Below are 60,406 nucleotides of genomic sequence, written 5' to 3'. Positions count from 1 at the left end.
AGAGCCCAGGGCAGGATTTGGTGTCGGTGCTCAAGGCACAGGTGGGAGCTGCAGCTCCAAAGAGCAGCCCAGGACAGCTCACTGGGCAGTGAAATGAAGTCCAAGCAGCAGGTGTTTCACACTGGTCAGGAGCAGGAGCCTGGGGTGTGCTGCCCACACCACCTGCTGCCCACACTGCCTGCCAGGTGCTAGCCAGCCCATGGCAGTGACCAAAGCTGTCCTATCCACAAAAGCTCATGACTGACTGATTTTCCCCTCTCACAAGGCACACTGTGCCTAGCCCAGGAGATAAATAACACTGCCTCTCTCCCCTCCAGCAGCTGGAGAGGAGCCTTGTAAGTGACTACAAAAGCAGTGCTTGTCCGTGTGAAAATGAGTTTATCACTAACTTTTATCACTAAGTTATGCCAAAATGAAAACTTTCCCACTGGCTTTTTCCAAATGGTTGGAACTAATTGCTGGGACTAACAGAGCTGCTGAAATGATGTTGACGTTCAGCAACAGCTCCCTTCAGTCTCTAGGTCTGCTCTCAGAAATTATCCCAATTTGCAATTATGCTTGATAAACAATATCAGTTGTTTATTTTCCAGGAAGCTGCCTAGGAGGCACAGGTCAGGCTGGGAGGACAAACCTAAACTGTGGGTCTCTCTGCAGACCTTTCCTTCATGTGCCGCAGCCTGGGAACCCACTTCCATGCCTCTGCTCCCACATGAACCCACCCTAGGCACACCAACACCAGCTGCCTCAGCAGCATCCCCATGTTTCCCCCTGCAAGTTCATGTTTTCATCTATCCTGGCACTGTTACTGTGCCTGATGTATTTCAGAAAAATACTTCTGGTTTGGTGGTCCTGAAGCCTGCTGGTTTTGAAAAGCAGCAGGGAATGGGCTTCTGATCAGTTCTCCACTCAGGTTGCAGCAGTTACAGGGATGAGGGGCTGGGTTTGGGGTGGGACGCTGGTTCTGGCTTTGTGGTGGGCTGGGGGACCCACACTGGGCTCCTACCAGCTGTGCTGGACACAGACAGATGTAGAGCTGCTGCCTAAATTGGTGCACACCCACAAAACACCAGCTGGGACAGCTCAGCACCTTGCAGACCTGCTCCTCTCAGGCTGCTGGGATCCTCCTGCTCGGCCACATCACCGAGCCACGTCCTTGATAAATCCAGTACAACCTCTCTGACCTGGCGAGCCCTCACAGGGGCAACAGCTGGCACGAGGCTCCCGTGTGCCAGGTGCTCCAGGGCAGCTGCCTTCCATCCCAGTGCTTCCACAGCCTGGAATCCCCCGATGACCAGGACACCAGGACACCCTGTGCTGGGACACAGTGGCCGTGCCTCTGGGAGAGCAGGCTGGTTCCCAGGGGACTGCTCTCCTGCTTCCAAGGGACTGTCCAGGTGCCATCCTGAGCTGTACAGTTGCTGTATCACCATCTGGAGTCTTTTCCACACTTTTTCTTGCTCTCTTACTCCCACTCAAGCAAATTTGAGGTGCATGCCCCACTTCATCTTTAACCCTCCCAGTCTGGAGGGTTTCTTCTGCAGTGGGTCTTGTGACATCGGCACCGCTCCAAAGTCCAGAATACGGAGCCCAGGATTTTCCTGCACGAATTAAACTGGAAGAAGCCACACTATATATAGCAATATACAGGGATATTCCCCCACAGGAGCTGCATCCCTGGCATCCCTGGTGTGAGCCAGCTGGGGGGTTCTGCCACCCCCATGGCCCCAGACTTGCCCCCACAGTCCAACTGCCCAAGCAGATGCAGGAGAGCACCTTCAGCAGAGCAAAACGCCTCCTCCCCGAACAGCCTTGCACTAACAAATTAAAATATTGCAGCACAAACTTGTTCTTTTGATTTTTTTTTCCCACTTTATAGTATATATGTTATCGTTTATTTATAGGCAGATCACTTCACTATTTACAGTACATGAGCGTAGAGATTCTACAGTCTTTTTGATGTAAACAATTAACTCCACGGCAGGGGAGTCTGGAAAAAGAAGCCAGTTCTGAAGTATTTACACAATTTAAAATAGAACTTTTATACCCACTGGATAGATATAGAGAATACATTGAGCGATTTGGTTAAATTATCTATGAAACTATAGAATCTGACAATGTAAAAATACAAGAAAACGTTCTCTCATTTTAGAAGGTAGACAGTTAAATCACACTAGAAATAAATCTCTTTTTTTTTTTAAAAATAATAACAATAATAATAAAGGAAAGGCATAAGAATCCATGCCATCTTTTAAGGTTAAAGTATATTACATAAATAAGGACACAACAGAAAGGAACTGGGGAAAAAAATTAAGTGAAATATAAAAAAACCACTACCAATTGAAAAAAAAATACTAAAAACTTGATTCTTTATCACAGTGGGATCAATTCTGCTACTTTTACTTACTCTGCAAGTAGAAAACTGCAGTTAAGTAGTACTTACTCAGCATGAGCAAGGGAGGCAGAATTGGCCCCTAATAATTATGAGCAGTGTCCTTTTACTTAAAAAAAAAGAAAAAAAAGAAGAAAAAGACAGAATTTAGTTTTTTTTTTTTTCATAAATAACAAAGCAGATGTGCCCCTTTTTTGGTGAAATTCTTACACCTTTCTCAAGAAATGCATCAATTTAACTGTTCTCTCTGTTTCTCGCATGCATACACACACTCCCTCCCCGACTCTTGTGTTGCAGCCAAGCTGCTGCTGTCCCTGACCCCAGGGAGGGTGAGGGAAGAGGAATGAAACCCCAAGGCTGCGTTTGGCTCTATATTGCTTGAGATTGTCGGGGATGGACTACAATGCTTAGAACGGAAAGGGTGTCGGGTTGAACACCGATGTATCTTAGGATTCAGCATACCTCCAGGAAGAAGGAAAAAAAAAATCAAAAAGAAAGGATAAAACTGTGTTGATCTGCAATTGCAATACTCCTTTGCATGGACCAGAGCTGAAATCAGACAGGACTGTAACATGGTGACTGAGCTGCTTCATTCAAGATGTGCAGCCCAGCCAGCTGCGCTGAGGAATCGGGATAAACATTTTCTTTGGGGCAGCATCAAACCTAAAACCTGGGATTGTCCTCTGCATTCAGCCCACACACTCAGAAACATTTGCTCCTTCCTGCGGAGCCTCAGGGACCCACTGGATTCCAGCCAGAAATCCAGTATCCCACCCTGAACAACAAGCTTTTCTGGGGCAAACCTGTGCAAAACAAGCAAAGGGGCATTTTATCACGAAACTCTTCACATTCAGCATTTCCCCACAGCACCCACAGGAAGTGACTGAGGGACATTCTATAATTACATATTTTTAAAAAAATAAATCTCCTCCTGACTTATTGCCTACCAAAGTAAACCCTTCTGCTCCCAGTTTCTCTTTGAAGCTGTATTCCTACCTATCCCACAGCCCCCTCGAAGGGGCTGGGGTGTTAGGGTTCCCTTTTTGGGGTGCCCAGCTCCGAGCTGCACCCGCCCTGGGGCACCCACATCGATGCCACAGGCTGGATGGGACATAAAGGCAATCCTTGGAGAGAGGGGGATCCCCACTCTCTGGCAGTTCCTGAAAAATTGTGTGCCCCTGGCTTGCCTGGTAGCATTGTCTGCCTCCCCCCACACAGTGCCCAGGCATTGCTTTGCTCCCGCCCCACTTCCCTGTCAGCATCCAAAACAGTCACAGGCTGCTAAGGGACAGAGCTCTCACCTGCCCCTGTGCCCAAGCTCACCTTCCTGCCCCTGTGCAGACTTGAGCACTGTGAGTTAAAGACACCTTTATAGTAAAAAGAACCACCCCCCCAAAAAAAATCAAGTGGAAACTTACTTTTTACCACAAACCCTGCATGAGGGACTCTAAACCCAGAAAAGCTGCTCTCTCCACTCTCACTCAATCCTAAAATTTGGAGGAAGCCACCAGGGCAGGCAGCACATGTTCCCAGGACAGGCAGCACACAACCCATGGGGCTCTAAGCATAGTGCATAAGATCTAGAAAAAATTTCTTGGGGAAGAGGGAAAACAAACCATCCCAATTTAATGGAAAAAAAAGTAAAAACCCAAAGAAAAAAAAAAACAACCCCACTTATAGACTTCAGGCACCTCGAAGACCACTTATTGCATCTCTTCCTACCCTATGGCTGCAGTACTGATCAGCTCTGTGCAGGACCAGCCCTCCCCTTCCCAAGCACTGCTCTCAGGATCCAGCAGCTGGGCACAGGCAGGGGCTGTGGGCCAACCTGGGGTGCCCAGCTGCAGGAAAACAATGTGAAATTTTTTATCTGGATACACCAAAACCAACGCTTGGGAAGCAACTGAGTGATCCTCCAGGAGTGGGCTGGAGTCCCCCCAGCTCTGCACTAACCCTTCCCCTCCACCACGCTTGATGCATCCCCAGCGGGGCCCGGCCATGGGTGCCCCTGGCTGAGCGGGAGATGGAAGAATTCCACTTACTTAGCTATTTTGTTTTTGTTTTTTTTTTTGTTTTTTTTTTTTTTGTTTGTTTTGTTTTGTTTTGTTGGCTTTTTTTTTGGATTGATCGTTTTCTGAAAAACATCAGCACAGCACAGGACAGTACTACCCACCCTAAATGTGTCGCTATATACATTCTACATAAGCTCTATAGCAATCACATGTAAACATCATCATCGTGAGGAAATACTAGGACAGAAAAAGGCAAAGCTACAATGAGGCAATTGCCAATAGCAGATGCTCAGTCTCGGCCAGAGCTGCTCGTGTTCACTAAGGTGGGATGAGAAGTGGGGGGATTTTGTGGCAGGAGAGACACCAAACCTTGCTGTGAGGCTGAAATGGCACAAGGACTGTTCCCTGGCAGTGATCGTCACTGGTGGTGGATTGGGGACCCCGCGGTGGCCTCTGGGCCCTCGCGCTGCCGGGCTGGTTGTTGTCAGAACCATGGCTTTCCCGAAAGAAATAGCCAGGGAACTGTGCTGGTGTCAGCGCTGCCGGCATTCCTGCTCCCACCAGAGACCAGCTGCACTCACAGCCCCAGAGCCAGGGGCCATCCCGGCAGGGCTCAGGCTCTTGGCATCGCACCTTGTGCAATTTCGAAGGTTTTGGTCATTCTCCCTGCAAGACGAAATATATCCATGCCAAGGAAATGAGAATAAAACCCCTAAGTCATGTCGAGGGGAGACCCCAGGAGATTCTAATCTATCTATTGGCATAGTTAAGGCTATAATATTCTATCTACATAGGATGGCTGAATCCCTAGTGGTCCTTGGGGAGGAAAAATAAATGGAGACGATGGCAATGGCTGGAGGAGCAGCGAGATTCCCACTCCCTCAGGAAACAGCGCCTCTGGCCAGCTGGTGGTGGGGTTTGCTCCAGCCAGAGGTGGGCTCTCTTCCCATCGCACCTCACCCAGAGGTGAAGGGCAAGTCTGCAAGCAAATTTCATGCTTGAGCATTCCTTAAATCCAGTCCTGAAGGCCCCTGGACAGAGGCAGAGCAGGCAAACGTGCCGTGGGGCACTGGCGGGCATGGGGATGGATCCTGGGTGCCGAGTGGGTGCTGGGAAGTGTATGGCTTATCAGGCAGTGGGCAGAGGGTGGGCAGGGTGCTGGGTGGGCAGACGCTCGGTGCGGATGCTGTGCCCCCTTCCGCCTCTCTGGATTTTGACCTGGCTGCCCAGTGGAGATCACAGATGGGTCACAGATGGGTCTTCTCACCCTGCTTGCTTTGCAGGGGCTGGAAGCGAGTGCAGAGCAAACCGTTTGGCCCGGCCGGTCTCCCAGCCATCCGAGGGGCTGGAGAGAAGCCAGATCCCTCATACTGACCTGGAGATACCCATCCCTCAGGCTGTGCCAGCAGGACCCGCTGGATTCAAGCCTGGCTGGCTCCAGCCCCCCAACCCCTCTCTCCTGGCTCCAAAGGCAGCAGAGGGCTGGAGCAGTGCTGGTTGGAAGTAGTGCATCCTTCTTCCACCCCTCTCCTTCCCACCTGCAAAGCTGCCTGGCCCTGGCTCCATCGTGCACCAGGACCCAGCTCAGCATCTGGGTGCTGCTGCGGAGCTCGGGCCACGTAAGCAAGAAGAATGGCTTTGACAGCAAAGTGGATGACCCCAGCACAACCATCGAGCACCCTGGTTTGCCAGCGGGGCAGGCGGGTGAATGTCAGCTCCGGGACTCTGCTCTGACCCCCCATTTGCTGAGTGGCAAGTGCCTCATTACAGTGCATAGTTAAAAATCAAGGAAGCGGTACAATAAATCTGAATTACAGTACATCTGAGCCATAAATACATTTTTTTAAGTATATACTTTTTTTTTTCTCTTCTTCTATTAAAAATTAGTTTATAATCCTGATTCTATTCACAATTAACAATTTCATCATCACACACTACAGACAAAAAAATGTTATGGTGAACACAGCTGCAACTCCACGGCGGGAGCATGGGGAGGGCCAGGAGGGGGAGAGGGGCCGGGGGGCTCCTAGGCTCACCCTAAAACAACCAGTCAGAAGCGGAGGGACTAACGTGTGGCAGTGAGACATCAACACCATGGGGACTCACAGACAGAAGCAGCTTTGTTCAATGTAAACATCGATCAGAAGGGACAGCAGTCTCTCTCTCGCGCGTGCGTGCTCTCGCTCTCTCTCGCTCTCTCGCTTTCCATAGACTGAATAATTTCTTTGAAAACGTAAACATATTGGAAGTGCCTTGACTGAGGTATTGAGGTATTCCTCCAAGGTTAAGGCTGTTACCGATGCAGGCTTAGCTGGGCCTCCTGCAGCAAGCTGTCGAAATCCATGGTCTCGTACTTGCTTTTCACTGGAGCTGGGGAGGATTCCTCCGTGCCGCAATCTGGGAATGGCAGGGACAGAAGGCAGCCAGGTCAGGGAGTGGGGCACCAGCACGCTCGCTGCCGGGTTGGGAAGGAAACTGAGGCACAGCAAGGCACTGCTCATTGCCCTGCTACCGCAGAGCCAGCCTGGATGCAGCAGTGATGGCAGAAGGGATTGGGATGGTGTTGTCTCTTCCCCATTGAAAAGAGCTGTGGGCAGAGGAGCTGCAGCAGGGCCCAGCTAGGCCTCGTTTTCCAGGTGTGCAAAAATCTGCCGGATGCAGCCAAATTTGCAGGTGCTGAAACAGGTTGCAGGGAGAGGGGTGTCTGCCTGCCCTGCTCCCAGGCCCCTGCCAGAAGCTGAACACACAGTGCCCCTGGAAAGCCTGGGGAATTCAGCACATGCCAGAAATAAGGCTGCCTAATTTAACAGCAGCTTAACATTTTAAAAGTATATTTTTGAATGGCATGGTTGTATTCACCTCTGCCTGTGGGGTCTGCATCTCATCTGTCCTGTACTAGGACAAGCAGGATTTTAGGAACAAGCCAAGCTGTGCAGGAAGGGGGTGACTGGTGGCTCTGCAGAAATCAGCAGGTGAGGAGCACTGAGGGGGCTTCTCCTAGGCTGAGGGGCAGCTCTGGCTTCCCTTCCTACAGCACTGCATAGTCAACACCTTCATCATGGGGTGCTGTCTGCTTCCTAGATTCTCTGTGCCCAAAATGAGAGGCTCTGGGATTTATTTAGATGAGTAACAGGAATTTGTACCCACAACTGAAGTCGGAGGGATGGCTGCTCTGAGCAGACGAGATATCGCAATGTGATGAAAGATTGGTCAGTGCTTGTGTCAGACTGGGTGTCTGGAGGTAAGACTTGGGGCTTTATTTTCTGGGCCTCAGCCTCTCACTCATGAAGTGGAATCCTAGAACCCTTCAGCCCCTACAGAGGGTACAGAAATTAACATGCAGTGTTGGTGAAAGAAGAGCACAGCAAGGAGTGCTGGGCGAAGCCTGGGACACATTTCTCTTGTAGGACTAGCACAGGGTTTGGCTCCTGCCCCTCAGCTCAGGCTGCAGCCCTATACCCCACAGAGGGACAGGGTCCAGTGAGACCCTGGGAGACATGGTCACTGAGTAAAGCAGTGGCTTTGGCCTTGCCAAAGCTCAGACAGCACTGAAAGGGGTAATGTGACCACAGCACATTTCAGTGCCATCAAACGATTCAAAAGTGCATGTGCAGTGTGGTGAGCAAACCACTCAGATCACCTCTTGGGCTAATGAAATGCTGCTGACTGCCTTCTCTAACTGGGATGGGAGTTTTCTGCTGGAAAGCCTCCAGGGCTGTGCAGAAGCGCAGCAGAGATGGGCTGTGGTCAGCTGAGACCCAGCAGCCCTGGGGTGTGATGCTACATTTTGCAGCCAACACACCCTGGGGCCTCATGCCAGTTGTTCTTCCCTCTCCCCAGTTTCCCAAGCCACCTGACTGAGCTACAAACAGCTATGTGAGCCACAGGAAAGCCAGTGGGCTTTTCCTGCAGGCTGTAAACATGTCTGGGATTCTTGTGTGACCAGGGCTCAGCAGTGCTGTTACATTCTGTGCTGATAAGACTCCTGTTTTCTTACCCAAGTCAGCATATCTGGTCCAGAAGAAGCGCCCAAGGCCACCAGAGCTGAGCTGGAAGGAAGGCTCATTCCTCTTCCTTAGGGAGGGGCCATTCTTCAGAGATAAGGCGGCATGCTCTGAATACCGGTAGGTGATAAAGCCATATTTATCCCCCCTGAGCAACCAGAGAAAGAATTCAAGATGTGATGGGCCCCACAGCCCTTCTGACACAGTTCTGCCCAGCACTGTGCCCCTGTCCCTCCATCCTGCTGTCCCTCCATCCCAGCAGACCTCCCTGTGCCCTTGGATCTATGGACACACCGCATCTCCTTGCCAAAAGCACCAAGACCATGGGCTCAGTTGACCAAGGAGGTTGGTCTGGCACCTCCTGGCAGTGCTGATGGGGACTGGGGAGAGGGGCTGCTTGTAGCTGCTGGAGCTCTGGACCACAGCTCACTGCCCACCCACCTGTTAGTCCTGGACAGGACCTGACACTCCACGATTTCACCAAACACCTCGAAGCGTTTCTTCAGTTCACTGGAGCTCATGCTGCTGGAGAGGTTTCTGATGTACACAACTCGGCCTTCCCCCTGGCAAAGCAAGAGAAAGGTTTCAAGCTCCAGGACCTCACACCTCTGTGCTGATGGGCACTGAAAATGTGGGGCTGTTGAGGAGCCCCTGTAAGCCAGCACTGGGATACACTGCTGTGGGCATGGCCTGACATCTCTAGCATCTGGTTGTTTCCACTCCAGCCCCCTCATGGTGTCATCCCCAGGACACCCCTGCTGCAAGGGACAGCCATAGCCAGGCTGGAGCAGCCACACTCCCTTCTTCTCTTTTAAAATTCTGCTGCATTCTTGCAGCTCTTTTAGCTTCTCCTGAAGACGTGGGAAATATTCCCAAGAACTGCTAGGGGCAAAATTCAATTGTATTGCAGGGAAAAATGCCAAAGCGGCATGTGTGTGTGTCTGTGGGTGTGTCTGTGTGTGTCTGTGTGTGAGTGCACTGTGTGTGCACGACAGTACAGAGCAGCAAGTTACTTTCCCACATCCCCACCCCTGTCCCAGCTCCCACCCGTGGGCACATGCTCGTTTCCTGGTGCACAAGGATGCAGCAGGGCCACATCTGTAATGGCTGAGCAGCTCCAGGGATTCCCCAGCTCACCCCCAAACTGCCGATGCCAAGTGTGCTGAAGCACCAGCGTAGGATGCTCTGGGCATTTCTGTGCCAAGGACTCCATGTGTTGCCAATTGCTGGTGGCTTCCGCTCCAGGTTGGGTTTTTCTCTCCCTCCTCCACCCCCATGTCCTTGTTTAACATTGGCCTCGCACCAAGGGATGCTGAAGCCAGGGCTAATGGGCTCCACTGCTGCTTTTCTGGAGCGGGAGATGAACTGAGTGCTGGGGATTGGTTTGTCCCAGCATGGGGTCCCCCCACTTACGATGGCCTTTTCCCGTCTCTTCTCCAGCTGGCCCCGGTGCCCGCTCCCGCCCTGACACTGCTCGCCATTCTCACACCTGGGAAGCGAGGGAGAGGAGATCAGCCCGGGATGGGGGGAGCTGGTGGGGAAAGCTTCAAACATCAGTGATAAGCCGAGGCATGTGGTGGCTGCAGCAGCAGGTGGACACTCCAGAGCACTGGCAGCCAAGGAGAGATGGGGGTCTAGAAACACTGGAAATGACACTGGAAAGCTTTTTCTGATAGATGCCAGGGGGTGTCTCCAGCAGCCACTCACCCCTTCCCAAGCCAGGTTCAGGTCCCTGCCCATGCCCTGTCAGCCACGGAAGCCCTTGGCTGCTTCACCCCGCTGCTGCTTCCTCTGGCCATGGCTGATTTTTGCAGCAGTGGCTGATGTAGAACCAATTATTTTTATAGCTTTTCTTTCATTAATTAACATCTTTACTACTTGGGCCAGCAGAGCAGAGAGGACCGGGGCTACCCTGCACCATGGAAAAACACAGCAGGCAAGAATGATCCCAAGGTCCCCGTGCCCCCGTACCTGAAGGTGCGTCTGCTGGCAGGTGATCGCGACCGGCAGCACGAAGACCCCGAGCTGGACCTGCTCCGGGAACAGTAATGCAAACTGGTCCTGGAGAGGGGGTTTCTCCGCAGGCACAGCTTGGTGTTGCCATGCTCCTCCTCCTCCTCCTCCTCTTCCTCCTCATCCTCCTCCTCCACAGGGGAGCCGCTCTCACTGCAGCTGTCTTCAAAGACGGTGTCATACTCGGGGGTCTTGCAGAAGACCATGTCCTCGTCATCGAGAGCAGTGTCCAGGAAGCCAAAGTGCTTTGTTAAGCTGGCTCTGATCTCCTGGTCTCTCAGCTGCTTGACGCCATCCTTCCACAGCATCTCGCCGCCTGCCTCCTTGCCGAGGTCCAGTCCCTGGTAGTGGGCAGCTGGGACCTTCCTCTTGTGCTCCGTCTCCACTTGGCTCGTGGGCTCCCACGACTTGAGCACCTTTCTCTGCAGGGCAGCCTCGGGTTTGAGCACCTGGCAGTAGTCGTGGTCCCCGAAGGAGCGGGAGAAGGGCCTCTTGAGCAGGCCCTGCTGCTCGGGGAGCGTGGGGCGTGTGGTGGCAGCTCGGCTCAGGTGGGCAAAGAGCTCCGTCCTCTCGGGGTGCTTCCTGGGGGCTTTCCGGGAGGCTGCCACATCCCCTGCACCCCCAGGGCTGGGGGCCATCCCGTCCTCCTTCCCTGGCTCCTGGGGGATGTCTGGCTTGTACAGGTCCTCCTCAGCAGGCTTGTATGGCGGAGTGGTGGGTGGTGTGAGACCTGGACCCCCCCAAACAAAGGGTAGGAGTCAGCTCTGCCCCTGCCATCCTGCCCTGTCCCACCCCAGTGCCTGGGCTGCACCAGGTATTGCTCAGCCCCACAGCCTCATCCATCCAGTGGCACTTGGGGAAAAAGAAGGATGCCTGATCCCAGCAGGGACCAGAGGACTCTCCCTTCCCTCCTGGCTCCTTCAGGGGACTTCTGAACAGCTCCCACCACCCCAAACACATCCCCCTGAAGTGATCGTAGTGCTCAGATGTGGAGGGGAGTCTCCCGTGTTCATAGTGTGAAGAGGATAAATGTGCTCCCTTGGCTGGGTAGGCTGGAGCTGATGACTCCAGACTGAATTTAGGGTAAATTTGTCCTCTCCTATGGAGGAATTTTGCAAAACCCAAAACTTAAAAGCCTGTCCTACCTGCTGTCCCACACAGCTCCACAGTCAGCATTGACTCAAAGTTTCTCTTCCCAAAGGCTGGGTCACTGGAGAAGAGCAGAAAATCAGGAGGGAGTTTAGGTGAACCACAGTCCCAAAACCTGAAAGGAAGCTGAGAAAATGCTGCCTACAAGTGACCCCTCCCACTATGGCTAGTGCCTGACAGAGGGGTGTGAGGGCAGCGGGCTGAGCAGTGTGCCCTTCCCGTCCCAGCGAGTGCTCTGGGGCACACACAGAAATGCCCAGCCCTCAGGATGAGGCTATCCTGGCTCCTTACACCCTAGTGATGGCTGTGGCTCCCCACAACCTTGTGCCCAGCTGGGTGGCTCAGTCTCCTCTGCAAAAGCAGCTTTGTGTGCTTGCAGCAGAGGCTTGGCCCAGCTACACAAACCAAGGTGGTTTCCAGCCCCAGCACAGTTCCTTCAACCCCGTCTGCACTTACGTCTGTGCCAAGGACAGCGTGAGACATCTGGGTGTTTCTGAAAGGCAGGAGAGAAGCCGGTTACCAGTGGAGTTGTACTCCCTACAGCGCCCAAGGTCTGGCAGGGGCTGGGCACTGGGGGCTTTGCCCCCCTGAGGGAGAGGGCTCACGCTGCCAGGGCTGAGCCATTCATGCTCATAATGAACCCCAGAGCCCAGGCACAGTGTGAGACCATGGGCAAGAGGGACCTGGAGGGATGGAGCAGCCTGGTCCCTGCTGGGTGAGCCCTACATCAGCTTCTCTCAATATAAGGATGGAGAAACGGGAGTAGAAGGCCCCCATGGATTGAAACAGCACCCCAAAATCAGAACAGGCCACCAGCTCCCCATGCATGGGACCCCAAACCAGCCAGCACATGGGGCTGTATTTGGGGCTGCTCATAGCTTTACTGCCAGCTGAGTGTCCAGCGCCTGGCCAGTATCACCTGGCCACGGCAGGGATGGCACAGGCAGCATGGACGTACAAGGGAGGGCTGAGCAGAGTGACAGCCCACGGCTTCCTCACCTGTTTGCTCCAGGAGGGCACAGCGCCGGCTCTCAGCCCCGTTTCCCACCTCACCATCCACTGGGGAACCCAGGGAGAGGGGCTGGGGCTCCGCCGATGGTGCTGTGCCCCCCACCTCCACTTCAGCTGCAGGCTCTTCGGCAGAGAATCCCTCCAGCACCGGGCATGGTGCAGCCTCTCTGCAGGCCAGGGACACGGAGGGCTCGGGGGGTGGCTCATCAAGGAAGGATAGCCAGTGCCCGAGCTCGGGGTTGAGTCTCTTGGACCGGCGGACGGCGTAAACAGTGTTGTCCTGCTTGCGGGCCACCTTCCCCACTGCTGTGCCTGAGGTCCCCTCTTGCTTCCCACCATTGTCCTCATGGCCACTCAGCTCCTGCAGTGCCTCTGCCTCAGCTCCAGGGCTCTGCCGTGGCTCAGCCTTCTCTGGTGCTGTTTTCACTCTGGAGGTGCAAGTCCCACTGGCATCCTCCCCATCCCGGGCTGGCAGCACAGGGGAGCAGGAGCCAGGTGGCCGTGCCAGGGCAGCGTACACGGGCTTGCCCAGGCGGTATGGCTTGCTCACATCACACAGCAGGTCCCGCGCCAGCAGCTCCTTCAGGATGGAGAAGGATGCTCCGGGCTTCTTGCAGCCCCCTGCTGCCTGCCAGGCACAGCCCGGCCGGCTCTGGGCACTGCCAGGGGGGCCCGGCTGTGCAGGACAGTCCGGTTTGGCTCTCTTGAAGGGGCTGCTGCAGGGCTGGGGCTTGGCGTCGGCGGGGTCACGGGTGGGCAGCTTCCGCGGCGGCAGGCAGTAGGTGTGCATGTAGCGGATGAGCTCCACCACGGAGTGCATCTCCCCCTCACAGGACAACTGGCTGCCGGAGCCATCCTCCGCTGAGGAGAGGGGCGTCACCGAGTCACCAGAGCTCAGTGAGTCCTCGCTGGAGTCACTGTCGTCCTCGTGATGGGTGCAGTCGCCCGGGGATGGGTGGTGGCCACCACTGGAGCACTCCTCGGGTGCCTGGGGGGCTTTGGTCTGGGAGCAGGGGGTGGTGGAGGTGAGGTGCCTGTGCAGTTCAGTGCAGCTGCGGCTCTGTGCCTGCGGGACACTCGCCCTCCTGTCCCGGGGACCCTCCACCTTTGGAGAAGAGAGAGGAGAAAATCAGACACAAGTACCTGGCATGGAGGGAGAAGCCCTCCATGTTGACAGAGCCAACTCACATCCTCAAACCCCCCAGTTCTGGCTTAGAAACACCCCAACCTGTGTGGAGGTCAGCCCCCTGCCCCAAGCGCCGCACACAATGATGCTCCTTCTTCCAGGGAGGGATCTGCTGCTCTTCCCAGGCAATCTAATTTGCCAGGCCTAATGCACTGCACAATAACCATCAGCAAAGTAGAAAAATCTTTGGTGGCAACTTCTGCTGGGTTTCAGATCAGCTTAAGTGAGGGGTGGGCTCTGCAGCATGGCATGCAGCTCTCCTTGGTGATGGCCCCTGGCTTGGGCTGAGAGTCAGCAGAGAAGGGGACAAGGGAGCACGTGGGGCTTTCACAAATGGGCACCCAGGGAAGCTGGGAGAGGCTGAACCACCCGGGGTCCAAATGAGATCGAGGCATTTCTCAGCCCAACGCAGAGAGGGATGGGAACGCCACATGTAGGAATAGGTATCCCCTTTTTGGAAGAATTTGTAACGGGAAGGTTAAAGCTTAATTAACTTGTTTCTTAAGGAGACCTTCTGCCTAAGAACAAACATTTTTTCAAGGATGGGGGAAGTGTTTCTTTCCCTCCTGTGTCCCTCCTGTGTCTCTCTGGTCTGAGGAGAGATAAACTCTCAGGATGTTACAGGCTGTGCCTGTCTTGAGGCTGGGAGAGGGAGGCCAGAGAAGATAAGAAACCTGGAAAAGATCCGGAGGAGTTACTTTCTCAGGCCCAGCGCTCTCACTGCTGGTGCAGAATTTTTCTTTGTAAGTTTTCAGTGTCTTTGCCTCCAAAATAAACATTTTTGAATCCTTTCCACTGCCTTGGCATTTTTGGGGAAAATACCTGCAAATATTTTACTTTACACCACAGGTAATGGTTTCTGCCCGTCCCCAGCCCCTTGCCCAGCTCAGAGGCTGCCCATGCTCCCTGACACCATCCTTCAGTGCCTTTCTTAGCTCCCAAGAGGTGGGCAGTGCACGGGCTCGAGCTCTGCCCATGAGGAAGTACCTTCGTGCAGGGCCGTGCTGGTCGGGATTTTGGGGTCCCCGGGCGCCGGGCGGTCCCGTCCCGCTGAGCCTCACAGCTCGGAGGCACATGCGATGGAGAGAGGAGCAACTTCTTCAGCTGCAAAGAGAAGTGGCAAGAAAAAGAGTCGGCATGGCAGCGAGGGCAAGAGAAAGCGCCAGCAGGGCCGCAGCCCTTGGCTCACGCGTGCCCAAAAATGGGGCAAGAAAAATCTAAGGCAGGGAGGAATTTCCCACCCCACCATGGCTGTGGGGGCAGGTGCCTGGCCATGTGCAGCCCTGAGGGGGTCAGGGCTGTCTCCACAGCACTCACCCATGTCCCCAGGGACCCTCAAGCAGGTCGGGGCAGTGCAGACGTGAGAGACTTTACTTCCCAGGGGCAACCCCGCTCCTGTCAGATACACAGGAGCTGCCGTGGCATCCAAACTTCTTACTCCAACAATTCTGCCCTTAGGTGACAGAGGCTTTGTGCTGATGTGAGTGACAGGTTTGGACAACTCACTTGTGCCCCCGTGCAAGGCTCATTTAGCCAAAACATCCAGAGAGGGCCTGGACTCATTAATGAGCTTTCAAGGCATTTTGCAGATGCAAACCCCTGTGGGACCTGTCGAGGATCTCCCCAAAGCCCATGGGTGGTGGGAGTGGGGTTTTCCCCGGGTCACCCGCAGAGCCATCTCTTCTGATGGCAAGGTCAGCATAACATTTTTCTTCTACTCAAACCCAGTTTTGCTCAGGGGGAGGAAAAACACCAACCCCACACCCAGCAACAACATTTCATATTCCACCCATGTCGCGCTCACAACCGAAGGCGACAACAGCTCAATAGCAAGACGACTGCGTAGGCACTGGGGGACTGCACGGAGGAGACAGATCTGGGGCTCCCGTGCTGGTCGGTGGGCACAGAGCCCTTGGGGGGTACAGGGGTGATAGAAACAGGGGGTGCCCAGGTCAGGGTCTGCCAGGAAATGTCAACCGGGGCACCCACAACTTTAGGTGTGCAGCTCCTGTTGGTGGAAGCAACCAGCACCCTTTCCCCCCCACCCCTGCAACGTATACATCCTATATATACACAGACATATCGTGTGTGATATATACCCCTGCGCAGGGGCGTGGGCGGTGGAAATGCACGCTGTCACCACTGGATGTCACTCCTCCCCTTTTGGGTTTTTGGGGAGACCCCGGGACTAGGCTGAGGGGTCCCTGGGGGGACTGTGAGCCTCAGGAGGGAGCAGGCTGGGTACCATGTCCCTGAGGATATCCTCGGGATGGCAGTAAATGCTGCCAGTTAGTCCTGGGCAGGATGGGGAGCGGGGCTGGAGCCCCAATATGGCAGAGAACCAAGAGGGATACTCTGGTCACCAAATCTGTAGGGACTGCAGGCCACACAGACCCTGAGGGGTTTTGGTGGAAGGGACAGGGAGGGTCAAACCCTCCCACTGAAAGCTGAGGGCACAGGATGACACCCAGGCCAAGCTCCTGTGTCCCTCTTGCGAGAGCAGCAGGGAGCTCAGCCCAGGGCAGAGGTGGGTGGGAACAGCCACTGTTGCCCATGGACACAGGGCTGGGATGAGCCAGAGAGACCCCCAGGCAGCCCCACATCTGCATGTCCGATTAAAAGCAACTGTGGGTCCTGCCAAAGCAGCCCCCACCCCTTTGACACCCACCCCCACCCCGTTCATATACATATTGGTATACACACAGCTTGTTCCCGTGAGGATGGCGATGGAGGTGACAGCAATGATGCAGAACATGTATACGTATACAATACAAGTATATGCTTTGGTATTGACGGTTAAAGAGAGTTTTAAGCCTAGAATGAAAAAATTCAGACCTTTGCTTCCTATCATACCCATGCAGCCGGCTTATCAGGGGCTCATCCAAATCCACCTTAAACAGTAGGAAGTGGGTTCTTACTAGAGACAGCTCATCAAACTCGGGGGCCGGGGACGGCCCCCCCGTGACCGGGGCGGTGGGTTTGGGGGAGGGGGCAGGTGAGGTGTAGGCATGGTTGAGCGTGTCCCCCTCTTCCATAGTTCGGAAGGCAGCCAGGCCCATGTCATCTCCCTGTATATCATCCAATGTCTCCGTGAGGGCTGCCAGCAGCGCTTCGTTCTCGCTGTCTATTATCTGAAATGAGCAGGCAGAGAAGAGAGGGGGGGTTAGGCTGGGCAGAGGGTCTGTGAGATGCTGGGTGGGGGAAGAGGGACCAGCAGTGCAACAGCAGCTCTCACTGACCAGCTCCCACTTCCCAGTGACCCCACAGGGCAACCTGTGAGAGCTCTTCCCCAGCACACCACCAGGATGGGATGAGGAGGAGAGACCCAACTGGAAAAGGAGCATCAATCTGTCCACCTGCACCCCTAACAGAAAATAATGAATCAGAGCATCTTCTCTCCCAACAGCTGTCTCCCCCCCACCATCATGCAAACAGCAGAAGATAAAAGATCTGTGATTAAAAGGCTCCTTGCCCAGATCCTCCTGACTCTGGGCTGCAAGTGCCCCAGCTGGGATGGGAGCCCAGGGAGGGGGCAGGCACAGCCCCCTGCCCTCCACGGGGCTGGGGAGGCCTGAGAGGTCACGGCTGGCTAATCTGCAGCTCTCCTGACAGGGAAGGCAGAGAAAATGTGAGGAGCTGGGAGCTCAGCCCAGGGCTGCCCAGTGGACAAGAGGGCACAGCCCCCTGGGAGGGCACAGGGGAAGCTCAGCCTGGGCTGCACTGCTGGCCAAACACCATAGCTTGTAACAACAACCAGTATGAGTTTTGTTTTCACTAAAAGCCCCCAAACTCAGGCACCTCTAGCTCAACAGGGATTCTAAGCCCTCACACTTAAAGCTGGCTGCACCCAGTGCTCTGCAAGGGACCGTGTCCACAGAGCACAGCCCTCAGAGCTACAGGCCTTGCATTACAGCTCCCCTGACCTATTCTTTGGGTGAACAGCATGATGTGGGGATGCTAATGGAAGATTTGTGAGTGTCTGTGGCTGGGCCAGTCAGGACCAGGGGCTGCTCCTGCCTCCTCCCTTCTTGCTGCCCTGACCCGACCTCTTGGGTCCCTCCCTCTTTCCATCTAAGCTTCGGCTTGGCTGATGCACCTCCAGCCTTCCCAGTGCCCTCCCAGCCCCACGAGTTCCCCTCCAATCTGGCAGTACACTGCAGAAGCCCAAGAGAGGACAGAGAAGCTGAGGAATGGCTGGAGTGAGTCAGGAGTTCCTTCTTTTTGGTCCTCCTCCATCACATTCCGAATGTAAACCATGTCCAACAAGAAGCAGGCTACCATCAGTGATAAAATTAGCACGAGGGTAAATTCAGGCTAGCAAGCAGGACTGTTGCCTGCACACACCCTCCTGTATTTCTCTCATCTTGTTTGAAAATTAAATATCTTTTGTTCCCTGCCCTAACCTTGCTCTCAGTTACTAGAGCAGGCTCCAGGGAAAGGCAGCAGGATGCTCCATTTTTGGCTCCGTTTCTTTTCCTCCTGTTATTGGCACGAGAGCACTGTGCATATAAGTTCAGTGGGATACATTTCATCATACTCCACTGCTCCTAATGGGCCTGTCTTTTGCATTTCTTTTCTGTTTATCTTTTCCCCAGGAAGTTCAGCGGAAAATATGCGTCTCGTGATGAAGGTCCCTCAGCTGGACTGGACCATTTTCAAGCACAGCATCAGCACAGCATAAAAGCCACAGGGTTGTTATTACGGCCAGGTTAGAAAATATTGGGGCTTTTTGGTTTTTTTTCCCCTTGTTTAAATATAAATTCTGCTCCCTCCCAAAATGTAACCCAGAGTTGGTTACTAGTTGACACTAGTGGGTCACAACCTCCTTGTCCGAGGGGTAAGGGCCTGGGTGCTGCTCAGGAGGGCAGAGAAACTCCAGCCCCCAAGAATAGGCACATCCAGGGCATGGCATGAGCTTTGGGAAATGTGAGAAAGGCAAAGTGCCCGATCCCCAGGCAGCTTCTGCACCTCCCTGTCTCCAAACGTGCCTCTGCTGTGCTCACAGCCCTGCCCTGGCCTCACAGCTCCACGAGATGCTCAGCTCTTCTCCAAGGAGAGACAGGAACAGTGCTGAGGGTTATGGACCAGCCCTGCCTGTGCCCAGGAGCACCCTCTGTCCCAGCACCCCTTTGCACTGTGCAGGCCATGCTGGCACATGGATCCATCTCAGCACAAAGCCAAGCACAGAAACCAGCCACCTCTGCCAAAAGGACCCGAGACCCAAACAGAGGGGGCTGCCAAAACTGGGAAGCCAGCGTGGGTGGGGCTGCTTTCTGCTCCTGGGAAAGGAATAATCCTGCCCCACACCACAGCGCTGAGACCCCCGCACTGCCGCCCTGGCACATCCTGCCATTCCGGGAATCGAACGGGACGCACTGCACCCCGGCTGTAATTCCCTGTGAATAATACACCACAGGAGGGCTGGCTCAGCAGCCTCCTCTGCTCCTCCACCTCCTCATTAGCCTTACTCCGCTTGCCCCATTTAGAGCCGGTGCACAAATTAATGGAGCACTAATCAGCTGGGGAGGAGATATTAATAGTTGTGCGTGTTCCCTCCTCCCTCCCTCCTCCCCCTGCCTCCATCCTCGGGTGCCCTGTGCCAGGAGGATGGGGGTACCTGGAAGAGCTCGGAGTCATCAGTGCTGTACTGGCTGGAGTCTGTCTCCGAGTGCTCCCCGCACCACTGCAGCTCGCTGAAGCAGCTGGCCGAGTCGAAGTCGCTGGCATCCAGCTGAGACAGATCGATCTCCGGGAAGTCAGAGTAGAGGTGCTCCTCGCCAGACACCTCGTACTGCACAGAGAAGAGAAAGGGGGTGAGCCCACTGCTGTGCCAGGGGAACAGGAAGCAAGGGGCAGCAGCATCCACCTGCGGAGACAGGACGGTCTCCTGGTGCACTCCCACCTCTGCTCAGGCCCGTTTCTCAGACCCACTTTCCACATGGCTCCAGGAGCAATTTCATGGCAGTGTGGAGCATGGTGAGCACCTCTTCACTGCACACCTGCCAGATTGGTTTGCACAGCCTGACACTGGCACTGCTGGTTACTGAGAACACCCCCACAACTTCCATCAAACCCCCTCTTGTGTCCCAGCTGTGGCAGGAGTCAGAACAGCAGCATCTGCATTGGAAGAGCCTCATCTCCCGCAGTGAGCAGACGCTCGGGGCAGAGCACAGCCACCCAAGCTGTGGCAAAGCAGCTGCTGGAGCTCTTAGGGGCCATTCCTGCCTTTGGTGCCACCTAAGGGTGACATCCAGGTTATCTAGCTGGAAGTCAAGGCAAGAGTCTTGCGTGCACATGGGACAGCAACTCCTGTGAGTGGCCTCACACCTGGTCCCTACCCTGTTCCCATCCCTGCCACACGGCACTGAACCACTCAGGGACAGTCCCTCTGGGGAAGCAGCACCACCAGTGCAATCCAGACCCCGCTCCCTGCATTGTACAGGATGAGAAAACGGCATGGAAATGAATGGATGTCCGGGTGCACACAGGGTGATGCGAGCTCTAGGAACCCAGCTAAAAATCTCCATTCAACCACAGAAAGGAGCTGGCACCTGCCCTGCTTCAGCCTGGCTTCCAGCCACTGCCCTCCCACAAAACCCCATGGCTGCACCCAGCACCCCTGGAGTGAGGGCTGGCACTGGCACCCACTGCCTGTGCTGGCATTTGGACGGTGCCTGGTTTTGTGCCTATGTCCAGGTTCAACCACACAGGGGAAAGGTCTGGTGCGACTCCTCCCAGCATTGGCTGCCCAGGGGGAGTTTTCTGGCAGTGAGGGAAGCAAGTTTATTTACAGAGCAAATGGATTTTGGAGCAGGCAAACATCTGAGCATGTGAGCGAGGCTGCATGGGCAGGGGAAGGCGGGGGCTCCTCCTCCTGAAGCGCCCTGGAAGGGTCTCCTCCTTCACTCAACGGGAAGGAAAAGGGATTTCAAACACAGCTGGAGGAATGGAAAATACAGCTTTTCTCTCTCTCTTTTTTTTTTTTTTTTTGGTCAAATTGGGATAATCTGGGATTATTGATTGTGTTCCCACAGGCTGAGAAGCCTGTCTACTGTGCTCCCCACTGTGTTTAGGGCACCCCAAAGGGCACTCCCATGCACACACTCACTCCCATTTTACATTTCTCACCTGCCTTCCACCCCAACCAATCCCAGGGGAGGTGGGAGACAGGGAAAGCACGGGCAAGGACAGGGGGGAGAGCATTTTCATGGCCCAATGGTGAGCCAGTGCCATGTCACGGCAGCTGGGGCTGTTGATACTGCCCCAGCCCAAGCTCTGCAAGGGCCTGGGAGCTGCCCCATGGTGGGGGATGCTCTCCCCAGCATCCTCCCTTCATCCTGCTGCTGGAGGGATGTGGATCAGGTAGATTACACAAGTGTGGTGCCACAAAGTATATCAGGCACCCCTGAGTGGCTCCAGGATCTGATACTCCTCACAGCCCCCCAAGGCTGGGGCTTTCCTAACCTGCCCTGCAAAAATCTTTGGTCCCTATTCTCATCCCTGCCAGCTCTGGGGGACACAGATGCGACCTTTCCCCTTGTTCTCCTTCCCTCTCTGCTCAGGTGCAGCCTGGACTGCTCTGGGATCAGATGTCCTTTGGCCTTTCAGATGTGTCCCTTACCTGCTGTGGCCCATCCCTGCCTTCCTCCCTCTGCTCTAGTGCCTGCTCCAAAAAAAGTCTTGCAACAACTTTGGCTCCCCCTTCTCCCCAAATCTTCCCATGGGAACACAGGCAAAGGCTTTTATTTTTAGAAAAGCCATACATACATATATATACGTGTGTCTCTGTGTGTGCGTGTGTGCGTTCAATTAAAAATAGCAGAGCAGTCAAATTCTCCTGCTCCTTTTGATATGCCACAAGGGAAAAGATCCTGGTGCTGAGATCACAAGGAGCAGCTGACACCAGTGCTCGGGATGTCTTTTGATCAACTCCACAGATGTGACATGTCCCCATTGGCAACAGGGCTGGGTAAAAATAAACTCCTGCAATCTAATGCTGCTGAGCTGCCCTCTCTGGGCACCACAGGGGCAGGACTGCCCCGGCACTGCCACTCTGTGGATGCTCCCAGCTAGCACAGGTCAGGAGTGCCTAAAAACTCAGCTTGGCCTGTGATGAGCCCCCTTCTCAAAAAAAAACCTTGGGGAGAGCGTTTGCCCAGTGCGATCACCCACATGAGTACATGGATGGGCACCCCAGCACATGGTCACAGCTCCAGCCAGCCCCCTCTGCTAGACAGTGCCATTTAACCCACCCAGCCACCAAGGACCTGAATCTCCAGAGGGAATACGTCACTCTGAGCTCGGAATCCATCACTCCAAGCACCGCTTGCCCAGCACAGAGCGCTGAGAGTGAAGTCCCTCTGGGCTGGCCACAGGGGGTGGGGGAGGACCCAGCCCCCCACCCGGAGTCAGGGGTGGCAGTGGCAGTGGGGAGGCTGCCTGCGGGCACAGGACCTCATCTGCTCTGACTTTCCCTTTTCCCACCCTTTGCATTTCCTGCTGCCTTGGGAGAGGAGTGAACTTTTGTTCTAATTTTACTCGGGAGTTTGTAGGAAGATCAGCCATGGGTTCTTGGTGTGCAGCCAGCAAACACCCATGGAGACATGCTCAAAAATTCGGAGGCATCCTCCAGCCCAGACACCTGGCCTGTGTGTGCTGCAGCAAGGCTGCGACCAGAAAGCTGCCGGCAGCTCACTGTGACGTGTCTGATGAATCCCTGCTCCAGGGAGGAGAGGCCCTACACAGGTGCCCCCATGCCACACACCTCCATCCTTTGAGGGAGCAGGAGCCCAACGCTGGGCATCCTCTCTGGAAGCAATGCCGTGCTGGCAGTTGCACCTGGCAGCCAAAGCTGGAAGGTGAAGGACATTTGAGGAACAGCCTCCATTCAGAGGCATCCTTCTCCGCTTTCCTTAAAGTATGAACCAACTCCGACCTCAGCCCCAACTGAGATGCATTTGCAATTCTAGGACAGAGAGGCAGCTGATGCTCGCTCACATGTTGCACAGAGCTTCCCTCTGCAGAGGCTTTGCTTGGCAGAGCAGCAACACTTTTATTTATCTGCTACTGAGCTTGGATAGTCCTGCCTGTTGTGAGGGGTTTGTCACTCCAATTGTGGGAGAAGGGGTTCCCCAGGGACCCTCATGCAGAGGGTCTGTGCTCACTTTGTGCCCCTGCTGAGGCTGCTGGACCTGGCAGCAGCTATGCTGTGCATGCCCAGGACAACCAGGTGAGCAGGAGGGCTCCGTGCCACTATGGCTGTGCCACCCCACTGCCAGGCCCCCATCCATGCCCACCACTGGCAGCAGTGAGAAAGCACAAGGGACATCTCCAAACTGGCAGACAAGGACATCCAGAGGTCACTCTGCCAACTCTCCTGTCCCCGGGAGCCTCAACTGCACCTAAATGCTCCCAGACAAAGCGCCAATGGGGCCTCTCCCTGAGCACTGCGAGTGAGGAGGGGCTGGCTCCCTCCAGCCTGTGTTCCATCTTCTCCTGGAAACCCTGTGTGAGCAAATCAGTCTGAGAGTTTCTGGTGTCTCCTTGGTCATCCCCAGGAAGGAATGGAAGAACTCCCAGCTGCTCTGACTCTCCGCCCCTTTGCAAAGCCCCCAGTTTTTGTCCTTCCCGGGCAAGGCAAGGCAGGACAAGGAGCTGGCCTGGGGGTTAGCTCCATCTCCCTGCCTGACTCTGAGGGTGGTCAGCATGGGCCACTGTCTCTAATGTCCCCAGCAGCTCTGGTACGTGGGCAGTCTCTGGCTGGAGGCACATCCAAGGATGCCCCATTGAGCACAGCTCAGTGCTGGCTCCTGACGCTGTGGGGACAGCAAGTGGGACATTTCCCTTTCAGTTCTTTCCCCTGTTTTGGAGCAGTGTTAATTCTGGTGTGGGAGCATGTGAGGTCTTATCGCTGCAGAGACAAGAAGCTCCTCTCCAAGCCCAACTCTAATTCAAATATTGGATTAACGAGACAGGGAATGTTTTCCTCTTTTTCAGTGTCAACTTGGGCTGCTCAAACTAAATCCCCCAGTCAGAAGGACTGGAGAGGCTGGCTGGGGATGGGCTGCTGGCTCCCAGGAGCAGCCGTATCCTTGAGCACGGAGAGCAGGAACCACAGCTCTGCTGCCAGGCAAGCATGAGAGCTCAGCTCATTGTCTGCTGTGCTTAACTGGCTCAGGGAGCTGGGGACAGGGCAGTGACCGTGACAAAGAGACTTGCAGGTCCTCTCCTCTGTCACACCCTGACAACAACACCAGTAGAAATTTCCCTTATCTGCAAAACCCTTGGGTCCAATCCCTTGAAGTTGTGGCCAAGTATTTTGGAGTGAGCTCTGAGCACACTGTGATGGCACACACACTGTGCTCATGCTTAGTCAGGCTGCAAAAGTTTCAGCCTCTGAAGTCTGCCGGCGTGAAAGTGCTGCTGGACACGGGCAGCACCTTCACGGGATCCTAATCCTGCCTAAGCCTGGGAGGGCAGCTCTGCATTGCTGCCTGCAGACACAGCCCCAGGATGCTTTGCAATTGCCTTGTCATTCACGTGCCACTTTGCTGTATGGAAAAAAAGGAAAGAAAGTGGCAGCTCCTCGGAGGGGCCAAAGGAACCAGCCAGAAACAGGCAACCCACCTCCTCCTGAGGAGCGCAGCAGTGACTCAGCCGTGCACGGAGCCTCCTCCCTCCCCACAGCCAAGAGCCTACTCAAAGCATTAAGAGATAAATATACATCCACACGTGCTGGAGACAGAGCCCCAAATTAGCCAGTAGCATTTAGGCTGGGACCCAAACGAGCAGAAGGTGAGAAATGCCGAGAACATGAAGTGCCAGCTCCCGCCAGCCCTCCCTCAGCCCCACTGGCAGTGTCGGATCCCAGCGCCTGGACGGGGAGTTTCTCCCTCCTTGCCCTCACCCCAGGCTTGGCTCTAAAAAGAAAGAAAATCCTTGGGCAGGGGTTTTGGAGAGAGCCGTCTGGGCTTATCAGGGAAATCCGTAATCACAGACTGCTTGAAATGGGGATTACAGCCGTGCAGGGAGACGGGCACCGCCAGGCTGTTTCACCGGGATGAGCTCTCGCCAGGCAGTGCAACGGTGGGCACAGCTGCTCACCCCGTTAGCTGCTTCGGGCAGGGGGAGCCCCACTTGGGCAGGCTGGGATTGGTTCCTGCAGACCCCTGGCACCTTCCCGGGCTGTCCCAGCACCGGAGTGGGAAGGCACTGGGGGCATGACCCACACTGGGACCAAACTCAGCCCCACCCGCCCTGGGGTGCACCCTGCTGTTCCTGCAGCTGCCACCCGTGGGACAGGGTCCCTGTGCAGTCAGGCTACCAGCACCCTGAGGGGGCAAAGTTGGGTGCTGCCAGCCCCTCGTCACCCCCAGGGATGCGTCAGCTCCATTCCAGCCCAGAGGGACCCATGTGAGGCAGGCAGCCCCACTCCAGTACTGGGGAGGAGGGCAGAGGTGAGAATGGAGGAGAGAGCTATAAATAAGTGTAAATACAGCAAGGAGCCACCTGGCCAGATCTCTGAAGGTCACCAGTGTGTGCCAGCAGATAAGCAACCCCCCCCTCCCGAGTGGCATTTGATAAAATGTCACTGTGAATGAGGGAGAGGTGGTGTCAGGTTGTGACTTGGCCCCGCTGCCCCTTGACACCCCACGATATTTATAGCCAGAGAGCCCCAAAGTGAAGGGTGAGTGGTACCTCCTTGAGGGGCAGTGGAGGCGAGGGACCCTGCCTGCAAACCCACCAACTGACACGGTGGAGGGGGGCACAGGCAGGGCACAGGCAGGGCTTGGCAGCAGCAGACTGCTCCCTCATCCAGCTCCCCAGGTCTGAGGGGAAAGGCACACAGGAATCTCCCAGGCTCCTGGGTTGCACAGAGGCATGTGACACCTCGCTGTCCTTCCAGGAGCAGGGCATTTTGCCCTCTGCACTCTGTTAATTTTTAATTTTATTTTTTTTTTAAATTTCTACTAATCCATTTTAACAATTCAGCCCAGCCAGCAAGAGGCAAAACCAGCATCCACATTTAAAGCCTGGGCAAAGCAAACAGAAGCTTGATCCTTTCTTCCACTGGAGCTACTCAAAACCAGCTTCTGTTTGTCCACATTGGTGCAGCACGTGGGAGCCGCCGCGGCGGTGCCGGGCCCCACGCCGGACACTCTGTGCCAACACAGGCTGGACTCAAAGGTTGGACTCAAAGATTGGAGTTGATGATCTTAGAGGCCTTTTCCAATGTAAATGATTCTGTGGTTCTGTGGCACACATGGAGCAGCCACCTTCCCAACACGGCCTGCGACGTGCCAAGAGGGCACAGGGGGTGCACTGGGCACCCAGCCCCAGGCACCAGCAGGATGAGGCTCTGAGCCACAGCCTCAGCCTGAACACAGTCTCACTTGCTGACTTTTGTCTTACATTTAGAAGGGTGTAATTAAGATCAACCACGAGATGCCAGTAATAGGAAATATTAAACATTAACTGCAAACAATAAACATGAACTTGCCAGGAGTATCTTTGATATGGAGGAAAGATGGAAGAAATTGCACTAAAGTGTCCCTGAGTCACAGGATAGAAAAAAGGAGCCTGAGATACTGGTAATAATGGCCTGGATAAACAACGTTCTGCTGGAACACTTTAAACAAAGGTGTGTCGGGATTAAGAAGAAGGGCAGCAGCAAAGTATATCACGGGTTACAAAGCTGCATGTCTACACTATACCCAGCAGCCATTTATTTGGGCTTTAAACTAGAGAGTCCACTTTCTTTCTGCCTGAGCTCCAGGACAGACCAGCCCAGGACTGCAAGACCTACTGGTGCCACAACAGACCCGTGGAGACCTTGCAGCCCCTGCATAGAGCTCAGAGCACCCCCCAAATCCAGCACCCTCACACTGCCAACACCAGGCACAAGCAAGGGCAAGTGGTTGTTGTGCTCCATGCAAGGAGCAGACACAGCAGGGAACGGGCTGTTCCCAAAGAGCCATGCTCCTCTCTCAACACGACCTAATGGAAACAGCCCCGTGCCAGAGGCTGCTGCTGCCGTGTCCTGGGATACGATCTGCCAGGCAAAGGGCTGTCCAGGCAGTGTCAGCACACCTGGGCACACACAGCATGCTGGTAACTTGTCTCCCCAAGTGTGACAGCTTCATCTTGCATCCCTCGAGCCAAACAGAAGCACCCCATGCCAACCCTGCCAGCAGCCAGCCTGGCAAACACCACCTGGTGGTGCTGATCCTGGCACCACCAAATATGCACTGCCAGTGGCTGCTGCCAGCCTTGTCCCCGTCACCGACGGGTGCTCCGCAGGCAGTGGGGCTGGCACCACTCAATGGCATCAGCCAGGCAGGGCACCCGCCTGGGCCGGAACACTGATGGAGTTTTCTAAGAAATGCCTTGTAATCTCCCCAAAACCAAAGGCAGGACCAACAGCCAGCAGCCAGCAAAGCACAGTGGGAACTGAAATGTCCCATCAGCTCGGAGGGCTCCAGCCCTGGCATGTGACCCCCTGGCCATGGGGAGAGAGGCAGGGCAGGAGCAGGCAGGGGTTATACAATGCTCACCTCGCTGTAGCCTTTCTCCAGTGAGGCAGCACAGCCTGTGTGGGGCAAGGACAGAGCAAGGGGTGTCACAAGCCCCACAAGCTCAAGAGGCTCCGCACAGATGCCCTACAGGACAGGGAGCAGTGGGGACTGTGGCCGAGACCAGTGGGGCATCGAGACCCTGAAACTCTTGGGATTGCTTCCACTCACAGACCCACAGCTGGAGGTGGTAGGAAATGCTGTGGTTCCATGAGACAAGTTGGGGACCCCTATGAGTGGGGGTACCCTGAGCTCCAGGCAGGCTGGCAGCACAGGGGGCCAGGCTGCACCACGAGAGGGAATAAGTGCCTGACTCACTGAGGAGCTGACTGTTAGCCAGCTCTGCTGGTCACAAAAATTCCCCATGATGGCAACTCCCTCCTTTGAAAGGAAAACATGAGGGGGTGATTATTTTCAGACCTTCCTCTTCTCATGTCCCTGCAGCCAGCAGCCACATGATTGCTGTGGGCACAGGGACGCCAGCAAGGAGCCTTCTCCAGGACCAGAGGAGGAGCAGACCTATCCCTATACACCCAGTTTAGCTCCATGGGCACTGTTCACCCTGGCACTGACAGCTCTGCACCCCTCTCAGCTGGCTCCAAGAGCAAATCGCTGCCTGAGGCAGTAACTGTCCCTCCAGCTCCCCACGGCATGAGTGAGGTCAGACCTGCTGTAGCCTCAGAGAAGGCAGAGCCACTGCCTGCAGGGAGCGTGGACATCACCACGTCATGCCACATTGTGTCCCACTCCAACTGTACCATCAAGCCCGGCCACAGCCGTGCTCCCTACTCACAGCCAGAACCTTGGGATGTTCCACTGCTTCAAAAGCTCACCCTGGCTTTCCAGGAGCCACGGCCGCAGCCTGTAATCCTGGGAATCCCTGAGCTACTCCCAGGCACTGGCAGAGTCAATGTCAGGAAGCCGGGAGGCTTTTGGGACCCGTGGGCTGGCAGCAGGGAGTGAGCAACTGGAGGGGCAGGATCTTGGTTGGGCTGGATCCGCTCACCCCACAGTGTGACCAGCTCTGGGGCTGCTGACTGGAGGCTGTGAAATGACGGGGAAGAGGGAACTGTCATCACTGACATACCCTCCTCCCTGGCTTGGGACACCACACACAGGGCTCTCCGGGTGGCAGTGGCTCGGCAGGCAGCCTGGTGGGAGCTGTAATTCCCAGCGCTTTCTGGCACTCGGTGTTATCCACGGCTGTGAAACAGGAGCTGAGGTTAAAGCCAGTCCATGTCCCGCCTGAATCCTGCCCCTTTACATACACATCTGACGAGTGGGTGGAAAGAACCTTCTGCCTGCCGGACACTCCAATCCAATGTCATCCCCCTGCCAGGTCTGTCACCATCATCTGCAGGATGCCCTTCACCTCTCCAAGCCTCCCGTGCCTTTTCAGACCTTGTGAGGAGGAGGGACTGTCTGGCCCCCTGCCAGGAGCACTCCCAGTCCCTTTTGCCAAGGAGGTGGCAGCAGGGGAGGAAGGGAAGCATGTCTCCTGCCTGCCTTCCCGCCTGCAGGTCTGGTACCAAAGCTCAGAGAGGTGCTCAGGCCTTCCCTGCCATGGAAGACAGCGCAGTGCCCTGCACTGTTCAGAGCTGCCTGTGCCACCGGCAGCAAAGCAGCCTCTTAGTGCTAATCAGGACGAGGCAGGAGACGGGGAAGGTTCAAGCTGGGGTTAAGAAGGCGTAAGGAGGATCTTCCTGCATTAACTTGACCTCTCAGTGAGTCCAGCCCTGACACTCTGCCGCCACAGGCATGCTCCGGTGACACGCCATACCCTGCTGGGGGTCAGGGCACCGCCACCAAACCCGACCCACCAAGATCCTCCACAGACCCTTCGTCCTGCACTGGCCCTTCTGCCAGGGGGGTCTGCAGGACCCCACGCTGTGCCCAGCTCCCACATGAAAAATGAAATTTTTAGCTGGAGGCACAAGATCTCAAAGGGTGAAAACCACTGTGGGAAGGGCAAAACCACGTGGATCTGTCCGTACCCTCCCACCCAGCCTGTCCATGCTTGCCCAGACCCATATCCCAGCAGGGGTGGAAGCACCAGCCCTGCCAAGCAAGCACTGCCGGCTGCCCCTCTCTGCATCCATCCACTGCTGCAGGGAACAGGAGGCACTGCCCGCTCCAGCTGCTGCCTGCTGCCCTGCACAAGGCCTGGCACCCCATGGCATGGCCATGCTGCCTGCACCTCACTGCTCTCCATCACCAGGGCCCCCTGAGAAGGGACCAAGAAGTGGGTCCCCCCGCCCTGTCCCCTGAATTGGGGGCTCCCTCTTCTCCTTGCTCCTGCTTCACCCAATTAAATTATTGCCCATTTTCTGCACAGTGCCTGGAGGTGTCCTGGTCAGAGGAGACCTGTCACCACCTGGTGTGGTCACCCTGTGCCTCTGCTCCAACTCGACTCTGCCCAGAAAGCCGATGAGGAAGGGGAATGCTGACAGGTGGGTATTTTCCAGGTGGGCATCATCAGTGCTAGGATGCCACTAATATGAGCTGATTGGCAGTATTGATACCATTCCAATTCTGTGGGAAAACCGAGCCAGGGGAAGGTGAGACAAGAGCAGGTCCCAGCAGGTCCGTGACCACAGGCTGTGTACACTCTCACAGTTGGATGGATGGTGGAGGTGTGATCCCTGAGCAGCACCTCTGGGCCAGCCAGGCTGGTGCTCCTGCGCCCGCTGGGCTTTCACCAGCACAACCTGTTTGGCCTGGGGATTTCCTGGTGCTGCACCAGCCAGCACAAGGCTTTGCTGTGTCCGGGTCCACACCGGAGCATTCAGGGACGTCCCAGCCAGGCCACCTGCCCTCAGGGGCCCAGGGCTCTGTCCCTGCTTTTTGGCTCGGCAGGAAGCATTTCTGGGAGCCACAGCATGGAGCTGGTGCTGCCAACCCACTTTGCCCGGTCTTCCTACTCTGCAAACAACTGACTCACTCTGGAAAGAAACTGCTCCAAGATCTCCAGATAGAAAAATCGCTACAAGGGCAAAAGGCTCCTTCAGGAGCACATGCAAACCCACATACACAAAGCTTTGTGCTGTTTCAAATTCCCACCTGCTGGGGACCACACCTTTGCCTTCCTCAAAACCCCCACAGACAGGCTCCAACAGGGTAGGAGAGGAGGGGTCTGGCCGCTCCCTGCTGCAGCATCTGAGGGCTGGGGCCCCTCTCCTCCTCCTCCCAAACCAGTTGGGGTGAAGCCTACAAGCATTACTTCTTAATTTAAATCAGACTCTTTTACCCACTCCATGTGCTGTGCCAGCTCCCTCGTGACCCTGCCCTGAGCTTGCCTGCTCCCAAGCCTTGTCCCCCCTATTTTTGACCCTTGCTAAACCAGGGATCAGATAAAGCCGGGGCAGGCTGGCCTGAAATCCAGACTCGAAATCTGGATCTGACAACCTGCCCAGGAACTGGCTGCCTCCAGGTTGGGAGCATCAGAGCTGGGGGTCCCCTCTGGTGTGCAGGAAGCCATCTCTGTCCTGGCAGTGCCATGTCCCAGATGGCCCCAATCCCTGTGCAAGGTTGGTGGGAGTTAAGGCTCCTGCTTGGTGTGCCACCTTCATACACTGCGTGGCCCCAATGCCTGGCAGCAGCTCCCCAGTCATGTGAGCAGCTCCAGTCAGCAGCCCTACCACCACCTTCTGTGCCTTGCTTTTATCCATCCATCTCCCCTCCACAGAGGCCATCCGTCTCGGCTGCCTCTGCTCCCTGTGTCAGACGCTGCCATGTGGGATCATGGCCAGGTGTCCTTGGGCAGAGGCTCCAATGTCACCTTGGAGGGGTCTGGCAGGAGGCAGGGCACCAGGGCCCATGACTGCACTCGGCACGGCACCATGGGGGGACTGGCGGGGATCCTGCTGGGACACACAGCCCGAGCAAGCACCCTCCCACCACTGCTGGCTGCAAACAGCCACCCCCACACCTCCCAGCCCCTGGCAGCGTGGAGGGCACAGAGGACACAGTGGGCACGTCACCACAGCAAGCAGCCACCTCGGTGCCTCCATCGAGTGCCATTCCCAGCCCTGGGTGAGCAGGTGGAGCCGTGTGTACCCAGACCCGGCTGAGCCGTGCTTGCTTATGCAAACCACAACGGGAGCTGTTTCAACTAGTTGGACTGCTGCCTGCTAGTCAGGTGCCTTCCTCCTTCTCCTCCTCCCGAAACAGCTGCCAGTCCCCTGCAGGCAGCTGCCTGGGCTCCATCCCCACGCTGAACACGCCACAGCTGCTGTGAGCAAGGGGCTCTCCTTCCCCAGGGTGCCCCAGGGGGTGGGGGCAGGCAGGGCTCGCCATCCTCCAGCATGATGTGCTGTTATCCCCCAGCTCAACTGTGAACGAGCTTTTCACAGTCCTTGAGGTGTCCTCAAGTGTCCTGGCGCCACAGGCAGTCAGGGGGAATGTTTTCCATGTGCAGCTCGTGCCCACATGATACCCACCATAGAATCCTAGAATGCTTTGGGTTGGAAGGGACCTTAAAGATCATCTCATTCCAACCCTCCTGCCATGGGCAGGGACATCTTCCACTAAACCAGGTTGCTCAGAGCTCATCCAATCTGGTCTTAAACACTTCCAGGGATGGGGCAGCCACAGTTTCCATCACGCTCGGCTGGAAGAAGGGAAGACCCACAGTGCAGCAGCGGGGAAGGGGCTGTTTGCCCCACTGCTGGTGAGTTTTGCCCAGCACTGTGGCCACATTGGCATTTCCCACCCTGTCTGTATCCTTGGGGGAGTGCAAGAACCCAAGCAAAAGACTTCCTGTGACCTGCTGCAATCAAAATTTGGAAGGATGCAGGAAAAAAGTCACAGTGCTCTGAGCCTCAAAGGAGGGCTCTGCCAGAGCTGGTCACCATGTCTGTCACCAGCTGGCTCTGCCACACTCACACCTCATGGCAATGGCCAGTGTTTGGCTTTGCCTGGAGAAACTCTCCCCAGGCTAGGAGGGGAGGAGCCAGCATCTGTTCCAAACAGCCTCTGACATTGCAAAACAAGGGAAAAAACCCAGATCCAAGCACCGGGAATCTTCATGCAAATCTCAGCACTCCCAAGCCAGCACCAACCTCACACTCTGGAATGCCAGGAAACCTGTAGCTTGGCTTTGCACAGGGCTCTTCAGCCTTTGCACAACACTCTGGCCTCTCCTTAAATTTCAACATGGATTACAGGGAACTTCGTATGCCACCAATTGAGTCAGCGGATGCCCGGCAGCCCTGGCTCCATCAGGGAAATGTTCCCTCACCACCCCTGGTTGCTCCCAGCAGCTGCAGTGGCACAGCCAGGGCAGCCGGGATGCCATGGAGGTTTAGGCACCAGATGGATCAGCAGCTCTGTGGGATGAGACCTGCAGCTGTGCTGACAGGCAGGATGAAGTGGGATGAAGCCAGCTGCCCGCCTGCACCAGGGCTGTGGGGCTTCTGCCACGGCTGGTGTCCAACCCAGGGAGCCCGGGTGGGAATGTAGAGAGGGGGAAGTGCTGCAGAGCAGCCTTTGTTCCACTCATTGGGAAATGGACGGGAATCAGCCAGTCCAGCACATGGAAAAGAGACGCCGTCCGGGATGCACCCACAGCAGTACCAGGAGGGGCACAAGGGATGGCTTCATTCCTGTTTCTTTACTACAAACTTTTGTGCAACAAAATAAGGCCTTTGCCAAACGCAGCAGGGCCCAAGCCAGCTCCTTCCAAGGCTTCCTGGGATGCTCCGCTCTGTCATCCCTCAGCAGGTGCCGAGATCTTGTGTAGTTATTGGTTCTTCTGTTTGGGATGCTTTTCCAGCTGGTGCTAGATGTCTTTGATGAGCTTTTCTGCAAAGGTGGCATCAAGCGGGAGGAGCGGGAAAACCTGCCTGTGGTGAATGGTAAAACCCGCTGGCAACACCGTGACGCTTCTCCAGACGCTGCGTCTAAATATAGACTCCTCATTTATTATCCTGCAGCTGCTGGATTCGGTGAGAGAGGAGCCGAGGGGATGCACTGATGCTCCCCTTGCCCATGGCTGGGCACTGCCTGGACACATCCAGAGGCTCATAATGGCCCAAAAAGCGTGCAAAGCATAGAAAAACCACGAGCCTTCTCTCTGTGCGGCTCCTGACAAATGGGGCTGGCTTGCTGGTGAAATGCCGTGAGTGCAAATCCCCCACTCTGCATCCCAGAGGGGTGTAGAGATGCACTGCCATGAGCAGGTCCTGCCTGGGTGGGATGGGATTCCCCCTGCTCCTGGTGAGAGGAGCAGCAGCACCCAGGCCTCCTGACAAAGGATGAGTGGCTTTCCTAAGGCTTCCCTGCTGTCAAAATGCAGGGATGCTTCCTCACCCAAACCAGCCAGTGCTTGATCTGGCTGCACTTATTGTCTCCCTGGCACTACAGGCAAGGGACCATTTCTGCCAAGCACTTGGGGTAACACCAGGATTTATCCCTCTGTTGCACATCCTGGAGGGAAGGAGACATACCCCAAAATTTGCTGGGGACCTGCAGCCTCTGCGACACTTTGCCAAGGTTTTTCCAAGAGACCTTGTTCACAGATGGGAAATGAGGTGCTGGGGAAGAAGTTGATGCTCAGGGCAGAGCAGGGCAGGCAGGAGAGGATGGAGTGGGATGCCTGGGAATGCACAAAATCCTGCCAGGCTCAGCTCAGGGCCGTGGTGTGAAGGTGGTTGCCATGGGGTCAAGGCACAGGCAGGAGCAAGCGGGGTGAAGCTGTCAGAGCCGTTCTGGGAGATGAGGGTTGGCATGAACTGGTAGGCCTGCAAAGCCTCCTGCCCAGGCACAGCAGGCTCCCAGGACCTTTCCTGCTGCTCTCCAGTGGCGATATTGCAGCAGGGCCTGTGTGAGAGGCAGGAGGGGCAGGGAGCCATGCTACCTTGGGTGCCATCAAGCTCTGGGCTGTGTGCTTGCTGCCTCCATCACCACATCTGAGAAAAATGGGTAAAACAGAGGGATGCACTCCAGGCCAGCCAGCCTGGGCTGTGGCGCTGCTGGCTGCTCACAGAAGCCATCCCCCCACTCCTGGCGCTCAGTCCCATTGAGACAGGGCCAAGCGGGATGGGAACTCCAGGCATCCTGCCTCCTGCTGCCGGGGCTCTCGGCTGGCCGGTTCACGCTGGGACACCTGCTCCCTGGGTGGCCAGGGCGCCCTGCTGCCAGCACTGCTGGACACCCTGCCCCACCACCACAACAACGGCCAAAGGACACAGCCCTCCAGCTCCACAGTCCACTGGCATTTCCCCTCCAGCCACCCTGCTGTCCAAGTGGGAGGCTGGGAAGCAGCAGGAGAGGAGGGGTTAAGGCATTAATCATCCCTGCTGGAGAGCGGATGGACCCATGGCACCCACAGGAGCAGCAGTCCTGCACCCCACACACCCTGGTACTGGGACCACTCAAGGGTCTCACAAGTTGTGGGGAGCTGCCTCATCCCGCCAGCAGCTGGGCTGGCAGCAAACACTCCTTGGGGAGAATGGGATCAAGTGGTGGGAGCAGCAACGTGATGCCCATTGTGCCTGTGCCACCCACCGCTCAGGTGGGGACTGGGAATCTGCTGGCACTCCTGCTGCACACCCACCCTCGCACACCCACCCACCACACACACCCACTGCTGGCACAGGGAGGGTGCAACACAGACACCCTGAGCATCCCCCCGGCAGGGGCAGAGGTGACTGTGCCTGCTCTGAGCATCTCAGCCACTGGCTGGAAGCTGAGCTGGGCAGCTTCAGAAGCAGCTCAATGTCCGCAGGCATAAGGGGTCTCAGACCCCAGGTTGGTGTCCCCATAGGGGACAGGCAGGACAAGACATGGGGGTCACTGCAGGGCAGCTGAAAAAGCCATCCTCCAACTAACAGGTCCTTGACCCCCATGGTGTGTCCATGGGGGCTGCAGTGAGGCTGTTTCTGCCAGTGGCCCATGGGGACATGCAGCAGCATGGGGGGGGGGGGGAGCATGTCTAAAACCTCCCTGTGCCTTTGGGGCCTGCTCCCCCTTCTCCCCTCATTCTCTTTTCAGGCACCATCCTATGCACAAAGACTTACAGAGACCAAAAAAATCTCCAAATGTGATCTCTGGATGACCTCCTCCTCCTCCCAGGGCTGACATCTGCTGAAGCAGCAGAGAGGGGCCACAGGGACGCCCTCCTTCTGCCTCCCCCCTCAGCCCCAGAGGCCTTTCCCCTGCTTTCCCCAGGTTCACGAGGGGCATAAACCCTTGGGCAGTAGCTGGTATTTGGGTAACAGGCCGCAGAGCACTGGGGATGCAGAGCTGGGAGCACGTGCTGTTGCTGTCCTGACAGACAGACAGCCGTGCCTGTGGCTGTGGCTGTGGCTGTCCATCCGTCTGGACAGCGCATGCTCCAACAACTCTCCCACGGTTGCCAGCAACACCCCTGGGACTCCCAAGGCCAGATGTGAGGGATGGCAGATGGGGGAAGAGCTCAGTGGGGAGCAGAGCCTGCCTGCCTACAGCTCTGTCCTCCCTGCCTACAGCTCTGTCCCTGCCTACAGCTCTGCCCTCCCTGCCCACAGTTCTGTCTTCCCTGCCTGCAGTTCTGCCCTCCCTGTCTTCAGCTTTCTGGGCTGGGGGACTTCCTACTGCTTTTTCCCCCACTCCAGGACCACAGCTCATTTGGGATGGTGACACGTGCCGGGTGAGGCTTTGCTGCTGTCCTACTGGAAGGAGTCCTGTGCCCATACTTGATGGGATATTTTGCACCAGGCTCCTTCACCCCTCGTCCACTCTCCTCAGCCTTCTCCAGCTACTGACTGTGACCCTCTCCCACCTTTCCCGCAGAAGGATTTTCCTAACGCCCGCCAAGGGATTTGCAGGTATAAAGGGCTCACTAAGTGCTAACGGTGCCCGGGAGCCGGCTGGCATCCATCTTGGCAGACACCCAGTGCTGTCCTGGAGAAACCTCTGCAAAAATCTCACCCTGTGACTGCTGGCCCCAGCCCCGGGCAGCCCCTCGCCCCGGCCATCACCCCGCACCAGGGGCACTGGTCCCGTGGGAGGGAGGCAGTGCCTGGGCAGCCAGCACAGGGGACATCCAAAGAAGGAAAGGAGCTGGACGGATGGAGGAGCCGGCTGGGCTCCCTGGCCAGCCAGCCCATACTGTAAAAGGAGTGGGAACAGGGACTGCACAGCTCCAGCTCCAGCGGTTTTAAGATGGCTGAGAAGCTGAGAGGAGAAGGAGGAGACGGAGGAGGAGGAGGAGGACATTAACCCTCCCGGCACTGCACTGCAGCCAGGAGCACTGTGGGGAGGATGAATGGCAGGTTTCCTGAGACTCTGCTTAACAGCAGATGGATTGGGATCCCCCCCAACTCCCAGCCCAAAAAATAGAACTGGTGATGCTTTGAGGCCTGGCAGCACCAAGTTGGGAGATGCTGTCCTCAGATAGGTAGTTGGAAGGAGGAGGAGAAGAAGGAGGAGAAGGAAGAGGAGGAGGGGGGGTGGGGGAAGAGGCACAGAGCAGATGCCTGCATGAGGCAGGTGACCCCCATGGGTGCAGGACACTCAGCAGGACCTCTAAGACTGCTTGACCATGGACTCCCTGGGATGGTGCCCTTCCACTCATGCTGGGAAAGCACCCCACAGGGTACTAAGACCCCACTTAGCACACTGTAGGGGCAGGAGAGGGCCACCCATGGATGCCACCCCTCTGGGCACCTGCATTGCCATCCCTCAAAGGGAGCAGCAGGGCTGAGCGACTGCTCAGCTTCCCTCCTCTTTTCCCTGTGGACATGCACGTGAATATTCACGTTCTTCCTGCCTAATGTTTTCCTTTAAAAACATCGGGCTTGGCCTTCCCGGTGCTCTTCTGCGGGATTCATCAAAGCTGCAGGAACCCAGACGCAGCAACTGGAGGAGTAAAGGTATCATGCACTTAACAGCAACTTCCCTTCTCCGAAATTTTAATTGGTCATTGACGTCAAGTAATTATTGAGCATTATTAATTAAGAAAGCATTTAAGAGCCTGGCTTTTGTTGAGGTTTTGCCATTACAATTAGTTTATCGGCCAACAGGAGAAACATCAGCCTTTGCAGTCACTTGGAGTGCAGCAAAGTGCCCATAATTAATTTCCCTTTCCGCAGCAAGTGTTCTGCTCTGACCTGCCTTGGGGACTCGCCTTTCTCCAGGTGTGCCAACCACAACAGCTCTGGAAACACCCAGCCACAGGGACCTCAGGAGGCCATCAAATGGGAACACCGTGTCCCCTCTAGCCTGTCACAAGCAACTACACATGGATAGTGGCTCTTTTCGGGAAAGCATCCTGGCCAGATGCCCTGATCCTGGGGAGGAAGCTGCAGGGTTAGCAGAGTTGAGTCCCATGGTCACTCCAGGGCCACCCTGCCTTCCTAACAGATTTTCTTTTTATCTCCTGCCCCGGGAAAGCTGCTGGGTCCCTGGTGCTTGGCACTGAGGTGAACTGTTTTGGCAGCTGAACACTTTCCAAGAGTTCCCCCAAACCCCTCATACACTGGCAGCACCCCCCACAGACAGAAGCAGGAAGCTGGAGGGGTGAGCTGGGGCTGGGGGAGCGCTGGACATCAGGACTGCCCCACCAGTAGCAGGAGGGGCAGGATAACCCCATGGGAGGCCTCTTGGTATGGGGCTTGAGCACTGCCTGATCCTGCCTTAGTCCAGGTACAGCCAGGCAAGCCTCAGGCTGGTCCCTCCGGCAGCAATTCCTGCCTTTCCATCTCTGCTGGGGCAGCAGCAGCTCCTCTTTCCCTGTGGGAGCTGGGGTGCTGGTGGATAGGGGAGGTTGAGAGGGGTGATGAGGGGCAGGAGGGCTACAGACCCTGCACCCCCAGAATGGCAAGCAGCACAGCCCAGCCCTTCCACAGAGCAGGTGATGCAGGATGCAGCCCAGCCCCGCGCTCCCAGATGGATTCTGGTGCATCCCCTCGCAGCACCCCCAAGTGCAGCACCAGGAGGGGCCAGCAGCCCCCGCTCAGCAAGTGGGTCAGCTATATATAAACAGCCCCAGCAGTGCTGGTACCAGGCACCTTCCTGCCTTGCATCATTGCCACCCTAAAAACCACGGCCTGGAGACAGGGGCTGTGGCAGCCGTGAAGTGCTGCCGCTCGCCAGAGGCTCTGCTGAATCTGCTCCTTCACAACCATCACCCTGAGGGCCCACACCTTTTGCCCTGCTCGCCCAGGACAGCCATCACAGAGTGGGGGGACCAGGTGGGACTGATGCCAAATGGACAGGGGGGCCAGGTGTGACCAGTGCCTGCTGGACGATACCCCCGGGAGGCCGCGGCTGCAAGCTGTGTGCACACTCCTCCACACAGAGCAAGCCCCCAGGAGGGAGATTTCTGCCTCCATTTATTGAAACCAGCCGGATCAGCTCCCAGGCACCAAGGCAACGAGCTCAAACCCCCTCATTAAGGCTGGGCAGACACCTCCTGGCCCGAGGCACACAGACATGCCCGCAGCATGCACCCACAGGTTTGGCTCACAGGGTGCTGTCGAGCAGCCCCACTGCTGCACATCACTGGGTAAGGACATTGTGTAGGAAGATTATGCAGCAGTGTGGTTTGGTCCCAGTATCTCCAGTTTGCTGCACCCCAAAACCAGATGCCATCCCCACTTTTACAGTTTGTGGGTGCAGTAATATGGGTGCTGGAGCCTAGGAGTTTGGTTTGGGGTGCTTTGGGCTGCTGCTCCCTTCACAGCCTCATTGGCACCACACACAAGAGGGATGGTGCTCATCCTGCACCCCACACGCAGTCAGAAAAGCCTTTTGCAACCTGCAGGTCTTCAGTTGTCTACAGCAGAACATCACCCAGCCCGGAGGGTTGGTTATTAGGGAAAAACACTTTAATGAGGCAGCTCATTAAAGGCAGGAACAGATTAACCCAGGAACCTGAGGAACTCAGCAACTGCAGAGCTCAAGAATAGGAAAAATAGGCATTTCCCTGGCAGCAGTGGGAGATGATACCTCAAAGTGGTGGGCTGAGCCCATGAATCCTCAAAGCCCTTTCAAAGCCCTGCACCCTCCTAGGAGCTGTGTGAGCTCTGGAGATGAAAGATGCTGGGAAGGGTGGACCATAGTTCGAAACCTATGAAAACACCCACTGAAATACAAGTGGAAAATACTTCATCCCCAATAGTCAAGTTCAGGCACTGCCTCCTCCACTCATCAAGCAAAATCCCAGCACCAGCATGGACTTCCAGCAGGGATGCTCCAGGGACAAAGCCTTTGGCACGACACAGCCCCGCTGGACAGAAGCGAAGTGGGAGGAGAGGCAAAAGCAAACAGAGTTCAGAGTTATGGTCACCAGAGAAAAACGAACCCTGGAAAAAGAAACAGCTCCATTTCCCACTACATCACATGGTTTGCAGATCATCCCTTTCTACAGCCAAAGGAAACACTGGTGACTGGTGGAAGTGTGGACAACTGGGGCACCCTGGGAGGCCGGGGTTACCTCAAAGCCACTCCAGCAGCAGGGAGAAGAGTCAGGCCCATGCAATGGCTGTTATGAGTGAAGGTGAGAGCGGTGCTGCTAAAGATAACTTTGTGAGCAGGTACTATTAATAGCAATACTATTGGGCTTTTTCTTTGTGCTTCCTGCGAGGCTCTGCGGGATTGATGAGCGCTAATGGATCGGGCCCTGCCACAGCGCCAGGGAAGGACCGTGCGCGCGCATCGCCGAGCCCACAGCACGGCGGTGCCATCGAGGAACGGGGGCCAGCAGCGGTGGCTCACTGAGCCACCCGCCACTGCCACGTCTGACCAGCACTGACCCGGCACTCAGGCCGAGGATCCCGCACGGAGCTGCTGGCGAGGCTGCTGCCAGTTTCCATGACGACTTCAGCACTTGGCGCGAGATGGAGATGACGGGATCAGCCAGGAAAGTAACTGAGCGGAGCTGGCGTCCTCCGTCTGCCGTGGCCGGCGGCACAGCCCTGCCAGCCCTGCGTGAGCGGCTGGCACAGGGCGAAGCCCCGGGAGCCTCAGGGCATCTGGGTCCCCCTCTCATTGCAGGGCGCATGTCGGCTGCTGGTTGTCCCCGTGAAGCGGAGCCTGCCCATCCTATCAGTCTCTCCCAGTCTCTCTCCAGGAAAGTGCAGTCCAGGTCCTAACTCCCAGCCCTGTGCTGGCCACCCAGCACTGGAGCATCCATCCAGTCTGTGCCCCGGCACTGCCCTGGGCTCTTGCCTCTGCACTGCATTTCCACTCCTGATGGGGCTGTCACCTCGGCAGCACCACCTCTGAGCGCACATCCCAGCTTGTGGCATCAGGGCCCTCCAGCACAACAGGCAGCTCGGCAGAGTGGTACCCAGCTCCCCTCTGCAGCTCAAGGAGATGCTGCAGGCTGGGGCTGAGCTGGCACCGGGACAGCCCTGATCCTCACTGGCCTTGGCCCCACAGAGGCTTTCCCTGGCTTACAGGTAATCTAAGATCAAGCGCTCCAGCCAGACGTGCTCAGTCAGATGCACAGAGACACTGCAGAGCAGTGGGGAACCGAACACCTGCAGCATATGACTCCCTAGCTGGCACGGCCCCCCCAGCCCCTAAAGAGCACTCCCTGGGGACCCCATCCCTTGCCAAGCTGCCACACGTGGCTGCTGCATTCCCAGGCTGCTGGCAGGGAGCTCACAGGGCCAAGGCAGAGCTGGGGGTAGCCGGGACCCCCGGCACCCCCTCCCACCCGTGCACAGGATCCTTCCCGTGTGCCCTTTTATTCCAGCAGTGCAATTAGCCTTGCTGACCCCTGAAATCCTCAGCCTCTCTAAGCAGCCATGCATTAAATCCCGGATCCAAGAGTGGAAATAGACTTTGTAAAAGGCTTATGGCCCTATTTATTACATTTTACGCATGACGGAGTCCGACAGCACGGCAACGGCGCTGCGGCTCTGCATCCTCACCGAGGCAGACAGACAGACGGACAGGCAGGGTCTGCAGTGGGCAGCAGAGCTTCGGCGGGTGTCTCCTCCCAGCCAGGCTTGGGTTGCCAGCTGAGTGCTCCCTCAGACACAGGCTGGCAGGGATATCGATCTAGATGAAAGCCAACACCGCTCTCGAGGCCGGGTAACCGTATCTGCCGCACATTTGTATTCCTTAGAGCGGGGCGGGAGGGCTGCAGCCATCTGCCAGAGCGGCTCGGGGATCCTGGGGACACTGCGAGCCCTCCGGATGGATCTCCACTGCGCTGCCTCCTCCCACTCCGCTGCACAGCCTTTACCTTCTGTGTTTCACCTCCACCTTGTTAGGGCCAAATAACACAGACCTGAGGAGCACATCACCAAAACACAGTCCTTCCGTCAGGCTCAGGCCACCTCCCCAGCAGGGCAGCACCTGCCTGGTCCCTGCCTGTGCAATGGGAGCTGAGGGGGCATCGCACTGGGGTTTGCAAGGTTGTACAAGGGCACCATGTGAAGCCAGCGTGCAGGTGTTCACCCACACATCCCCAGGGTCCCACCCTTTAGCCAGATGGCTCCTGCCCCAGGGGGATGGCAGAGGACTGTGTGAGGGTGAGTGCTCGCATGAGGCTGCACAGCTCTGAGCTGGGCAGAGGGCACGGTGAGGGGCAGGGATGGGCGGGGGGGGATGAGGTGTGCAGGGAGGCAGAGCCACTGTGTGCAAAGGAAGCAGCACGAAAAGCACAGAGATGAAGGCTCAAACAGCTGAGGGACCCTCTGCATTTCCTGTAGAAAACCCAAGGCAGCTCCTGCATGTCTCCATCAGGGCCCGAATCACAAAACAGATCAGGGAGCCCCTGCAGCAGCGCCAGGCCAGGGAGCTGCTCTTGTCAGCAAAGCAGGTGGGACCAGAGGGAACACAAGAGTGTCATTTCCATGCACTTATAAAGAGCCAGCTACAAAGACTCAAGCAGCATGTGTCCCCAAGTCCCGGGAACACCAGCATATATGGACACAAGCAGCCGCTCCCCACTTCCTTGGAAGGGACTCATGGCACCCTCAGTGCAGGGCAGTTGGAGATAACAAGCGACAAAAGCAAAGGTCACCTTGTGCACTTCCAAGAAACTCAGTTTCCGTCAACACTTGGTTCAAGGTGCAAGCCTGGCTGATCCAGGGGGTATATGAGAGAACCACCACACCGTGTGGTCAGACCACTCAGGCAAACCCATCTCCTGTGCTCTGTCCAAAGGCAACAAGGCATCTTGTGTGTATGAAGAAGCAGAAGCGTGTCCATGGGATGTGCACAGTGCCCTGATCATGCCAACCCCCACATCTCAGAGATGTGTACAGGTACTGATGCCCATGAGGATGGGGAGTGAATGTCCCCTGGCAAGGGGAAATGGCACCTGTGGGGTGTCCTGCAGCTTGGCATTTCAAAGGCTCGGTCCTGCAACTTTCCCTAAAGGAACTCAAAGGGTTTGATGCCTGTGGTGCACCTATGAGCAGAAGGACCTTTTCCCTTCCTTTGCCTTTCCACCCAACCCCACACTGCAGGGCTGATTCCACTCCAGCAGCTCTGACTGATCACCCCGAGGTGCTGCAGGGCTTTGGGAGGGCTGGATGTGGAGGTTTCACCCTATAACTCAGCTCTGCTTCTGTGCTTTGGAGCATGGATCCTCCCTCCAAGGGGAGGTGATGGCATGTTAGCAAACAGCATGTTTGGGTATAGATGGCCTCTGGCCTCAAATGGCATCGAGACATTTAGATGACCTGCAGGCCACATCTCCACAGGTTCGTGCTTCCCAGCTCAGTCACTGCTGTGAGCTCCCCACTGCCCCGGGACGGCTGCAAACCCATCCTGCTAATGGCAGAGGAATAATAACCCCAGGCCCAACTGAATGAGGTTTAAACTCCCCATAACACCCGTCCACAAAAGTCCTATACCCGCCAGGGCACTCGCAGGCTAATCCTCCCTCCAGAGCGGCTGCTATATTTAGGTATCTAAATGAGACAGAGTGGCTCTTTCCAAAAAAGAGTTCGTTTGGGTTACATAAATACAGAGAGAAACTTGAAAGCTGTATTTCCAGGTCCTTGCACTGCCATAAGCGAGCAGCAGAGATGAGGACAAAAATCTCCCCATGATAATCTTCCTTTCATTTCTTTTTGACTCAGCTGGATGTGCAGATGGGTTTCCAGCTCCTCTGGGGCAGACAGGCAGCAGGCAAGAGGTGGGAGCTGAGAAGAGGCAAGCAGGGCAAGCAGACCATCATGGGCAGTCCCTGGTATCCACAGGGAGACTGCACTGCATCCCGGATGGACTAACAGAGGAATGGAGCACTGCAGGCAGACCAGGCAGCACGGCCCACAGCACAGGCAGGAGGAGTCAACAGAAGTAAATAAACTGAGCAGCTCCAGCCCTTCCCATCCATGCCTGTCCCAACAGTCCCCCGCAACATCCCCCTCCAGTCAGCTGCCGACTTCCTTCCTCCTGCATCCACTTCCACATCCCAAAGCCTCTGGTCCCATGAGAAGAGCAGACACGCATGCACCAGCATGTCCTGCATACCTACCATGGCTCACCCCGGAGTGCTGGGGCTGCAGGGCAGGGGCTGCCCCTGCTCCCCAGTTCAGCTGCCGGGCAGAGCTGGATGCCAGTCGTGGGCACAGCAGCGTCCCCAGCAGAGCTGGGTGACAACTTGCACCATGAGGGTTTCTGGGGACACAGACCATGTGCTTTCATTTTCAAAATATATATAAATAGACATATTTATTCCTTCCTAAAAGGACATGGCCACAAGAAAAAATAAAAAAAGCAGCTCAAATACCATTCAACCTTTCAGCCTGAGAAAACCACACAGTTCTCACAGGCTTGAGCTCTGTTACCTGGGAAATGGGTTCTAGAACTCAAAGCCCGCATACACCAGTCTCCCAGCAGGGCCCACACAGAAACAGAAACTTCCTTTTTAAGAAAAAAAAATTGCAATTTTTTTCTTTTCATTATCAGGATGGCTTGGTCGTGACTGTGTGCAAGCTTGCTCAAAAGGAGAAATAGTGGTGGTGGTTTAAATCTCCAGCTCTGCAGAGCTCTGGGGTTTATGCTGTTCCAGGCAAGGTTTAAAAATCCTCTCCTCATTAAGATGTGGGAGGGTGGCTCTGAGCCACACACACCTGGCACAGGCAGGGCTGCAGGTCCCAGAGCCCGGGGCAAAGGGAAGCAGCTCAGCAGCCTACATTTGCAGGGAGCCAACAGGAATGCAAAGTTTAATTAGCTTGAAGCCAAAGTTGCAAACAGTTGCACCGAGGCACGAGGCAGTGAAAGCGCCAGGAAATCAGGACAGAGGGACTGGAGCTGGACAAAGTTCAGCCACGCTGTGCTGGGTGCCAGGTGAGCAACCTCTGTGTGGCAGGAGCGGGCGCTGCCAGCTCACCTGGCATGAACCACCGTGCAGCCCCTGCCCTGCCCTGCCCTCTGCCAGCGCTGCCTGCAAGCCCCGATCCCAGCACACGGACAGTGGTTCTCCCCCTGCTCCAAGCCCAGGGAAGTGTGTGCTCTGCCTGAGCACTGTGCATGGAGCCAAAGGACCATGGCCACCCCAGCTCTGCGCCCACCGGTGTCCACACACTGTGCTGGAGAGGGGCTGGCACAGGGACTGGCATCTGCAAGGGAAAGAGAGCCAGAGCCTGTCCCTGCTTCAGCCTTCCAGAGGAGCTGCACAAGTGCCATGTTTGACACCTCCAGCTCCTCACTGTTACCCAGGTACATGCACAGCAATGGCCCGGTGTGACCAGTGCTGCTCTCTGCTCTAACCCAGCCTGGCTGCAGCTCAGCCCCGTCAGTCCTGTGTGCACGCAAAGGGGATGTCTCCTGAAACACCCCACAGCTACAGATGCACTTTCTTCATAAAAAAAAAAAAATAGCACAACTCACTCCTACCTAGGAACTTGGCTAAAAATGAAAGAAGAAGGTCTCAGCAAAAATGCTGCTGAGGCTGGGGGATGGAGATCACACTGCCTGCTCCCAGCAGCACCTCCCCTGCACCCCAGCTCTGTGACATCTGGGGCTGCTCCAGCTGTGGGTCACCTCGTGGCAGGACAACTAGGTCCCCAGCTGTCATTTGCGAAATCTGCATCCCTCCCCCCTCATCTGTGCAGGAGGGAGGAGAAGGAACATGATTAGAGGCAGCCGGGCTTCCTTCCGTCCGCAAGGCACAGGCGGCTGCCCCAGCCCGCGGCTCCACTGCGGCACATCCCGGCTCAGCCCAGCCCGGCTCAGCCCAGCCCGGCTCAGCAAAGCTCGGCTCAGCCCCCCACCCGCACGGGACGCTCTGCCCTCTCCACTCGACACAGGATTTCCTTGCTCTTGACGTGCATGGAAGTTAGGAAATGAGGGTTCCTCGGGGAATAGGTGGGGAAGGCAGCTTTTGGCGGGGGTTGGGGGGAAAGGATGACACTTCCCACACCCCTCGCCCGCCACCCCACGTGCCGGGATCGAACGGGGTCCCGCAGCCTCCCCACACAAAGGCTGGGGAGCAGAAGGGACAGGAGTGATGAACTTCTATTCTCTGATTAACTTCTATTCTCTGATTCTATGATTCTAACTCGCTGCAAACTGAAACAGGAACCGGGGAGCCTGGCCGGTGGCGCTGGCTCAGCAGAGGGGCTGCGGTGCTGCCCTGGCCGCGACCACAGGGCGCAGAGGAAGAATTTAGAAAATGCATCTCAGTAAAGATACGCTGCTGCCCTGCAACTGTAGTCGCTGCAAGAGCCTGAGGCGCCACCTCAGCACAAAAACATCCATATAAAGCATGTACTGCTCATCCCAGGGGAGGGGAGAAGTGTCACATCAGCCCTGCGGCGCACGGGGGGCTCTCCCGCCTCGGCCCCCATCACCGGGCTGCCCTCGCCAAGGGGGGGGCGTCGCTGGATGGGTAGGGGGCCATGGGGACAGTGGGGACACGTGAGCTGATGTAAAAAGGTCCTGTAACGTTTCAGCAGGACCCTCATTGTACTCGGAGCTCCTGGTACTGGGGTGCCCATCCAGCACCCAGGCTTTGCCTCGGGACAGCCGGGATGTGAGATAAGTGAAGTATTTTCCCTAAGCCCCACTTTGCTGCCCGGAGCCGGCAGAGATCAAAGGTTAGTCTGGCTACTGGATGGGGCCATGTCCCCAGGGCAGCCACAGCGGTCTCCACATCCCCCACCAGCAGATACCAGACTTGCCACATGGAGAGCCCCTCCCCGGGGGGTCTCCAGATCCTTCAGCGCCAGAGATTTCCAGTTTTTAATTTTCCCTGTCTTCTTAATTCAGAAGTGAACTGGTTTAACACAGCAGCTTGCAGCAGCTCAGCCCTGGTTGTTGCCTCTGCCTGGGGAAGTGCAGCGACACGGGGCTGGATAAGGACAGAGCTGAAAAGACCCTGAGCACAGCCAGATCTGTGCAAAGTCCTTCGGCATTTCTTGGAAGCTCCCATCATTAGGAAAAAAAAAAATAAAAAACCAACTGCCATAAATAAATAAATAATAATTTGTGAGCCAGAGTTCAGGAAAAGTGCTGAAAAGCAGAACAGCCAAGCGATAAGGGAAGGGAAACACATTGGTTGGACCATCACCCAGTGCCTACGGTGCCGGTGCCCCTGGAAGTAGGTCACTACCTCACCTGACCATCCGCCCCATTAACTTCAACCTTTAGTCTCTGGCTCATTACTATAAGCAGAGGCAGCTCAAAACATCCTCTCCCAGGAGCTCAGGAGCTCCCGGGAAGGTGGTTCTGATACCTGAAGGCATCAGGCAGGTGGTGGGAATCTGCCCTTCCAGGCAGGGGAGCCGGCTGCCCACTCTTGGGGTGCAGGAAAGGGCTGCCCAGCCCATGTGCCCCCGGCAGCAGGAGACCTGCAGGGCCAGGATCGTGGTGGTCAGCCCGGCATGGCTGCACTGGCGGCGGCTCCGGCACGTACAAAGTTCCCCCCCTGCTAAATCACTCCAGGCTGCCAAGCAGTCACGAGAAATATAAGCCCGCGAGGGGTTGCCATGGAGCGGGGCTCAGCTGCGGGAGACCGGAGCCGATTCCTCCGGCAGACGTGTGTGCGGCCGAGGCCCTGCCAGCACCTCGTGTCCCAGCTCCTCGGTGGCAGGGAGCGAGTGCCACGTGCGTGGTCCCAGTGGAGCCTTATCTCTGGGGACAGCACTTCCCTCCTCCCACAGAGCCAGTGCTGCAGAGCCCCACAGGGTGGTCGAGCTCTGAGAACACTGCAGGGATGCTGCCCCTCCCTGAGGCCATGGGCACATGTGGCTTCAGTGGTGGCATTTGCCCTGCAGGTACTGGGCAGCAATAGCACAGACACCCACAATGCCTCTGCCCCAGCCGGATGATGTCTCCAAGCCTCCATAGTGCTGGGGGGGAATTCCCCCCCAGCCAGGGGGAATTGTGCCCTTCATAGAATCACAGAACAGTCTGGGTTGGGAGGGAGGTTAAAGATCATCTACCTCCAACCCCCTGCCATGGGCAGGGACACCTTCCACCAGACCGGGTTGCTCTGAGCCTCTTCCAACCTAGCCTTGAACACTTCCAGAGATGGGGCAACCTGTGCCGGGGCCTTACCACCCCCACAGGGAAGAACTTCTTCCAAACATCCAATCTAAACCTACTCCTTTCAGTTTAAATCCATTCCCCATGGTCCTGTCACTACAGTATTACAGCTCCCATGCTCTGCCAGTTCCCCAGTCCCACCAAAGGGGATCTCAGAGCCTGGTGGGCTCCTGCCCCAGCACCAGTGGGCAGCAGTGCCTGGTTGCACAGCAAACCATCTGCCAAGAGCCAGCCTGTGGCATCCCTGTCCCCAGGCCTGCACCAGGGACCATGGGACCCACTCCTCAAAACCAGAGGTTTGAGGCTGAAAGTGGCATCCCCCGGGTATTTTTCATTGGACAACCCAACCGTGCTGATAAGCTGGTGCAAGTGGAGTTTCTAACTACAAAGAGGCTTTTGACATTGGAAAGGTTAATGGGAGAGAGGTCCCTCTCCCTCACAAAGCTCCCTTTGCTGGAGGCCTTAGGTTGAGATCTTAATTATTCACCTGTTGGAGAGGTGCCTTTCCATTACGGCATGAGATCGGGGCAGGGATGTGCAGGCAGGCAGCAGGAAAGCCCACGGCGTGGGGCACCCCTGGGACACCAGTCACAAGCAGGGTGTGCAGGCAGGTGTGCAGAGGGGCTCTCTGAGGGGGCAGATCTCAGGCCAGCCCTCCCTTCCCTCTCAGCTGCTCCCAGCGGCTGCTCGCTCCCAGCTACGAGCAGCGGGATCAGCAGCAGGCTGTGCTCCCAGACTCTGCAGCCTCCGCTGCGGCGGGGACGGCCACCGGCATCCCCAGCACCAACCGCTCCCACTCCACCAGCACGGCCGCCGTCGGTGACAGCCACTGGGACACAGCCACCCCTTCCCAGGGAGAGAGGGGGTCTCCAGCCCCGGCAATGCAGCAGCCCTTGGATCCAGGCTGCAGCAATGCAGCCAGGCTGAGGATACATTCTGCACAGGCCCTTGGGCTGTCTCAGTCACCCAAACACCCCCCCTCCCCAAATCTTTTAGAGAAAACATGCAGAAAAAGCAGGATATTGGTCTGCTCAGTGAGGACTATCAGAAATTAGGGATGCATCCCTACTTCGTTACTAGCAGCGCCAACCCACCGAGGGCTCCCTGTGCCTCCTGCACTCACCGATGGATTAAGCTGTTAGCAGGAGGCTGGGAAGTTAAAAGAGGGGATATTGTATTTCAGTTTCATGTGATCTTTAAGCATCTCTCCGAGAAGCAGCCTGGGTTTTTTTTTAATTCTTTTCCCCCCTGCTGCAGTTTGGAGTTTTTAAACAAATGGAAAGCCGTAAGAGTCACAGTGTTCCTGCCTCTTGCAGGGATGCCGAGAGCTGCTGGCTGCTCCGTGGTGCTCTCGGCAGAGCTGCCTGGCTGGCACTTCCCAGAGCCTGGTGCCAGCAGACAAACCAGCTACAACCAGCTTCCCACCTCTGAGCAGCAGAGTTGCACAAAATGGATTAAGCAGGCCCAGAAATGACACATTTTGAGTCGCAGCAAAACAAAACCACTTTTTTTTGTTGCAAAAAAAGGGAAAAGGAGTTGGCCGGAGAAAGGCACATATCAAGTGAAAAACCCTGATTTTCTTTCTGTAGCAATGCAGGTACCACGTGAATCATCGCTGTCCTCAATATGTAAATAGAGGTTAGCAGGCACCCTCAGCTCAAAACCTAACAATTAAGGGACTAATGCAAATATCCATGTCAAACCTTCACCATGCATCTCCCCAAGAGCCTTCCTCAGGATTCCTTCCATGGAGAGGAATGGACCACCTGGCACCTGCATGCACCCAACTGCACCTTTCTCTATACCTACTGCAAAAGCAAGGACTGGGGAGGAGCACGGGGCAGAGAGAGGGGGAGAGTCAGAGTTCCTCAAAATTTCCACGAAGGAAATGGCTAATATTCATGATCTCATGGCCTCCTGACATTGTAGCCTCTCAGGATAATCTGATCTCGTGCTGGAGCCCTGGGGTCTTTGCAGAAGCAGCTTTCGGGCTCCATTGAGAAGTCAGTAACCCAGTTGTAAGCAGAAGCTCGTACAGTAGTAATGGGGAGAAACGTCAGCGCCAGCCCGGCCCGCCTCCCGCTCCCAGTTAGAAGGCAGCATGTGACAGAGCCAGGGCTGGAGCCTTCCCCGCAGTTTCATCAGAGGTTAAGGCACAAGCACAACACATGCTTACAACTTCAGGCAGTTCTTAAGCAAATGCATGCAAATCATAGCTGGGGGGGGGGCTTTTTTCCTTCCTTTTTCCTTTTTCTCTATTCTTTTCATCCCAGCCTTGAGCCCCTCTGCGCACGTGGGGACAGAGAGGAAATGGAATTATCGAAAGCAGGCGCCGGACGGGGAGGGCACACACAGGCTGCACAGTCCCCTCGCTGCTCCTCACTTTCTGCACCTGCAGACTTCAGACCAGCACTACCTGTGTGTGTCCCTGCACAGCTCCCTCCAACAGAGTGCATGTAGGGGAGAGGGAAAAAAAACAGGGGACACAGCAAACCGCATTTCAGGAGATGCCATAAACATGGTCTTATTTCAGCATAGGCCATTTCACAGCCCCAAATTTTGCAGGGAATGTTCACAACATGGTGGGTTTGCGCCAGAGAACAATGACAATTCACAGGATTTTTTCCCCCCAGTAGCAGTCTCTTTTGGAATAGGATTCCTAAACTGGCACTTCAAATGCTGACCAAAAAGCAAAAGAAAAAAAGAAGCAAGGCTTCAGACGCGTGCTGCAATCATACGGGCTTTTCACGGAAGCATGCAGAGAACAGGAGGATTATTGCAGGGAAGTGGAGCCAGGAACTTTCACCTGCCCAGGGAGCAGTGGGGCTGGCGGGAGCTGCAGCCTTTCTGCTGTACTTCCGAGGGATGACATCCCTCACAACCAGCCTCCTCCGAGGGACAGCATCCCATGCCACCAGCCTCCTCTCCTATAAGTCGACGGCTCCCTCAGCAATAATAAAACAAATCAAACTAGAAAACACAGACCGCTTACAAAATCTTCTCGGCCCACTTCTCACCCTTCCTGACCCTTCTGCTGTAATCAACCTGTCAACAGCTCTTCGTTAACAACCCAAGCTGCTGCCTCCCCCCTGATCTGCCCCCAGCAAGCTGCCCGGGTCCCGTGCCAAGCCGGAGCGCTCTGGAGCTGGTGCATTCGAGGAGAGGTGCCGGGACTACATCAATCTGGCTGGTGGCAAGACCTGCCTGGTTCTGTCTGGCACATGCACCGGGGGCAAATCTGATTTACCAAGTCTCGAGATCTTGTTTGTTTTGAACCCAAACGGCAGGATTAGTCCTCGTCCCGTTCCCCACACACACACTGTTTGCAATCCCGGAGCTAAACTGGTGAGAGAGCAAGGGTTGGGATGAATGTGCTCGCTTCACAATCGGAGCTATTTTGTAATCCGTGGTTATGAAAGTGAAGGGTCGGGGGATGACATATAACTACAGAAAACTCTTCCCACTTGCACCAATCCGGCTGCAAAATGCGCGGCCGTGCTCCGGATCAGTCACGGCTCCGGCTCCTGCCCGGTTTATTGTATAGCGCCTCTCTTCCAGCCCCCAAAATGGAAAAGCATGCGAGCCCTATAGCCAGCACGGCTCACTCTCGTGATCCCGCCGGCGCTGCCAAGGAGCCTTAATCTGATTTTAATACCCAGCTCCGTCCAAAAGACAACCCATCCACATTATGCAGCGAGTGACTCGCAGCACCGAGACCCCTCTCCCTTGTCGCACTACCCCCCCTCCCCAAACCTCCATCCCCCAAGATCCCAGCCCGTATGCGTGGAATTGACGCTTGGAATGACTCATCCCACAGCCCGGCTCTTATCAGCTCCCACCGCGCAGCCCCCTGCGGAGCCCCCCCCAGTCCCCCGCCGCCTGCACCGCGCCGCCCCCTCCCCAAACAAACTGGGGGGGGGGGGGCTGTCTGCGCCGAAACCCATCAACCCATCGACTTCTCCCCCCTTCACCCCCAAACTCCCTGCAGATGGCGGGGGTGGCGGGTGGAGGGGGGGCGGGAGTCCACGTGCGAGTGGTGCTGAAAGCGCCGGCGGGGCTGCGGGGAAAGCCGCGGGGAGGGGCGCGCAGGGAACCGCGGGTGGGCGGCAGCGCTCCGCACCCGCGGAGCAAACGGGACCCCCGCAGACCCTCGGGGCACCCGGCGGAGGAGCCATTCCCCGCACCCCCCGCTCCGGCAGAACCGGCTCTTCCCCCAGGTGCTCGGGAAGAGACGGGGGGGGGTCTGCCGGCTTCACCCCCCCCCCCCCCCCGCCCAGTTGCAGCGCGCTGGGGCCCCGTCCAGCAGAGCCCCCCCCGCGCGCTCCCTACCTGGCTGTCAGCGAGGTAACTGAAGACGAAGGAAGAAAGATCCTCATCGAGCAGAGAGCTGCAATCCGGCCCCGGCTCCGCCATCTTCCACCACCTCCGGCTGGGGCTGAGGCGGCACCGAGCATGCAGCAGGCGCGGCGGCGGGAGCCGGGCGGCCGGCGGGGCGGGGAGCGCCGGGGCGGAGCGCCCGCAGCCCCCGCCCGCCGGCTGCGGGAGCCGGGCACGGGGAGGGCAGCGCCAGGGAGCGGGGTGCTGAGCGCCCCGTGGGGTTCGCACACACGCGTGGGGCACCGGCACCGTCCCGCGGGGCGCGCACCCGCTCCGAGCACCGCTCTGTGTGTGTGTGTGTGTCCCGTGGAAGCGCCAGCGTTCAGGAGCGGGGGTGCCCAGCACGGCCGGGCTCTGCTCCACGCTCTCCAGGTCACTCCGAGTTGAGATATGTAAACGCTGGGTGCAGCGTGTCAGGCTGGGGGTGCTCACATCCAGGCTTCCCCAGGGACACACACACGCACACACCTAGGGAACCTACTGTGAGCGGTGCCATGCACACCTTAGAGTGCCAGCCCTTAGAAGCGGAGGGACTCAGGGGCTGCCAGCATCACCGGGTACAGCGTCAGACAGGAGGGGTCACACCCAGGCTCTGGGGGAGTTCGCCCACGTTTGCAGAGTGATGCGTGGCGCTTGCAGACACGTGTGGGGCTCAAGCCCCTTCCCCGGGGACAGACACCCGTCCAAGGAACTCACTTTAGGCAATGCCATACACACCCCTTAGAAGTGCCAGCCCTTAAAACTGTACCCAGGGCTGCCAGTGTCACCGAGTGCCACTCCACGGCCCCAAGGTCACTCCGAGTTGAGATATATGAACACTGGGTGCAGTGTGTCAGACTGGGGTGTCACATCCAGACTCTCTGGGGGTTCACCCAAGGTTGCAGAGTGCCCCATGTTTCTTGCAGACATACATGGGATGCAAGCACCTTCCCTAGGGACACACACCAGCCCACGGAACCCACCTTAAGCAATGCAGTGCACACCTTGAAAGTGGGGTCACCCAACACCACCAGGCCCTTCTCAGATCACCTCATATTGAGATGTATAAACCCTGAGTTTAATACCCAGCCTGAGTGTTGGGCTGAGGTTCACATCCAGGCTTAGTCGGTTGGGAGGACACACATCTGCAGTTGCAGAGTGTCCTGCGGGGCTTGCAGCCATGCATTGGGACACAAGCACCTTCCCCAGGGACACTCATCCAGCCAGGGAACCCAATTTAAGCACCCCTGTGCACACCTTTAAGGTACCAGCTCTTAAAAGTGTGGGCACCCAGCACCACCAGGCACCTCTCAACAGTCCCCAGGTCACCCCATGTTGAGATACATAAACCCTGAGAGCAGCGTCCTGGGCTGAGGGCCACTTCCAGGCTTGGTGAATCTGCACTGAAGTGGGGTCAGGTGACTGAGAGCAAAGAGTAACAAGGAGTGAAAGATCTTCAGATTTCCCGTGTTTTCATCTCAGCGCTCATCCTGCTGCTGCTGCGAGCATCTTGATGTCACGCACGTCATCTTTCCTTCTGGGGTTTTGAGGCGTATACTAAAAGCCCTTTCAGAAATAATTAATGACGGGACCAAAAATCTCATGAATGTTCTATTTACTTACCCGTAGCAATTACATGGGAAAGAGCAGGGCTTGGCACTGCAGCCTGAATTAGCTGATACACAACTGAGTGGCAACACCTGCAACCTAATGGCTCCGGATCCTTGAATCCCCTCAGACGGTCCAGACAGGCCTGCAGGGTCATTGTAAAGAGCTGACAGAGCAAAAGAAAGTGGAGGGATCTGGGTGGGGAGCTCTGCATCAGGCTCTGGAAGGTGAACAGAAGGTGCTTCTTCCTCTGGCTGGAAAGGCCCACTGCCTGTCCACATTCTCACCTTGCTGTTGTTTCAAAGGCAGAGCTGTTTCCAGGCAGTCTTTAATTCCCTCTGGCCTCCCTTTGGTTCATGACATGCTGTGAACACCATGCAATGTAGCAACACTGGGTTTTCCCTGATGATCCCAAGCCTTGCACCAAAGGGAGATGTCCACAAACAGCTTGTGTTATGTCATACTGGTGAGAGCTGGGGCCAGGGCGGTTTGGCTGCCGGGATGGGACAAAGCAACTCTTCCTCATTGCTGTGCACTCTATTACTAATTACTGTTACGAAGTGCCAAAAAGTTACCCGAGGTGCTTTTCCAGCTACCCTGCCAGCAATGAAACTTCTCTTCCCGTGGGTGAGAGGTCTGGGCCCAGAAACGCACTTCCAGGATTCACAGCTGCAGCTCACAGCAAGCACAGCGCAGAGCACAGCGCTGGCACGGAAGGGCCCGGGAAGGAAATTGCCTTGCTCTGGGGCACACGCAGTTCCATGCAGATTAAGACTCAAATTCCCAGTTGATTCTGCTGACCTGATCAGATGTCCGTTCCCCCCATCCCGCCTTTGCAGAATATGCAAGTGATGAAAGTGACAGAGTGATGAAGATGAGCTGAGAACTAGAGGGATGTTTGCCCCGTCAAGGCAAAAAGCAGGACTGGAAGGCCTCATCACTAAAGTAGCCTTTTGGGATGAATTTGTTGCACAAAAGGCGAGGTTCTCACTCGAGTATCTCATGATTTCCTTTAAACCGGCTGTACTCAAATAGGAAGTAACAATTCGTGGGAATTACTTGTGAATGTTCATTGTAAAATCAAGTTATGCATAGCTGTGTGTTTCAGAAATACCTTTTTCTTTCTGGTCTTTGTGCAAGCACAGTTCCTCTCCCCTTCCTTTCTAACCCAAGGAGATGAGCCTTTCCCAGTCCCCAGCAGTCACAGCCTGCAGGACACCCACCCTGGCAGCAGCCACCCACAGAATGCAGCTCACCCAGGCAGCCCCCTGGCACTGAAGAGTGTGAAGAAAGCAAAACCCAGCCTGTGCTGCTTGTTTCTCCTCTGGATAGAGATGGGTTAGGGGTTCTTCCAGCCCTGTGGGCAAAACTGGATGGGACATTGGGGTCAGGCTGCCCTTGTGCAGAGAGGGGGACAGGGGACAGAAGAGATGGAGAGAAATGGGGGCATCTTGGAGGAGTGGACTTTCCACTGCTTCTGGGTTTCAGTGGGATCCCAGAGGATGAAGTACAGTTGCTCACGTGGCTGCAGGCTTATGTTAACATGCTCAACTTCAGCCCCTGACTGCCCTGGATTTTTGCACAGTCCAGGTGTTTTTCTGTGCCTTTTGGGTTTTTTCACCTACAGAATGGAGATAACATCACTTCCCTGTGCCCTGGAACTTCTGGGAGGGTTGGTTGAATAACACTCCTAAAAAGGGCTTCGAAAGCACCAGGAGAGAGGTGAAGGAGGACAAGATGTTATAACTGGTGTTGTCTCCACCTCCTTAGGAGTCAGTCATGCGGCAGCCTCAGAAACATCCACACTGGGTAGAGATGGTGTCTGATCCACAGCACTTGAGCGCTATGGTGTGAATGGGGCATCATATTCCCTGTGCACACATCCTGCTCTGCTCACAGAGTGACTGGCCGGCTTCACCATGTGCTCACTGCTTTCCTCCTAAAGCAGACCCTGAGGTCTGTCAGCAGGGGAGCTGCCAGAGCTCTGGCTTCTGCTGCTCTCTGGATTTATGTACTCATAGAGGTGTCAGCCACAGTCGAGTTGAAATAAGCCCCTGTGCCCACCCTTGCCTGCCAGCCCTGGCTGAGCTGGAGCGCCCCATGACACTGCGCCGGCGCCGCAGCAACTCGATGCTAAGCCCGGAGGGGCTGGGGATACTATTACCAAGGTAAAATATAACAGGAAAAGCTTGCAAATGTCCTTTCAAAACAACAGCGAGTGAGTAATGTCATTGGGCCAGCGGTCAGGAGGGGACAGGGTTTGAAGGTACCCTTAGCCTGCCAAAGGCCAAGCATGGGACAGGGGCAGGAGCCAATGAGCGGCGGCTGAGCAGGAGACACCCCGCGCCGGGCAACCTCCCGCCTTCGCTCTCACGTTGCAGCTGCCTCTGTTTGTGGATGGCAAAATGTGGTGAGGACCAGGCAGTGAGAGGCAGCGGCAAATGGGGCTCCTCCGGGTGACAACATCCCCAGCCTCTGGTGGGTCCTCGCCAGCCCCCCGCCATGTGACACTTTCTCCTTGGCACTAAAATTAAATGCAGCCCCAAGGGTGCCGCTCCCACTGGGGACGCGGGGGAAAGGCACTCTGTGCTGGCAGGAGCTCTCTGAGTCAGCAGCTGGGTAAGCTGGGGGCAGCCGAAGGGGAAGGTGTCCCTGAGCCCTCCCCTAAAGCAATCTTCGTTCATGCAGGCTGCTCACTGGGGCCCCACTCCCCACGGGGCAGCAGTGGTTGGCAGTGCCATGCCCTGGGTTTCACTGAGTTTCTGTGCTTGGCTCCTTTCCACAAGCTCTGCTTTTCCTTCCCCTCAGCCCCGCTTGGCACTCAGCTCAGCCTTATCCTTCACCTGAAGTCACCGAGCACAGGGACATAGTGTCACTTTTCTTCCACACTTTCTATGTCTGGTGGCTCCTGATCAGCCATGTTCACCTGGAAGGTCCTGCCTCCTCCTCCTCCACCTCCTCCTCCTCCTTCTCCTTGGTTTGTGACATGAGGGCTCTGTTATGCTTACTGGTCATCCAGGACTGGACCTCTGGAAATGCTCCACTGGGTGACATGGTCCCTTTCTCCCCACAAGCCCAGGTGGAAATTGCCCCCCCACTCTCAGTCTGATGTCCTCTTTGCCACAGGGCTGAGGACACAGCCTCTGGGGCTGGAGCGGACCTGGGAGACAAAAGAGTGACTTCAGAGGACCAGCGGGTGCTGGCTGAGCTCCTGGCTCTGAGATCCAGCTTGTCCAGGGGGCAGGGCTGAGGATGTGCCAATTCAGAGGTTGCTGTTCCTGCTCCACGGTCCCTGGGCATCATTGAGGAGCGATATTCCACTGTGCCAGCAAAGCCCCTCATGCAGTCACACATGGAAACCATGGACACTGTGCTTGTGCTGTGGCAGAGACCCACAGTCCCCTTTCTTGAGTGCTCCTGGCAGAGGCTCCCTCCCCTCCCTGTGCCACCAACCAAGCTTGCTGCAGCTTTCTTCACCTGGAGCAGAGACAGGCCCTTGAGCTGCTCCAGCTCTGTCAGAGGAGCCCATGGCTGGCACTGAGCGACACTCAGGATGAAGTACAGGGCTCCAGCCTGCCCGATCCTGCAGCCTGCTCATCTTCAAAACTGGCAGCCTTGCACGTGCTGTGGAGCTAAAGCCTCACAGTTATTGCAGAGAAAGCCTATGAAGAGAGAAATGTGATGGCAAAGGAGCAAGAAGAGGGCTGTGGATGCACTGTGAAACAGATGGGAATTTCCCAGAGCAAACGGCAGAGGCCAGGCAGCACAGTGGAGGGTTGGGAAGGCTCCTGCGCGGTGGCTCATGCTACCCACCAGCTGTGTGGGCTGAGCAGGAGACCAGGATGCCCATTGACTCCTTATGGCGTTTTCAGTGACTCATTTGTCCATGGAAGCAGCACACCCGCAGCAGCTGAAGCAGCCTGTCCTCCTCCCCAAGCTGCTCCAGCACAGCGGGGCCAGCCGGCCCCTTCTACCTGGGGACGAGAGCCTGGCAGCAGCCCAGGGCACTCAGCTCATCCTGTACCTCACTTCATCTAGGAGAAGGAACGTGCTGTCAGAGACCTTGCCCTGCTCTTTCTGCAGTGCCTGACATCCCACGATGGAGCCCAAGCTGTTTCTGTGGTGCTGTCCCCACGTGCTGCCCCAGGGGCAGCCTGGCACACAGGCACCAGCCACCATCACCAGTGGGGACCACAGGAAGCTGCACCATATGGCACGTGTCCCTCGTGCTTACTCCTTCACTCTGGCTGAACTCTGCTTTCCCACAGCACCGGTGGCTCTCACACTGCACTGACAGCATCTGTCACAGCCCATCCATGTCACCCCACTGGCCTCTTGCTGGCCCGCCTGCCTCGTCCCTGCCTGACAAGCTGCCTCTTGTCCTGGTAGTACTGCTTGGGCTTTCTTCACTGCCCATCCCTGCCTGGCAGGACAGCACCAGGAGCTGGGATATCTCCTCAATCCCCATCATCCTGCTGCCAGGTACTCCTCTGCTCTGCTCCCTGGGAGAAGCGAGGGGCAGGGGAAGGCTGGCTGAGACCCAGTCTGACCTCATCCTCCTCTGCTCACCCTGGCTCCAAGCAGGGCAACTCCTCCTGCCTCTCCCTGGGGGCTGCTCAGAGTCTGGGTGCATCTCTTCCTCTTTCTGTTGAACTGCCTCATCCTGGAGACATGCCATGATCATCAGAGCAGGTCCTGATCCCCCTGCACTAGCAGAGCTGTCCAAGGGGGTGAGCAGTGAAGGGAGACGTTTTGAATGTCCAGCACTGCTGAGCAAGGACTTGCTGTTCCTCAAGCAACCGTTGCTGGCAGGGATGTCTGTGGGCATCTCCCTGTCTCATGACTGCCAGCCTGCCAGGCTGGCCCTGTCTGTCCCCGGGCCCTTATCCTGCAGCACCCTCTCCTCATCAGCCTTGCTCTCCTCACCAGCTCTCCTCTGAGCATCTCCCATGGTAACTGGACATCACTGTCCCCACCTACCGCACCCCTGGCTGGGCACCAGTGTTGGGAAGGGGCTGGTGGTCAGGTCCTGGAACCTCCTGACCACAGGCACTGGCGTTAGAGCAGAAACCCCTTCACAGGTGTTACTGCCTTGACAGGCTGGTGAACAAAGCCACCCACAGGACTTTGGGGAGTGGGGGTCTGGGGGTTCAGTGGGGCTGGATGCCGGGCTGCAGCAGGCACTGGTGGATCTCCCAGCCCAGTGCAGACGCCACTCTGCTGCTCCGCATCACCTCAGCACTGTGTCTCTGGGCAGGAGACACTTCAGCTCCAGCCAGCGCTATAAATAAACCCACGTTCTTTTATCCCATCAAATAGGTTCTCATTGATTTTACCTATTCCTCCTCCCCCCTGTATCCCTTTGGTGTGTGAAGTCAGCTGTGGAGGAGCTTGGGGAGCCACAAGCTTGGTGGGGAAAATGCCACCCCCTCCAGCCCCTCTTCCCAAGAATAGCTGCTCTCCCCTGGTTTTCACTCTCTGAAAAGGTGGCACTGCTGCAGGAGAAGAAACGAAGCTCCCCGGTGGAAGTTTGCTGGCTAATTATTTATTAATCTCCTGACAGTGCAATCTCCAGCAGCAAGGCAGCCTCTGAGCCCCACGCTGTGGGAAGGGGGATGAGGAGGGTGGAGAGCTCTCCTGGTGGGGCTTTCTTGCCGTGGCCAAGGAGCTCAGGGTGAGCCGACACATCACATCTGTCTCTGGCTGCTCTGGTTGCAGTTGTACTACAAAAGGGGTAAGGGTGGCCCATCCCAGGAACCCTGGAAACTGCTGAGGGCTAATCCCAGGGTGGTCTCTCGTCCCTTGAGGGTGATGTCAGCTGGGGGGCTCAGGCCCCCAGCCCAGGCAGTGTGTGGATGCTGACTTGCTGTGAGCAGCTCTTCTGCACACAGGAGCTCCCCGTGCAGGGATGGCAACAGAAATAATGCAGCAAATCACAGCTCACACAGTCTTCCTAGCACTTGAAAGCATCTCGAGAGCTTAAAAAGCTGCAAGATGCTCTAATTCCCATCCTCTCCCCACTCCCCTTGCCTTGTGCTTTGGGCCCCCCTTCCCGGGGACTGGGGGGGGGTGTGTGTGTGTGTATCAATTTCCCAGGCAACGGGTGCCCGTTTGAGCATGGCGAGCGCTGCCCGCACCGTGCGGGAGGCAGGGCGGCCGCGTGCTGCCCGCCGGAGCGGGCTCCGGGTGACTCATCTCCATGCAGTATGCAATTACCACGGCAAGTGCAGGCCCCTGCTGTTCCGCACAGGTATCTGTGTCAGCCAGGGCTATTTCCAGCTCTCTCTCCGCACTCCCAGCTCCGTGGAGAGGTAAGGAACACAGCCGCCTCGCTCCTCCGCCTGCCACAGGGACGGGCACGAGATTCCCAGGAGCGGCGAGCCAGGGGGATTGGATATTGCATCCAAATACCCGAATTGCACAACTGGGGGGAGGAGAGAGCGGTGTGGCATTGCCCACGCGTTCCATGTATTTAAGGGCGCAGGCACAGCCCCGGCCCGGCCGGAGATGAGGGAGCGATGCGGCCGCGCTGCACAGCGCCCGTCGCAGCGGCTCCGCGCCAGGCGGGCAGGATTTAGAGCCGTCATTATTAGCGGTGCTGGTAGCGCTAGAAAAGAAGCAGCAAGGATGGGATAAAGCAGAGTTTGAAAAATGCTCTGGCCTGG

At 56.4% G+C, this 60,406-nt stretch overlaps 1 protein-coding gene across 1 annotated transcript; it reads right to left on the bottom strand.

Moving 5' to 3' along the window:
• Positions 1-1,843: 1,843 nt before the first annotated feature.
• On the bottom strand, positions 1,844-52,227 carry PPARGC1B (PPARG coactivator 1 beta). The gene is made up of 12 exons (XM_027718666.2): positions 52,107-52,227; positions 19,382-19,555; positions 16,683-16,895; positions 14,752-14,868; positions 12,567-13,683; positions 12,024-12,060; positions 11,564-11,628; positions 10,377-11,148; positions 9,819-9,894; positions 8,847-8,968; positions 8,399-8,553; positions 1,844-6,798 (listed from the first exon to the last, which is right to left on the bottom strand). Exons 1-12 carry the CDS (start codon positions 52,188-52,190, stop codon positions 6,695-6,697), a joined length of 3,036 nt encoding a protein of 1,011 aa, XP_027574467.2. The 5' UTR covers positions 52,191-52,227; the 3' UTR covers positions 1,844-6,694.
• Between the last annotated feature and the right edge of the window lie 8,179 nt (positions 52,228-60,406).

This window comes from Pipra filicauda, unplaced genomic scaffold (genome assembly GCF_003945595.2).
Source record: "Pipra filicauda isolate LSUMZ 115617 unplaced genomic scaffold, ASM394559v2 scaffold3_size10097308_pilon, whole genome shotgun sequence".
Classification (NCBI taxonomy): Eukaryota; Metazoa; Chordata; class Aves; order Passeriformes; family Pipridae; genus Pipra; species Pipra filicauda.
Note: the sequence above shows the minus strand (reverse complement) of the source record. Positions and strands in the feature narration are given on the sequence as shown.

What these genes read in the sequence shown, in the direction of transcription:
- PPARGC1B (XM_027718666.2), bottom strand. Translation starts at nt 52,190, where the DNA reads ATGGCGGAGCCGGGGCCGGATTGCAGCTCTCTGCTCGATGAGGATCTT. An exon ending in GTTACCTCGCTGACAGCCAG is followed by an intron (nt 19,556 to 52,106) that starts GTAGGGAGCGCG and finishes TTCTCTGTGCAG; the next exon opens with TACGAGGTGTCTGGCGAGGA. An exon ending in CAGCACGGCCCTGCACGAAG is followed by an intron (nt 13,684 to 14,751) that starts GTACTTCCTCAT and finishes TCTTCTCCAAAG; the next exon opens with GTGGAGGGTCCCCGGGACAG.